Source organism: Ochotona princeps, chromosome 1 (assembly GCF_030435755.1).
Source record: "Ochotona princeps isolate mOchPri1 chromosome 1, mOchPri1.hap1, whole genome shotgun sequence".
NCBI classification, from domain to species: domain Eukaryota; kingdom Metazoa; phylum Chordata; class Mammalia; order Lagomorpha; family Ochotonidae; genus Ochotona; species Ochotona princeps.
The window spans coordinates 71,127,884-71,199,972 of NC_080832.1; the positions used below are offsets into that span (position 1 = coordinate 71,127,884).

General features: G+C 39.8%; 1 pseudogene; it reads right to left on the reverse strand.

Annotated features, from left to right (window-relative positions):
* Positions 1-24,648: 24,648 nt before the first annotated feature.
* LOC131481268 (small ubiquitin-related modifier 3-like) lies at positions 24,649-53,768 on the reverse strand (annotated as a pseudogene).
* Positions 53,769-72,089: the final 18,321 nt, after the last annotated feature.

A 72,089-nucleotide genomic window follows, 5' to 3' on the forward strand; every position in this document is an offset into this window, starting at 1 on the left:
GCCTGATGGGGGTTATTGGGGATCACTCTGACAAGGATAAAGTAGAAGAGGACTGAGTGTGTAGTGTGCAGAATTGGGTTGGGCCATAGTACCCAATGGATTACAAGAGTGTTTGGGCAATTGCAACTACCAGTATGTGCATGGGCTGATGTGGTTGACAGACTGAGCTGGACCCCACACTGACAAGCACACACAGAGTCAGGTCTGAGATCACTTCAGGCAAAGTTTCTTTAGGATCCACCCAACTGAACCGCTCAACTCAGAACCCCAACCATGAGAAGAATCATAGTACCTGTGATCTGACTATGGAGTGCATGTGTCACAGGCTGGTCTCCTCAGTGGTCTAGACAGAGCAGTGGATGGCATATCCAGATGCACATGGAAGATATAGCAGTCCATTGGGGCCTGCACAGGATATCTGGTGCAATAGCAGAGGAAGGAAGACAGAACAAATTGGTCAACTATTCCAGTCAAGCACTGACAGCAAATATCTGGACAAATGCGGACTCTAAGTTGGACTGTGTCAATCAAAGGTCCTTGGAAGGATTTCCTCATCCTTGCATCAGTGAGATTGGCAGCGTTTTAGAATTATTGAAGCCACTTGAGTAGAACCCTTGGAGCACACTCCACACTGGGGACCCTTAGATGGCATTGGATGGTTCATTTTCATCCCCTGGTATGTAAACATTATCAAAAATAAAAAATATATATGTATATGTATTTATTTATATTTATTTATATAAATACATATACACATATAAATGTTTAATATATATGTTCACATATAAATATGTTTAATATATATGCATATATAAAATTGATTTATCTATGTCTATATCTATGTCTATGTCGCTCTCTCTCTATATAAAGTCAGTATGTGATCATTTTAGTTACCGTTTGGCATTTCACTCCTGTTACTCTGGATTCATAGAGCTATAGATATAAGGCACAAGTTTCCATACTTAACTTTTAAAATTAGCTATCCTTTTCCATTTTTATTAAGTAGTTATACAGTAAAATATCATATGCATATTTGTATATATGCATATAGCATTGCTTAATATTCAGTAAACAAAAATAACAAGAAATGACTAAGATACAACATATTGGAAGCATGTGTCACATAGTTCGCATTATTATTTTGTATCTTATTTTTAATGACAACAAATTTTGTTGGCTTTGTGGCATAATGAGTAAAGCTGCTGCCTGGGATGCCAACATCCTATAAGGTTGCCAGTTTGTATCCTGGCTGCTCCACTTTCAACCCGCAATGGCTTGGGAAAATCAGTCAAAGAAGGCCTAAATGCTTGGTCACTTCCAAACATGTGGATGGAGCTCCTGGCTCCTGGCTTTGACCTGGGCCTCTCCTGGTCATTACAGGCATCTGGGGAGTGAAGCAGTGGATGGGGGACTTTCTCTCTCCCTGTCTCTCACCCTCTTTTTTTTTCTATTTCTGTCTCTTCCTGTATCTCTGAGCTCCAGATAAATAAATGAATACATCTTTAAGACAACAAATCATAATAAGTGTTGGTCAACTGTTAGTTTTATTTTTGTTCCTTGACAAAGCCCATATTTTATACCTGGTATTTATTTATCTCAGTATTTTTCCTGGAATGCTTATTGTATTCTTGCAGAAAGTCTATGCATTGACTTCCATTTTTCCACACTGTGAGTTGTAATTTTATGCCATAAATGACAGGCCACTTACTTGTAAGTTTAATGAGTGTTATTTCTATGACATAGAAGCCACTTAAGAAGCTACTATCTCATGGGCATAGGCACAAGTTCTGCACAATTTTACTCATTACTAAGACACCCCACATGGAGATTTCTCACTAGCTTGTCAAATTAACATATGACTTTATGTTTGTATTATCCAAAGTCCAGGAATCAAAAGCAAGTGGTTTACTTCTTTTTTTTAAAATTTATTTATTATTTTTAATTCATTAATTACATTATATTATGTGACACAGTTTCATAGGTACTTGGATTCTCCCCACCCCTCCCCAAACCCTCCCACCATGGTGGATTCCTCCACCTTGTTGCATAACCACAGTTCAAGTTCAGTTGAGATTCCCCCATTGCAAGCATATACCAAACATAGAGTCCAGCATCTTATTGTCCAGTCAAGTTCAACGGCTTCTTAGGTATACCCTCTCTGGTCTGAAGACACAGACAGCAGAGTATCATCCCGATAAATTAAAAGCTCCACCATACCATCAGCAAAAATTTACATCATTATGGAATTAATTGACATAGTAATTAGTAACCAATATGTTAAAAGTAAATGCGAGTTCTTAACCACCTTCTGTGAGCAAGTGGTTTACTTCTACAAATTACTTTGTTATAGTAACTGAGAAGATCACTTGGATTTCTCTGATACCCTCTCCTTAATGCTCCAATGTATTTCAGTTATGTTTTAGATGTGGTTTCTTAAGTCAGAGACATTAATCAAGGCTTGATTTTTGTTTCCAGTATTTTTCATTTTCATGGTTTTTCAACATCAAGAGGCTTTTGTTTGCCTTGCATTAACACAGGCTGACTTTCATGTTGCAGATAATTCCAAATTCCATTTTCCTCTCCTTAGCCTGACCTGGATGGTTGTTTGAAACACAATCTGTTTCTCCCTAGAATTTCTTTTTAAAACAACATGTATACTCTCTCTTTGGAGTACATCTAGAACACCATCACAGAATAAGGCTGTTAGCTCAGACTGGTATAAGGAAATCAAAGATTCAGAGATCTGTAGTTTTTCTTGCAAGACCCAGACTACTTCTCTGGTGGTTACTTTGAGTTGAAATCCTTGATGAATGGAAAGAATTGAAATTGAGCCCCAGAAACAATCACAGGAAGCATTGAAAGGGTTCTTGAATCAAGGCTAGGATGTGTCACAACATGATGTTTTATTCTGCTTCTGACCCAGTTTCCTGGTATTACATACCTGAGAGGAGGCAGGTGATGGCTCAAGAACTTTGGTCCCTGCCATTCATGTGTGACTCCGTTTATGTTGCTGGCTCTTACTGGGGATCTGAGGAATGGATCAGCAGATAGAGGGTGTCTCTCTGTCTCTCCATCTTCACATAAAATGAAAAAAAGAAAAAAAATCCTTAAATAAATATAAAAATAGCACTGGTACACAGATTTCAAACAGTAATACTTTTGTCTATAGCAAAGTGGGGATATAAAGACCTAAAAACATGTGGTATTCATCACATGAGAAATGGGGTTCCATATTTCTCAAGCTGAAGAATGTATTTTTTTTCTTCTTTGAAGAGACAATTGAAAACAAAATAAAAATTTGGAAACAGTGAAACATCACAGCTAAAAATTTTTCTGATCAATATTAACACTAGGGAGATTTTAAATTATTAATGTTTTAACATTTCAAAATACAAACGATTTGCATGTTAGCACAACTATTTATATCAGAGACATATTCTAGTTCACAATTTATATGTAGCGTTTTAGACAGTAATCTTTCACATTTATAGAAGTATATTTTTAAAAAATATTTTCTAGGTGACAACATTTTTCCTCTAGAAAAAGAAAAATCCCATAGAAGTCTGCTATGGGTTAGGGGAGATAAAAGAAAGACAGTAAATACATATTCTTAAATGTCGTGAAAGATGCAGTTTGGAGAAGGCTTCCTCTTCATCTCGTGATTTCTGTGGGTCATGCATTCAGCGTTAGGTTAACCGGGTGATTCCAGGTGAGGGTGTCTTGTGAGGTAGCTGTGAAGATGCCATCTGGGGCCACAGTCCTCTCAAGGTTTTGCGGAGGTTGGAGGTTTTGCTTTCAAGCTTGATCCCATGTCTGCTGACAATGATGCCTCACTCCTTCCACATGAGCAATTCCAAGGGATGCTTAAAGACCCTCATGGTACAGCACTTGTGTCCTTCAGAGCAACCCCCTAAGAGGTCATACATCTTTTTTTCCACCCCTCTCTATGCATTAGAAGCAGGTCAGTCTGATTTTTATTTGAGGGGAGAGGTTTTAGGCTTCAATTTTTGAAGCAAGGAATAAAAAGTGTATATATACATATATTACAGAAAGAGCCCTCACAACTTCTCACACAAACTTTTTTTTTTTTTTTTTTTTGGTCTTTAAGAACATGGTGCGGTCATTCCCTGATACATCACATTTATCCAGGAGTCACAGGTGGGCACTGGAATATTCTAAATCAGAGTCCTCCTTTAAGTCATTCGTCAGGCAGACTGTACAGCTGCTCTGGCTAATTTTTTTTTTAAGAATCAACCCTTAACTGGCTAAAAATGTGTTCATCTTTTGCACTTGTTTTCCCCTTTGTTTCTGTAACCTTAGTAAAAGGTTTGCAACACTGTTAGAGTGTTCACAGAGCACCAAGGTGCTTGAGAATGTATTTGAAGGCGAAGGCTGAACTGCTAGCAGTGGTGTTTATGCTGATGTGGGGGAGCCTTCTGCCTAAGTCTGCCAGTGTAGTCTGGAAGTGCAGAATGATGTTGCCATATCTTTTATCTGGGGAAACAAAAATGATAATCAAATTACTTAGGGAAGTGAACAGAAATTTTGCTGCAGAAATATAAAATCATATTATTTTACTGTCATGGCTGACAGCGTTACTGTTGAAGGATTATGCTGTGTTTTTCTGTCTAAAATTATTTTGTAAGAAACTTTTCAAGTATCTTCAGCCTCCACGTTTATCATTTTAATGGTTCCATAATGGTCTCCTGAGATGATATACCGTTGCTTATATAACCATTCCCTAATTGTTAGCTATTTGTATTGCTTCTGATTTTTCCTTCCACTCTCACAAATGATGTAGCTATAAACATCTCTATACAAATAATTTTTTCCAAAGTTTTAACTGTTTCCTTAGGGCAAAGTTTCTGAAACTGGATTATTTATTCTATGCTATTCTCTCTCTTTCTTCCTCTCTTTACAGTTTTTACTTTGGAAAATTTTAGTGCATATAAAAATGGGCAAAAATAATATGGTGAATTGGGTGTACCTGTCCTTGGGCTTCAGCAATGATCAGTTTAGGGCATTTCAGTACATTCCCTTTTTTCACTTTATTTTCCAAACTGTATTATTTTGAAGCAAATCTCAGAAATCTGTAATTTCAGTTTTGATCATTTTTTTAATCTCAGCACTGATTATCTTATTGTCCTCTGGAAATTCAAATCAGCTTTCAATCTTAAATTCAAATATAACATGATATTGAAAGAAAAAAGCATATGAATGAAAACATGAGTACATTGAACTTCATTGAAATTTAAAATTTTTATCCATGAAAGACCTTGCTAAGAAGATGAAAATAAAAAACTGTGGCACAACGCTTAGTAGCTGCCTGTGACGCTGACATCACAAATGGGAGCCATTTAATGTTCCAGCTACTCCACGTTTGATCTCTGCTAGTGGGCTGAGAAAAACAGAAGATAGCCCAAGTGTTTGAATCCCTGCCATTCACGTGGGAGACCAAGATGAATCTCCTGATTTCTGACTTTGTACTGGCCCAAACTTGATCACTGTGGCCATACAGGGAGTGATCCAGAGGATGGAAGATCTCTCCCTCTCCTCTCTATCTCTCTCTGTATTTCTCTCTCTCTTTGCCTTTCATGTTAAAAATACAAAATTACATACTGGGAAAAGATATTTGCAAATTACATGTCTGACTAAAGATGTAAGTACCTATTCCATAAAAATAGTTTATAATATATAAGGAATTCTTTAACTCAAAAGTAAAATAATCACAAGTACCACCAGAAATATCTCTAGCAATTCCATTTAAAGACGAGCGAAGATGTTGATACATTGATGACAAGGATACACAGATGGAATTAAGCATTGGTAGCCAACAGGACAATGCCAACAAAGATGTTCCATCTCTTGTCACTTTCAAGAATCACAATGAAAGAATAGTGGCAATACTAAATGCTTTTGAGGACATGGAGAAGAAGAATCTGTCACTCACTGCTTCTGCAATAGTTAAATGCAATGTGGTATATGCATACCATGGGATAGTTTTCAGCAAGGAACAAACTATTGGTACGTGCAATAACTTGGGTGAATCTCAAGCCATTCCATAGAGTGAAATTTTAAAAATTACCAAAAGGATGAGGGATTGAGAGATTCTTGGGGTAAAGGAATAGTATTACTTCTAGATGCTATGGTGATTCCAGGGCTATGATGTTTACACATATGGGAAAATAGCATAAAACTATGCACATGCACATTACCGATGCCAAATTCATGGTTTTGTGGTGGTACAATAGTTACATAAGATCTAAAGACTGGGACACTACATGGGATACAATACTCAGCCTCTTCCTGTTCTACCCTCCAAACTCCCAGGCAATCTCTATTTCACACTAAAATATTAACAATTGAAATATAAATTTTCTGTATTTATTGTTTTGACTTGTGAATTAATTTGGACCTAGAGGCCTCTAATGCTGATCTGCTCTGACCACGGGGAATCCTACCTGGCAACTGCCTCTTCATTGTTTCTTACAACCTTTTTAGAAGCAACTCTCCCTGTGATAGAAGTTGGAGGACATTGTTTCAAGTAAACTGATGTAATGAACACTCAGCAGGTCTGACAGAGCTTCCTGTTAGGGAATTTTCTGGACATTTTAGGAATAGATGCGACTGAAATAAACAGTAGCTCTTTCTTCTTGGCTAAAAGTCATTTTCCTTAGGAAGAAGGACTCAAAAAGACACTTTTACTTGTCCATACTTACTATAGCTAAGACTTTGAAGAATACAGCCAATGTAGTGTCTGAAGCTTACTTAACCTTTGAATTCTTAGTCCATTAAGTAAGGTGCAAATATGTGAGAAACCTAGAAACTCAACTGAAAAAGACATAGGTAACAAAGAACATTTAGCTACTCTTTTATCAATGTAGCAAGTCAGTATTTGTGTGTGTAGCCATGCATATACATGTATAAACACACATATACACATGTGTGACTACATATGAGGGTATTTTAAAAAGTACTTTGGGAATGTGAATTATGAATAGATTTCAGATCTTTTTTGTAATACAAGCTCTTTTTAAAAAATATTTTATTTTTATTGGAAAGGTCGATTTTGTAGAGAGAAGGAGAGACAAAGATCTTCCGGTTTCTGGTTCATATCCCAAGTGGCCACAGCAGCCAGTGCTGAGCTGATCCAAAGCCCGGAGTCAGGAGATTCTTTGGGGTCTCCCACAAAAGTGCAGGGTCCCAATGTTTTGGACTGTTCTCAGCAGCTTTCCCAGGTCACAAGCAGAGAACTGAATAGGAGGTGCAGCATTGGGGGCACAAACTGGCATCCATGTGGGGCTCTGGCATGTGCAAGGCTAGAATTTAGCCACTAGGCCATCACACTGGGCACGATCTTTGTTTTTATTCATGTTTTTCCATAGATTTTAAAAATTTGTCTGGTAGACCAGCAAATCTGGAATATTTTCCTAGGAAGCACTCAGGCTGTTATGGGGTGCAAGCGAGATCACACCAGACATGTCTAAGGTTTATTAAGGAGCCTTTATTAACCAAGCTTGGTGATAACAGAACACACTAAAAATAGCAAACCACAAGTCCATATGGCAATCCAATCAATCATAATCCAAGCAATCATAACCCCAATAACCCCAAGAGGAACAAATGGTCATTACCCTCAAGTCCATCTGTTAAGCCGAAGACCTATGTCCCCATTTCCCCAACAGCATAAGTTATCCTAAGAGACATGTAACAAATAACCTAGACACACTTACAAAGCTGCAGACAATTGCCTTTCCCTGGCTTCTCTGCCCACATTCCACTACTGCTTGGCCTCACCTCTCCTGGAACTCCCAATAGCACACAAACCAGAAATAACATTGCTTCATTGTCCTACCTAAGCAGTAGACAGAGGGTGAGGCATAGATGCACAGGGACCATGCTCAGGGTGTTATCTGTCCTGGGGCGGCCAGAACAAAGGAAGCACATGACCAGGCACTCGATCAAGAGAGTGAGCCCCTCCTCTTCATGAGCCTTTAAAGGGGCTTGTGAGGGGAGTGATTACACAACAATGCAATACAGCTCCCTCTCAGATGATAGGTGAGAGGCACAAATGGGCAGGAGCAAACACCTAGGTGGTGCTGGGAAGTGACTGAAGGCTTCCCAAAGATGGAATTAACATTCCATTGCTGTTAGACCCCACCTTCAGGACAGAGCCACATTCCATTTGCTGAGGGCTTCCTAAGGATGTGTCCAAAAGCCTATAATACATCCTTGGAATGGACTTGGAATGGACTTGGACTTCCTCAGCAAGTCCTAAGGATGAAATTAACATTCCATTGCTGTTAGGCCCCACCTTCAAGACAAAGCCACATTCTACTTGCCCACTGTCAAGGGGTGCTGGCTATCACTGGCTGCACCCGCTAACGAGGCAACCACAAGTAACCCTTACTTTCTAATGCAACAGGCTTCTTTCAGGTTTTCTGTTTTACCACTCTTGGTGCTTAATGTTGATGACCTTCTTGAGCTTCTAGACCCAGCTGGGTTTCAGTAACACTGGACTGATTTTATTTCTTAGCTAATGTGATTTGAGTTGCTATAAACATGGGTGTAGATCTATCTCTCTCATATGTTGATTTCATCTTATTTGGGTAATTTCTCAGGAGTGGGATGACTGGGTCATGTGGCAGGCCTATTTTCAGAACTCTGAGGTATCTCCATACTGTTGTCCACAATGGTTACACCCTCTCCTTACATACCCTTATGTTTGGTGTCCTGCAGCGATGGACTTGGTGCACGGGATCCAATCATCGTACATGTGGACTGCTGTCTGATAGTGAAAGTTATTAACAGCATCAGCTTTTAAAGACTGAGGTTCAGATAGGATAAAGGAGGAGGGTTTACATATAACAACAAGAGGGAGTTGACTTGAGATTGTGGGAGTTCCCTTGTGCCTGATCTACCTATAGATCCCATCAGTTGTTCCCACAGGTACTTCCCTGGAAGTACCTCTCTTTGTTTTGTAAACTAGGACTACATATCCAATCAATTGTCCTCCTACACCCCTGCTTCATCTACCCTTCTGTATTTTTCCCACTCATTTCCCAAAGCATACAGCTGTTTCTAATGCCCTCATGCTAAGAGCACATTGATGGGTTCTTACTGCTATTCTTGCTCCTGCAAGTCCCTTCGCTTACAATGCACTTATCATGTTGCTCCCTGTCTGCCTGTTGACCATCGCTCTGTCCCTCAAGACTCCTCCAGCATGGAATGTTTTTGGCTCCCAAATATATTTGGCTACTCCCTTCTTTTTATTGTGTGCTCTGTGAATCACAGAATCTTCTACTCTCATCTTTAAAAATGTTTTTCCTGCTTCTGAACTGTGATTTTTCTGCAATAAAAAAAAAAAAGAAAGAAAAGAAAAGAACTAATGCTTGGACCTGTGCTGTAGCATTGCAAGTAAAACCATCTCCCCATAGAACCAGTTTAAATCCCTGCTGCTTCATTTCTGATTCAACACCTTAATGTGCCTGGATCAGCAGTGGAGGATGGCCCAAGTCCTAGGGCCTTTGCGCCATGTAAGAGATTCAATTAAGCTCCTGATTCCTGACTCCTGGCTTCAAACTGGCCCAGCTTGATGATTCTGGTCATTTGAAGGGTGAATCAGTGAGTGGAAAAAAATCTTTCTCTCTCTCTCTGGGTTTTTTTTTTTTTTTTTTTTTTTTTTAGTAAATAAACAATAAATCTTAAGAAAAAAACCCCAAAATAAAAAAAAAAAAAAAAAAACCTAAAAAGAACTAAAGCCAAATTTCTCTTTGTAGCTCCAGCACTAGCTATGTCTGTTGTGTTCTAGGACTCTGATCATCACAGCTAACATTCATGCATCCATTGCTCCATGTTCTGTATTGCTCCAAGCATCCCTCCCTGACTTTCATTTAATTCTTATAACTATGATATGGGTTCTATTTTGCTCCCACTTTACAGATGAGGAAATGCTATTTAAATTATAATTAAATGTATTTAAAATGCACTTGACGGGTATTTACTGAATGAAAGATAAGAAATGGATGAATGCCCGACTACTCGGTCTTCTCTCTGGGAATAAGACCCTGAAATATCCCACTGAATTTAGTTCACTGCAGGAAGGCTGCCAGCCCCATATGTCATCCTGGCATAACTGTTGCATTTTATGATCTGGAGAGGGACTGCAACCATCTCCCATTATCATAGCCTGTCTCCCGATTCCAAAGCACACTCCAAGACATATGCTTGTTATGTGCCACTAAATGTTTTTCACAGCAAGGCTATTGATCTTATAGCCTGGTTAGTAAGTGTGATTCTTCCTCCACCTCCACCTTCTAAGGGTGAGGAGCTATGATCGCTAAATTCTAAAGCTAATGTCAGAGATAAATCCAAAAGTCCTTTATAAAAGCTTGTTTCCTTTCTGATATAGTATCTTTGTGAACAATCTCCCAAGCGACTTTATTATCTTTAATTATATTGGAGTACATACAATGCTCTGCATGTATTTTGACTTTGAAAAGAGCTCTGATGAGTGGAAAGACATGAGAATGGAATTGCAAACTTGAATTTTGACTTCTGCCTCTGCCACTAGCAAACAGACAACTTTTACATGAAATTTTCATTTTATATGAAATTTATAATGCTTCAAACTGTTTCTTCATCAAATATTTGTCAAGTGCCTCTAGCATGTCAGCACAGGGTGAGGCTATGTACAAATGGGAACATTCTATCAGCAGGGTTTTGGATGGACAGTGTATGCTGGAACACAGCTGGTGCTTGACATCTGAAGTTGTGGGATTTTATCTTACACTGCCAGTGCTAAAAATGAGCTTCTACTGATAGGGTATAACTCAAATTCCACCCCAAATCAAGTTTCAGCTTGCAAATTGAGAAGAAGATAATTAGAATAATGCTCAAAAACAGTAGTTTAAGCATGTATATGTAAACATACAAATATGTACCCTGGAAGCTTGAAAATTAGTTGGGTATGGCTTGAATTTTTGTGTTTTCACAAGTTTCAATTGCATTTGCTGGTAGTTGGGAAAACAGAACATTATAAATAAGCCTCAGGACAAATAAACAAAAGGTAAAACCTAATATTGCTTTATTTAATGTTTTCTAAAGGAAAAGCATGGAAAAACAACACAGTAATCTAAAGAACATAGCTGAGGATTTATTGCATATCTTAAACATTCTCAGCTTCAATGTTCCTAAAAGTTCTGCTTGGGAGGTGGTGTTGGTTGTCGCGAACTGGTTTTTTGCTAGTTGCTGTTGCTCTTCCTTCATCATTCTTGCACCTTGGTTAGGGAAAATGGTGCACCTTTCCCAGAGACACCTTGTTTCTACTACTTAAGACCTGGAGGAAGTTCCTGGCTCCTGACTTCGAACTGGTGTAGCAGCAGCCATTGCGATCACTTGGGGAGTGAATTATTAGACGGAAGATCTTCCTGTCTCTCCTCCTCTCTGTATATCTGGCCTTGTAATAAAAATAAATAAATTTTTTCTTTAAAAAAAAATATGAGCAGAGGTTTGAGGAAATCCTATCATTTTCCATTACTCACATGGAAAGGCATAATGAACATAAAAAGGTAAAGACACTTTAGAGGTTACTATGTCAAATAGAGATCATGATTCCCTTCAAAACCAAGATACTACTAGCTTCATATAAATTTTAAAAAGTAGCTAACAACAACTTGTTAACTTTCCATTTTTCCTTCCTGTTATTGATCTTGCTTTATACGTTTTCACTGAAAGGAATGTATGGTAACTGCGTAATACTGTCATATACAGATGGGAAGATACAATGCAGTATGCATCTACTACCAAATCAAAGCTGGATTCCCAATGAAATTGTTAAATGTATCTTGACACTAGGATGCTGGACTATCTGCCATTGTCTATATCTACAATGTCAGGATACACTTGAATAGCAGGATGATGGTCCTATAACTGCTCATGAAGGACTACAGAATTGTAATGATATAGGGGAAATGGGGGGGGCATCTTGGGGAAGGGGGAAGGGAAATCCCAGAGCCTACGGAATTGTATCATCAAATAATAAACTTAATTAATTAAAAAATAAATTTTAGAAAGAAAAAAAAAAAAAGAAAATAGTATTGTGAACCTTGGGAATTTTCCAACACTGGTAACTCAAAAGAGGCTGTCAAGTTTGCATCTACAAAAAGTCACAGCATAGCTTGAATCCTATTGATTTCATCCAAAGAGAAAAATGATGAGTTTATGATTTCCCTTCAACTTAACATTAAGGTTCCTTCTTTTGTTCTCAACCCACTCACAAGCATGCACACACACATGAACACACACAGATGAACCACACACACATGAACACACACAGATGAACCACACACACATGCACACACACATGCACACACACAGATGAGCCACACACACATGCACACACACATGAACACACACAGATGAACCACACACACATGCACACACACATGAACACACACAGATGAACCACACACACATGCACACACGAACACACACAGATGAACCACACACATGAACACACACAGATGAACCACACACAGATGAACCACACACACACATGCACACACACATGAACACACAGATGAACCACACACACACTTGCACATACATGAACACACACAGATGAGCCACACACACACTTGCACATACATGAACACACAGAGATGAACCACACACACTTGCACATACATGAACACACACAGATGAGCCACACACACACTTGCACATACACATATTCCAAATGCAAGAGAATAGAATTAATTTTACTCTCCTCTGGTGCTACCAAGGAAATTCATTTACCTTTATCTATTTTTAATGAATTAGGAGCTAAATGCCTTTATATTATTCATTTGCTTGTGTTTGACTTATATAATTATACTCTAGTTGCACAGTTTTAAAAATACTCTATTAATGTTATTATCTAGATTGTCTATATAGTATTGGGGAGTACAAATTTGAAACTACCACTTTGATTTTCTCAAATGGCTTGTTAAAACATTATATTAATTTTTATCACAGCAATACTTCTGTATAATATAAAAACACTTTCTAGAATGCTCTGATAATGAAGGCATGATAGCAGGAATATCAGTCTGTTAACTTGGCAATGCATCACCCAAAAACAATTTTCCCAGATGATATATTGCCAGGATTCATGCTGCTGGATGTGCATAAAGAAAAGACCACATATTGTTCTGTAACCATAATCTAGTATTACTAAACAATAAAAAGACAGATGCACAAATAGTCTTGGATGGAGCATAATTATTTAAATTATTTAAAGTACCCTGAAATAGCTTCTTCTGAAACTTATTTTCATTTAAGAATTGTTGAGACTGCAATGCTGTCTCAAACTCTTTATGTATTGCTTCTGGTCAAAGATTATTTTGAACTGATTCCAATTTTCAGCTTCACAATCTATTGCATTCCAATTCATCTATGGAATGCCTCCTCAGGACTACTGCAAATAGTAAAGCAGTGTTCTTCAAAACTTACAAAAATGAAGTTTTTGCTCTGAAGTGCTGCAGATGACAGCTTCTTAGAACCATCACAGCAGTCTGAGATGGCAGTCCTGAGCCACCACTTACAACCATGGCTGGTTGTGGAGACAGAGTGCTTGCCAGGGCTCCCTGAGGAATGGACTAAGTTTCCATACACAGAATTAGGTAGTGTTCTGCAATGAAATATGTTTATGTTTGGTATTTTTTTCTGTCCCCTCCAAACATAAAGACTGTAAACAGCCACCACCCTTTGAAAATGGACTGGCCTTTTGTGACCCTCAGGCTGAAATGCGAGGTTTTTTTTTTTTTTTTTTTTTTTTTTCCTGTGGATTCATTCCCATTCCCATGGAAACAGTCACCACGAATGATTCTGTTGTCATTATTTTCAAGCACTTACCCTGGTCCCGATGATCTGGTGCTGTGTCTGTGAACTCAGAAAGGACATGAACTCAAGTAACTGTCAGCTGATAAATGGAAAGTCAGATACTTCCTACAAAATCTTTTTAAAAATACATATGCAGTGTTTCCTACTATGATATGTATATATTATACTTAACAACATATTATGTATTTGGCATAAAAACTGTGGAAGGATGCATAAGAAACTATGCGTAGTTATTACCTAGGGAGATTTGGAAACTGCACAGATGGGAGACTACAGTAAGGATTTTGCAGTTTCTTTTTTAACTTTGTATTAAGGAAAATTTTAAACATAGGGAAAATAAAATACTGTAGTAAATTCCCACATTTCCATTATACATTTTTAACACTTGTTAACATTTGGTCAGTCTTGTTTTATCTGTGCTCCCAATTTCAACTAGGTCATTTTGAAGTCAATTCCAGACATCATATAATTTAATCCATACACATTTAATATTTATCTTCAAAAGTAAAAGTACTTCAAGGAATATAATATAAACACAAAACTGCTCTCACATCTTAATATTTTCATAATTACCTAAAATTATAACGCAGTTTCAGATGTCCTAATTTAAATATTTTAATAACAATACAATAGTGTTTATTTTGAATCTAATGTAGTAAGTGATTTTCACAGAATGCTCTTGTTGGTTTTTGCCAAACTGTTGTGCCCATAGTTAACCTTTGGTTGTAGCTCACTCCTTACTAGACAAATGGAGTTGCATCCCAATTTGGTAATTTTTCTTTTCTTTTTTTTTTTTTAAAGATTTATTTTATTTTTATTACAAAGTCAGATATACTGAGAGGAGGAGAGATAGAGAGGAAGTGGAGCTGCCGGGATTAGAACCAGCGGCCATATGGGATCAAGGCGAGGACCTTAGCCACTAGGCCACGTTGCCGAGCCCAATTTGGTAATTTTTCTCAACAGAAGTGTTGGCTTTAAGTATGATGCCATCCACCCTTAAACTAATTTTCATTCTTGCACAAATTCGACTCACTAAATTGAAGCCTTTTGTAGCCTTAGCACTGCTTATTTCAATAGTCCCAGCTATTTAAAAATTTAAAATTTAATTTAAAAGTTAAAAAAATTAACTGTTGTTGTGTTTGTGTCATGATCCATGAGAAGTTCTACAGACATTCAGCTGCTAAATCCTCCAGTGTATTAATCTGTAACTTGCTCTCTTTTACTTATTTTTCCATGAAGCTTTTTTTTTTTTTAAGAAATTAGTCTATATCCTACACTGGCATTTCTGTTGATGTGCTCCACAGTATCATTTGATGTGTTCCACTGTCCCCAGTGTATCTCTAAGCTGAAAGCTAAATCTGTAGGCTTGCAACATAGGTCTCATATTTTTCACAAGACTTCATATACAGTGTTCTGTCCTCCTGGGACATAGTAAATATATGACTGTTTTTCTTCTTGTGGTATTAGCTGAGATTGTTGGACACTACCTGAATCCATCATTTCATTGGGCATTTAATTATGCAAATGAATCATCTATGCAAAAAATTAATCAATTTTTTTTAATTGGCAAAGAAAGAATGTTGTAAAACTACCTTGTAACATGCTAAGTGAGCTCTAGAAAAATTCAGCCACACAAAATGACCACAGCAAGTCTGTGTGACTGGATCACCTGGTGTCTTCAAAGTCCAACTCCGCCATCTAAGTCCTGTTGGTCCCAGATGTGGTTTGGTGCCATCTGGTGGTACATGCCCACTTTGATGCAAATATTGATGAGGATGACTCTGGGCTCTAAGGTTATCTGGGGCATCCTAGGCATCACTAACAATTCCTGGAATCTCCTAATGGGCTGCTGCCCATGTTTTAATCCAAACTGGAGAACTGGACTGTGAAAATACTGGGCACAATAAAACACATTGTAAATATTCAAGAACAAACCATCTTTCATTTCCTTAGAAGGTTTTCTTTCCCTTGATTTTTCCTACCCAACTGCCAAAACATAAAAATTTTAGTATGCACTTATTTTAAAATGAGGAATTGCCTGAGGGGTATGACCAATTGCTAATGGCATTGTAACCAAATTAAAACATTTGTAACAATTTTACTGTACATATGAAGTGGTCTTCAAAACATTAATGGAAAAAAATGCCTGTTATAAAAACCTATGCATGGATTTCAAAAATTTCCTGCACCAAAATAAACTAGTATTGATTTGTTAAGTACTGTCTTAACACTACGAAAGATCAGGCATCAGATTGAAGACCGCCCCTAGAGGAGCTACACAGATTTGGGTAAAATAGAAGCAAGAAGAATATGCAGTAAATGGTGACAAAATACAAAATTACCCATGTCTTACAGAAAGTTTGAGAAAATGCTCCCAAGGAAATCTGGAATTTACAAATGGATAACACACTTTAGAAAGGGAAAAGATGTTGAAAATGGAACCTGCAATGATAGAACATCTACATTAATTTGTAAGGCAAAAAAATTGATTTTATTGATGTCATAATTGAAGAGAAACATTTATTTATAGCAAAAACAGTAGCCAACATAGTAGCCTTCTCCATGGCTTCCTATTATAGAACCCTGACTGAAAATTAAGAGGGCAGACTTTCTGTTTTTTAGGTGCGAAACTGTTGTATCAGCTCAGATGCAACTAAGAGCAGAGCTTCCAGTGTAAATGTTAAATAAGAAGGATAAGATCCTGGAGATTTTTTTGAAGAACTGGCCTTTAGTAGTCTGTTGCTGTGGACCAAGCACAGTAAAAGCTATTGTTGCTGAGAGGTGAAAATAGTTCACTCCATGCAAAAGTGGGCTGGGCAAGAGTAGAGGTCACTCCAACAGTTTTTTTAAATAATGTGTTTAAGATGTTTTTCTGGTTGAATCATTAGAAGGCCAACAAATGACAACATTCATGTGTTATGCAAGTGTTTTCCAAAGGTTAGTCAAAGCTTTAACATGAGAGAAACTCAAGAATGCTATACCAGGGTTTTCTCCACCATGACAATTCTCCTGCTTACTCATTTCATCCAAGGGCAGCTATGTAAGAGCTTTGATGGAAAATCAGTAGACATTACCCCTTCAGTTGTGATTTTGTTCCTTCTGACCTTCTTTTGTTTATTAATCTCAAAAAAATCTTTAAACTGGAACCATTTCTTTCCATTTAAGAGAGAAAATGGATTGCATTGGCATGGATAAATTGTCAGGCTTCTCAGCTCTTTAGGAATAGACTAAATGGCTGGCATAACTGCTTACAAAGATGTCTTGAACTTGATCAAATCATATTGAGAAATTAAGTTTATACTTTTGAAATTTATTTTTAAATACATTTCCATGAATGTTTCAAAGTCACCTCATATGCAAAATTTGAAGAAATTAACTGACTCATAAACTTGCTGCTGGTAATTAATAATCATGCCACCTTTTAGAATATTTTCTTCCAAGTACTCCTCCATTATTTTAATGTATACACTCACCTATTTGGAATGGATCTTTTTATTTTCAGACCCAGAAATGAAGAATAAGCGAATAACACAGGTTGTAGTAGACACACGCATGAGCATCTCTGTCTTACGAGGCAATACGATTGTCACCTGCCTTATATCCTTGGTGACCAAAGCAGATTTGATGAGATCTCTCCTGGCAACTACAAGGATACTTTCAAATATGTGGTGGATGAAATGGAATCCCCTGCGGGTTATGCTCTCTCCGGAAGATGGAGTCTCCCGGTGCTGAGAATCTCAGATCAAAGCACACTTGGGTGAAGGGGAGGATCTTTCCTAAGAGTTCCTTGTTTAGCTTTTATTTTGGTTCTGTGAATTGGTTCAGTTTCCTTTCAACATGTTGGTTGTTAATAGAAAATGCATTTAATCATTTCAATATACATAATTCTTAGTAATTTTCATAATAAAATAATGGTTTAGGGTACAATATTATAGCATAACTAGTTAAGTCGCTGCTTGCATTACTGGCATCCTGTGTTGGAATGCCAGTTTGAGTCTCAAGTACCATGTTGTTCTCTGAAAATCCACCTGGGAAATCAGTGGGAGATCCTTGAAGTACTTGGTTTTCTGCCACCCATGTGTGAGAACCGGATGGAGAACCTGGCTCCTGGCTTATTCTTGGCCATGGCCTGATTCTTTTGGCCATTTGGGGGAATGAACCAGTGAAGGAAAGATCCCTCTCTGCTTTTCCTTCTCCCTCTGTCATTCTGTCTTTCAAATAAATAAATTAAATAAATATTTAAAAATAAGACTTTAGTAATTTATCTAGACAATATATGATCATGTTCATCTTAGTTTATTTCCTAACAATTGCTAAAAATTGTGCTGCATGTTATAAAAATTTTGCAACATCATTGCATCTGCATCAATATCAATTACCATAATTTGTGAAAATCTTCACCAGGACAATATGAGGGGAGGAAATTATGCCAATGGTATTTCAGTTACAGCCATTGTTGGTGATATTGAATACATTGGATATTTGTGTATTCTATTTATATTATTCATTTTTCATAGAATTGTGAGTCTTTTCCCTGGTTTGTAAGCTATCTTTCTTTTGCTGGGCTATTCTTTGCCATAATAAATGCTATAAATATTTTTTTCATTTGTGATTGTGTTTTTCAAATGTACGTATAGCTTTAATTTTTAGGTAGACAAATTTGCAATGTTTTTTATCTAAACCTCTGAGATTTACATATTTATGCTATAGAAAATCTTCTGAAATGAGTAGGTTTCAATGCATTTTAAAAAGTTTTTACTTGTTTATTTATTTGAAAGAGCTAGAAAAAGAGAGTGAGAAAGAGAGAGGGAGGTCTTCTCTCCATTGGCTTACCTCTCAGATGGCCTCAGTGACTAGGCCTGGAGCCAGGGACTTCATCTGCGTCTCCCATGCGGGTGCAGGGCCCAAACGTTTGGCTACCTTCTGCTGCTTTCTCCCAAGAAGCTGGTTCAGAAGCAGAGCAGCCAGAAAAGGCGCTGGTGCCTGTATGGGATGCCAGCATTGCAGGTGGCAGCTTATCTGCCATATACCACAATGACAGCCTTTACTGCTTATTAAAGAGTATATGAATTTCCAGTAGAACATTTATCATGTAATGAAAGCATTTAATCTATCCCAGGTCTGCAATTTGTTTTTCCACTTTAATGTCAGTTCTATTATAATTAGCCTGTTTTTAATCAATAATATGTTTTAAATTCTGATAGGGCATGAGCCATTTCTTCTACCTATTTTGCCAACATTTTTATTATTCTTGGTAGCTAATTTTTTCTTCAGATAATTCTTATGCATGCCTTTTTTGTCAAAATTCTTTTGTGTAAAAAATAAAAGTTCCTTTCATGTGAGGTTTTGTTTGGAAAGGAAAGAAATCAGTATTTTAATATTATAAAAGATATTTGTCATCTCTGTAGCAATCTTTTATGTACTATAACAAAATTGTCTATAATTAAACATGCATGTATGCATCTAGCACATTACTTGCTAAGTTTATTCTTAGATGCTCAACATATTTAATTCTATTTGCAATGAATTTTTTCATTGTTTTAACTAAAGTTAATAACATTACCATAAAGCTATTCATTTCAGGAGCTGAGGTTGCTATTCCTAATGGAGATACAGAGAAACAATCCTTACAAAGAAACAATCCTATCTTTTATATATGGAGAAATTTTTAGCTACTCTTCCCCAGTATTTCTGTCCTCAATTTCTTTTGATCTTGTTGCATGAGTCTTTGATGATAGATCAGGGGCCATTTCTGCCTTGGTTTTCATGTTTTGCTATTGTACATGATATTATCTTGAAGTTAAGATTTCACTATGGGTAGATCATATATTTTACCAAATGCCTCTTCAACAGTGATTGACACATACGTATTTCTTCTAAGTTTTATTATTTTAGTTCACAATGTTGAGATTTTCTTTTCCTAAGTCCTACTAGGTTATAGTGTACTATTTTCATTAAAGTACAGGATCTTATTTTTTGTTGTTATTCTAAAGTTTTTGCTTACATATTAATAAGTGAGATCAGTTTATCGTTTAGTACTACCATTAAATTTTAGTGATAGTCATTCAGTGTCAGCCTTCATTGAGCATTTTTTATTTTTTTATATTCGAGGATGACAAGTGGTCCTTTGGTGCAGTGCTGAAGTAGCCACGTTGGACACCTGAAGTCCCTATTTGATGCCTTGTTTCAGTTCTGGCTCTTCTACCTCTGATTCAGCTTCCTGCTAATGCACATTGTGGAGTGGCAGCAGATGGTAGCTCAGGATATGGGCCCCAACACCCACATGGGAGACTAGGATGGAGTTCCTGGCTTCAGCTTTGACCCACCTGTGACTGTTGTAAGAATGTAGGGAGTGAACTAACAGATGGAAGATCTTTCTCTGTGTTGCAGATATCTGTAACTCGAGTGTTAAATGGTAGGTCCAATGCTTATCCTTTGGACTTGCGTTCTACTGAAAATTATCTTGGAAATTCACCAGCTGTAACATACTCAGTACTCTTAACATTGGAATATGCTATCTGTCCATGTATTCAAGTCTTGATATCTCTCCATGAGGAAGTGCTCTTTGAGCTGCAAAAACCAGATATTGTGTAGGACAATGGAGAGAATTTCAGGAAGTGTTTAGGTTTCATGATTAAATTTGTCTTTTAAACAGATGATATAAGTTTCTGAGTGGATAGAGAATTATAAGGTGGTAAGAGCATATATGGAGGACAGAGAGGTTGACAAGTAGCAAGAAGAAAAGTGAGTTGATGCAAAAGATATTTAGGAGCAAAATTGGCCATGATAATGGAATGCATAAGGATGACACTCAGAACATTTTCAAGGTGTAAGCAACTATCAGGTGCTTTATGCCATTTACCTGAATTGTAAGCACCGAAAAAAAAAAGGATTAATTTTGGGGGTATGCAGGAACACTTTAATTTACAGTGTGTTTTGTTTACAGTTTGTATATATCACTCAAGTTTTAATCAGGACAACAGGAAGCATAGAGGTTCTGTTAGAATTTAATTTAAGGAGCTGACATTAAATAAGTATTGCGCTGGAAAATTTGAGAAGCAAAGGGAAACACTGAAGCCATGCAGAGTTAGTAGCTGGGGAAAGAAGCTACCAAATGTAAGTGATAAAAACAGGGAAGAGGTTGGGGTGTTTAGAATGCAGAATTTAATTTAAACAGCAACCCTACAGGGCTAGAACCCAGATCTGCAGAACTCTGAGTGGGAAGCACTAGCTGGTACTGGTGTTTCAGCGAGAATGATGGCAGGAGACTACTCTTGCACATCTGAAAAAAGTCTGGAAACTGGATCCAACTGTTGTGGTCAGGGTGAATATTAACCATTGCAGGTGATGTTGATGTTTGGGGCCTATCCTGATACAACCTAAAGGCAGCCAGTTGGAACCATACAAACAGCAGAGCCCCAGTATTAGCATTACAGGGCAAGAGTATGGAAAACTGGATTTGAAGCTGAAAAAATGTATTAATAATCAGCTTAATGGATAATGCAAACTTGTAAGCAATTGGATATTGGAATCTGGAACTCAAAGCAAAAATCTTGCTTAGAGACATAAATTTTAAGATGGCTAATATCTAGCTGGATCAGCACTATGTGACATAAATTTAATACAAGCTACAAATATAGCTACAAGTTTTCATTAGTCATAGAAATTATTTTACGAAATAAACATATATAAAATCTTACTATTTTAAAATGTAATCATAGGAATATTGCAATTTTATATGATTTTTATACCAAAGTTGGAATCTGCTGTGTACTTTACACTTGACAGCATGCAAGTTCAAACTAGTTACATTTTAAATTCTTAGTAGGTACATGTGGCTCAGTGGCTAGGTTAAAGAACAGTCAAGATCTGTTTTATACGTTGGAGATGTGAAGGATAAATCACAAGAGGAGTGGTTTCTGTTCCTTTATGAAGTGGGTCCTGCTCCCTTGCCAGACTTCATAACCCAAACATTTGGAAGCCAGAGAAGGTTGGTTGGAAGTCTACCAAGGAAACTAAATGCAGGAATGTTAGTAGTATGCATTGCCCTGTAAAAGAAGGACTCAACAAGAATGATCAACACACAGAAAAGAAATGGAAAAACGTCATTACCTCCAGTGATATGGTGAATATTGGCAATCTCTAAAATGATTTTTACTGAGCGATAATATGGATGGAACCTGATCAGAATGGTTTCAACAACCAGGAATGAGGTCAGGCAACCGGGCATTAATATAAACAAAATTTCCCAATTTATTTAAAAGGTGAAAAAGAGATAGAACTTGAAGGATCGGGGAGTGTGCAAAGATGGGGCAGATTTTTTCTTATCATATTTACTAGGTGACAGAATAGAACCAGAAGATAGAAGAGGTTTGTGGTACAAGTGAAAGAAGGGATAATTCATAATGTAAGGTTTTTGAGAAGGTGGAAAGAAATAGAGAATTGGCAGGATTTCCTGAAAAAAGAGTGGATGAGGAGGAGGCAGATTGTAGGCTGCCTGACAGATGTGGAGGACACAGCATGAACTGGAGGTTGTGCTTTCAGTATTCTGGAGAATGGATATTGTTCCAACACATTTTTTGACTGGACATATGGGAAAGTTGTTGACTTAAAGTATGCTTTTCTATATTCTGATCAACTTTATGTGCTCCCATTCATTTCAATAGGATTTAATTTTCAAAAACATTTTTAAGTTTAATTTAAAGGCAAAGTGAAAGAGACAGAGAAAAGGAGAACAGAAATCTCATATCCATTGGTTGACTCTCCAAATGGTCACATGACCAAGGCTGGGCTAGGCCAAAGCCAGGAGCCTGGAACACCATCTTGGTTTCCAGTGTGTGTGCTTTCTCATGTACATAAACAGGGAGCTGGATCAGCAGTAGAACACCAAGACTCCACATGGCACTCCAATACAGGATGCCAGCACCACAAGTGACATAACCCCTCTTAAGAAGTTTTATTTTTCACATACTGAGACACAGCATGCAAAGCCCCAGCTGCGGCTCTGGCTGCGACCCTCAAGACAGCAGCATCCTCCATGCACTCCAATCCTTCCCTTTGTTAGCCCAGATCCCAACGTGGTCCCACCAAGAACCCTTTCAGGAGGGCAAGAGAGTGATCAGCTTCTAGGATTTCCAGGCTGACTTTCAAGAGCTAACGGGTTCCTTAGGCTAGCAGTGTCTTCTAATTGCTTGTGGGCTTTATTTTCATTCTGCTTGGTCCTCCCTGCTCAGCCCTGGACTGGGCTACTTCTGAGCTCTTGTGAACTATTCCCCATATCTGTTCATGTTAAAACCAAAAAATGCTGGTACTATTAAAAAAAGTTTTATTTTTAAATATGATTAAAAACATTTTTGACTTACAATCATGTCATTAATTTTGTTTGTTTCAGATTTTATTTTATTGTAATGAAGTCAATGTGCAATTTTGTGCAGTAACAATGAAGGTAGATGTTTTCACTTGTTCTTGATTTTAACCTATGCCTCTAGTACTTTATCCTGAAGTGTGATGCTCTTTGATGATTTAATAATGCCCTGAAAGTCTCCAACTTCTAGTTTTATAATCTTAAAAAAACCAGAATGGTCTATATGAAAATCTCTTTCAGTATGTGTCTAATATTTATCCCATTTTTTTCCTTTACTGAATCTGCTTAATAGATCTGTGGATTCTGAGGATAAATCTTGCTTCATTGGTTTTAACACGTCCTTGAGTTTAGCTTCCTCAAAGTTTATTACAGGCTTTTGGATATATCAAAAAGGGATTGGCTTTTCTTTTATTTGAGTACCAGAGCCAGGTTAGCTTTATAAAATGAATTATGTAGCTATTCATTTCTTTCTGTTCTTTGGAGAAATTTATGTGGCATTAGCTATTCCTTGAACATGCAAAAAAAAAAAAAAGTCATCTGGTTTCAGAGCCAGTATTTCTTTTGTGCGTTTTTCATGTTGTATGTGATTGTCTATTTGATTTTCACTCTCATGAGTTGATTTTTAACTTATTTTAATTTAAAAGGCAAACATATATTTTATTGGAATTTTCTATTAACATTGAATAACACAATACATTGTCTTACAGTTTTTTTTACATTTAGTTTTTTTTTATTAATTACATTGCATTATGTGACACAGAAAGTTTTAAAATATGTGTCTATTTTTACCTCCCTGGTATGACTAATTTCTTCCTCTCCATTCCCCACTCAGGTTAAGTTAGGGTCCAAATTCAGCAATACTTAATTGTACTTTTTAATATGCCATAATTGCTCATCAGAAGCAAATATTAGAAGAAATCTGAGGCCACAATAGTATTATCAAAGGAGACAGGTGATGTCTTCCTTCCATGTTCATAAAAGGAAAAGAGCAGATTTTTGGAATACTGGGCTTTACCCATGTACACATCACTGGTACTGACTGGGATGCGGGTGCTGGGGCTTGGACCAGGGGTGGTGCTCCAGGGGAGGAGAACAAAAGGCTATTTTGTTGAAGGACTTGGCTATTCCTTTCTTACCTTTGAAGAAGCATTCCACGTTTTCCCTTCCACTTTGCCACACTTGACAAAGTTCAATTTTCCAATATTTAGTCCTTCAACACTTCGGACTACAAGTGGTAAGGGAGATCCACATTCCATCCCAACTGAAAGTTCTGTACAGAAGCAAAGGGAGCCCAGCACTGGGAGCCAATACCCGTTACTTTGAGCTTCTGCAGACTTTTTTATGACTGGTATGGTCCCACAGCAAATGCCAGGGTGACGAACAGGGCTTCTCTTCCCAGGTCACGCCCCAGCTGTGCTAGTCCCAGCCCCCGTCTGCTGCTAGAACACGTTGATGGTGTCCTCCAGCTTTGGAGGTGTGTCTGCTTCTTTAATCCGTTGCCCTTTGAACCTGGATCTAATCTGCCTCATTGCCAAATCCTGCCTTTCCCAGTATGCCCTCATAAGCTTGCTCAGCGGGGTGTGCCTCCTGATCTTGAACTGGACCACAGAGCCATCCTGGCAGGCCACTTTCAGGTTGATGCAGTCATTCTCGGTCTTCACCCCTTTCTTGGGCTTCTCGGATATGACTTCACGCAGTCTCAGCAGCGACAGGAGCAATGCAGAACGGGCAGAAGTTCTCTGGGCTCACTGCTGTTCCCCCAGTTTATTATTATTATTATTACTATTATTAGAAGAAAAGCAGATGGGCCCGCACAATGGTTCAGAGGCAAAATCCTGGCCTTGCCTGTGCCGCGATCTCATATGGACATCGGTTCGTGTCTCGGCTGCTCCACTCCCCATCCATCTCCCTGCTTGTGGCTTGGGAAAGCAGTCGAGGTGGGCCCAAGGCTTTGGGACCCTGCATCTGCTTGGGAGACTCTGAGGAAGCTCCTGGTTCCTGGCTTCAGATCGGCTCAGCTTTGGCCGTTGAAGCCACTGAGACAGTGAACCAGCGGATTGGAAGATCTTTCTCTCTGCACCTCCTTCTTTGTAAATCTGCTTTTCCAATAAAATTAAATGAATCCTTAAAAAATTAGGTGAAATTAATATAATCTGTGCTGATGAGAAGATACAAGCTTCTACCATTCTGCTAACTCTCCTCTTGAGAAAGAAAGAAAAAAAGAAACAAAGAAAGAGGGAGAAAGAGAGTGTGGAGAAAAGAAATAAAGAAAGAAAAAAAAAGAGAAAGAAAGAGAGTGAGGGAGGAAGAAGGGTGGACGAAAGGAAAAGAAAAGAAAGAAAAAAAGAAAGAAAAAAGAAAAACAGAGTCACACAGAGAAATGGACAGAAATCTTCCATTCACAAGTTTGTTTTCCAAATGCTAAGAGACAGGGAACCAGGAACTCATCGGGTTTCTCTCACATAGATGGCAGAGAAACATGTGCTTGATCCTGCCTCTGCCTGCTGGCTCACATTGCCATGGCTTCAATCTGCAGTGGGGCTGGGACTTGAACCCAGGCACTCTGACATGAGACGCAGGTGTCCTAGGTTGTGTCTTAACTGCCATACCAAACGTCCACTTTTATGAACTTTTTCTGGTTGTGTGTTTGTTTCAGAAGCACACCCTTCCTTTTGGAAAAAAATCTTTCATTTCTTTAGTGTTTTTTACTCTCATGACTTCCATCCAGACCTGGACTTGCACAGTTGGCGTCATTTCCTAGCCCCAGCTCTGCTCACCCCTCCCGTGGGTGGTTTTGAATTTATAGCTTGCGGTTATAGTGGCGCATCCAGTTTTATTTTTCTCTCTAGACAAGGTGCCACACACAGAGATGAGTTTATCTCCTGCACCTGACTGTCTTTCTGACATGTGAGAATAGGCAGTCCTTCACATGCAGTCCCCTCACTGTTCTCTGCTCATGTACTGTTTGATTCAGAATTCAGTTGTCTGATCCACACATAGTTGGGGAGCATGTTTCACACCATAACGACTCCTACTTGCTCATCTGTTAGTTGTCCAGGGTGGTAGGTAATGCTTCTTGATTTGGCTAGTGCTATTTTGATTTCCTCAAAAAGAGAGAACTGTTCAATGAATTGGCATGTTGACATAGACTAAATCTGAGAATGGACATCTATCTTCCTTCGTTTCTTTCTTGCTTGCTTGCTTGCATCAGATTTGTTCTTTTTTTGGTAACATGACTTACCTTAAACATTAAGGTCTTGCTCAATTTAGATTTATAGGACTTATATTTAGTTGGTTTACTGTTCTATTTTTAAGAGATTACATGTCAATTTTATTTACTATCAATATATATTTGTTTATTTTGGCTTCCTAAATAATTTTGTCATGGGTGAAGACATTCCAGAAGCCACAGCAACATTTAAAAGAAACACAATAAAAGCCATACCAATAATGACCATTTATTTAGAATGTGTTATATTCTTGGTATAAAAACTTACTAGTAAACATCAGTATTATCTGATGTGTTATTTTGTGTTACTACAAATGTGTTATTAGCGTTATTATGAAGGTCTTTTCCTTCATTTAAGAAACCACCAGACATATTTTTGCCAATTCCCATCAAACTAATTGAGTTGACTTATTTTATGTACATTGACTTTACATGCTACCAAGATGTTGCTGCTGCTGCTGCTGTTGTGTGTGTGTGTGTGTGTGCTCGCGCACGTGTGTGTCTGTGCATTTCTTATGCTTGAAAACCAAGGGCTTACCCATAGCAAGTGGACTAGAGTGATTATGTGCCATTTTAGATTAATCTCAATGATAATTTCATTTTTTATGCCACTGTTTTTGTATTGTATTTCAGATACATTTCTAGTTTACTAAATCTGCCTCAAGTTATTCCTATGACAAGGCAGTGTAATAGTAAAGGAGTTCATGTTCTTACGCCAGCATTCAATATAACACTGGATCTGAAAGTTACAAAATTGTACTTTATAATAGGTTACCTGCAATTTTGTGATTTTGTGATATATAAAATTCATGATATAAAAGTTTCATGATATATAAAGCATGGCTTAACCCCTTTTGTTTGGCTTATTTTTTTTTTACCTATTTACTTATGTGTTAATTGTCCCTGGGGAACCTCAACTCTTTTCTGTCCTACCTCATAAGACAAATCAGAAGCGAAATAAGAAGAGCATGGGATGGGGACAGGTTAGCTATACTTGATTCCAGCTCCAATACCTACTAGTCGTGCAAGGTTGTGTCAGTGGGTCAGTTCATGAACCTTAAGATGTACCTCTCTTTAACTTTATGAGACATAGATTAAGGCTGTTTGTCATGTTTTCTGAACTCACATACATGAAACAATTATCTAACATTCCTGGTGCATACTAGATTCTAATAAAAGGTGGGCTTTGTTATTATTGTGTGTACGATGTCTCCTTTGACTCTTGCCTTTAGGGGAGTGGGTTACCCCTTAAAGTGCTCATTGAAATTTTCATTGGAATCTGTTTTTTAAATTCTGGATTCTACACTTAGACCTTCCTCATCCCTATTCAAAATTGCCATGTTTCCTTACTTTCCCTTAGAACCAATTCTTGTTAAGCTAATATGAAAATCTTTCAAACACTAATGTATTACTAAGTGACACTTCTGTTCAGCATAAATTTCTGATGAACATATATTAGACAAAGAAAAATATGCACCTATTAGCCGCTAGTATGTTACCATCTCAGAAAATGTTCTTACTTAGCAAAAGTCTCTAATAAGTACATTTTAGACAAAGAAATACATACTTTTTTTGGAACTACAGGCAATAGGAGCAATATTTGTGGTTGGTAAATAGGAGCACCTGTTACATCTCAAGGTTGTTGGGCACTTAATACAGGACTGTGAACCAGGGGATAGACATTTTAATCTCTGTAATGTTCATATGCTAACTTGGAAGATCAGAAAATCTTAGTCCTGAAAAGAATAGATTTCCAGGTCTGCAATTAGCAGTTGAGAGCAACGGTTAACACAAAACATCTATATAGTTCTCTCAAAGGTTTCCACTTGGTCATTCTGCAAATGTCCACAATGGTCAGAACTGGGCCAGGCTAAAGCTGGGAGTCAGAAAAGCAATTCAAATCTCCCTTACAGGTAGCAGAGACTCAACTACTTGAGCAATCACCTGTCTCCTCTCAGGGTCTGGATTGACAGGAAGCTGGTATTTGGAGCCACAGCCAGAAAATGACCTCTAATATGTGATGTGGGCATCTTAACCACTAGATTAAATATTTTTAATATAAATTTTCTGTGAACTTTTTGAAATCCCCTCATAGCACAGTCACTTTTGGATTCTATAGAAAAAGTATCTATTACTTTTTCACTTTGAATTTTGTATATCTTGGTGGTATGCAAATAGATACATAACTTTTAGGGTGGCAATTTTGTTTGAAATTTTTGGTTTTTTACTTTGAAAGGCAGAGTGAGAGTGAGAGAGACATCTACTTGTTCACTCTGCAAATTGACACAATGGCTAGAAATGGGCTAGCCTGAATCCAGGAGCTTGGAACCATATCTGGATCTTGCATATGGGTGGCAGTGACCGAAAATACTTGAGAGGCCATTATCTACTTTTTTCCCAAGTACATTAGCAGAGAGTTGAATTAGAAATGGAATAGGTGGGACTCAAATTTGTGTCCATGTGGGATGCTGGCATTGTAGATGGAAGTTTAAGGAGTGGAAGATTTTAAAGGTATGTCAAGAGGCTGGAGGAAAAGTCCTCTAAGCGATTCTTCTGGGAATGCTTTTTGTAGCAGGTACTGAGATCTAGTCATAACAATCTGAGGTTCGTGAAATCCACACTTGGAAATCATGATGGAAAATGTGTTTAAACCTGTGTACAAACCTTTTAAACATGTACCAAATTATGCTAAATTTTGTTTTGAAAATTAGTGCTGATAGTACTGATGCTGGTATAGGAGTAGAGTTGTTTTTAAACCATTGGTGATAGATCTATGGATACAGTCTTTCTCTGGTTTCATCAACATCAGCATATGGTTCAAAGCCTGAAAAATCTCCATATCCTTTCATCTGTTATATACTTTCAGAAAATCTACCCTGAGAAAATAATCACAGGCATGTACAAAAAATGTATTATAAAGATAATCAATCAGCAGTATTTATAAGCACAATTAGATACAACTGTGAGAGGGCTGTTAAAATTCAATAATATTTCTTCTTTGGGTAAGATCATTTTTTTTTATATAGAAACAAGATGGAATTTGGAGTGTACCGAAAGACATATATCTCTTTAAAAGCTTTTACTCCCTGTCAAGCTGATGCCTGTCAGAACTGAGTTATATGTATTTATCTCTGTTACACCTGCCTTTTGCTGAAGTTGAGGTTCCATACTTAACTAGGTGGTCATGAGCATTGGAGAGCTTCAGCTAGTGGAAGAGGTGACCTTGACAAGGTTACCTGAGACATGGCTGTTCTCTCTGGAGGACTGGAGCAGCCTCTGCCAGGGAAAAAGAAAGAATGATGTTTATTGAGCACATTGTTTTCTCTTGGGCAGAAGTGGGAAAGTCTCAGCTCATTAAGGGCTAAAATTTGGAGATGTGAAACCAAGAAAACAAGCAATATTTTTTTCAGCAAGAATAATTTTTAAGCTTCAGATTTGCAGATGTTCTTTACTTTGCTACATTGCTTCAAAAACTCTATTGAGAAATTGAATTAAAAGATAAGTTTATTTTGCTGCAAAAAATATTGAAATACATATGTGAGGGGTCACCACAAGATAAACATCTACTCTCAAAGCTATTTCTATGGGAATGGAACATAGAAAACAAACCAATAAGTAAGTTTGATATATAGCATTTCAGATAGTGATATATGTTCTGGGGAAACAAAGGAAAAAGAGAAATGAGGAAATGGAGATAGGATTTCTGGGGACTGAGAGGGAAGTAAAATTTTAGTTGAGGGTGGGCTCTAGCATAGAAAAGTGTGAACATTTAACCGAGTGTATTTGAAATTCAGAACTTTGCTGGTGACTGCAGGTGACTGGAGTAGATATTTTAAGGCATGGAGTTACCCAGGTGTCACCATGTAACCACAGAGCCAGCAGCCCCTCTGGTGTAAGTCAGAAGCAGCTTAGATGAGACTGTAAGTGCTAAGATAGCTGGCAGCACTAGCAGAGGCTCTGCAGAGCTTGCACGATCCAGCTGTGCTTGTACAGAGAGGCATTCATTTAAAAAGTTATGTAAAGATGTATTTATTTATATGAATGGTAGCTACAGATGGTAGGAGAGAGACAGTGGGAGAGAGAGAAATCTTATGCCTTGTTGTTTCACTCCCTAAATGGCCGCAATGGCCAGGGTGGACCAAGCAGAAAGCAGGAGCCAGCAATTCTATCTGGGTTTCTCCACAGTGGTGCAGGATCCCAAGTAATTGGGTCATCTCTCCTACTTTCCCAGGCACAGTTGCCAGGGATCTTGATTGGGAATGGAGCAGCCAAGATGCAAGAGCTGGCATCTAAATGGGATGCCAGTAGTGCAGGCAGCAACTTAATCTATGGCATCATTTTGAGGACTCCTATCAATTATCATTGTAAATAATACCTTTGCATGATAAAAGTAGGAATGCGCCTTAGTGTAAATGTTTGATACACACACACACACACACACACACCCCACACATGCACACAGATGGGTGAGTGGCCTTAAACACTGTGGAAAATTTGTATTTTGAAAAAGTCTGTGCATGGATTTCAATATCACTCAATATCACATTACACCAGTTACATTAATCTTTTATTTTTAATTCAGCTTTCCTATGAAATATGTATATATGTGTATGTATGTGAAATTATTTATATTTATGCAGTGTGTGTATGTGTGTGTGAGAGAGAGATATAAAAGAGAGATAGAATCAAAGAGCCATTCATGTGGTGGCATTTGGTATAATGGTTAAACCATTTAGAATGTTCATGCCCCACATCAGAGTGCCTGGGTTTGAGTCCCATTTCTACTCCAGAGTCCAACTTCTTGCCTATGTGTAACCTGGCAGGAAACATGTGGTAGATCAAGGGTCTTTGCCTTTTCTGTGGAAGAACTGGAATAAGTTTCAGGTTCCTGGCTTTGACCTAGCCCCAGCCCTAGCTATTGTGGGCATTTGAGGAGTAAACCAATAGATGGGAGATCTGTGTCTCTCTGCCTTTCAAATACAATGAGTCAATCAATAAAATTTAAAAATATATTGGAATATATTATTCCTAACCAGATTTTATCCAGACAAGTGTCTAGACAAGAGAGTTAGGTAGGCAAGTCTGAGGGGATGTGTGTCCTCCTAAAACTGGCATCTTCTTCCCTGCCAAGGTGCAGTGGTGAGTAAGCAGGCATCAAAAACGTAGCCCAGAATCTGCACAGTTGACTGGATATTCTGGACTAGATATTCCAGTGCCTTTAGCCACCTATCAAAGTTGAAAGAAATTTGGATTCATGCTAGCTATCAGTTACCCTCTGGTTCCCTAGACAGTGTCAGGAGTTTTGAGATTCTCCAAGTTGATTCTGCTAAATATAAAAAGAAAAATATAGCAAGTGGGATAATAGCATTTGTCAGTTTCATTTACAGCTCATTTAGCTTGGCTGAATTAATGAATACCTATTAGGCAGACTTGCAAGGATTCCCTTCCACATTCTTAAAGAGTATCACAGAATTGAATATCACTGTGGTAGAATAAGAAATATAAATATAAGGAAGCTAATCTTGAAATTACAATTTTTTCTAGAGCCATTTCTTTTTATTGATTGAGAACTAGTGATATGAGGAATGTTATGCTTTGAATACAATATGGTTCCTGAAGTTGTGAGATCTTGTTTAAATAATAATAATTATTATTATTAAAGGAAGAGAGAAGCTTGGTGGCTTACATTACATGCTGCGTTCCAGAGATGTATAATGGCTATGATTGGGGTGGAGCTGGAACCAGGTCCTAGAGACTCAGTTAAGGCTTCCCAGGTATACGTGACAAGAACCCAATTACTTTAGTCATTATCACAGCTGCCTCCCAGAGTCTGCATTAGCAGAACCTGGAATCAGATGCCTCAGCTGTGATTTGAACCCAGGCACTGTGATGTGGACACTGTTGTCTTAATTGATAGGCTAAATGTTGGCTCTTCATGTAGGGACTTAAGTACCAAAATCTTAACTAATGGTGCCAGGCACCTGGAGGTTGAGTCCCATTTTGGTATTCAGAAGGGATGCCTTCAGAACATAGTTCTCATAAGAGGGTTCTTGTAACAGCTTGAGTTTGGGCTCAATTACCATTTCTGCTTCCTAACTGCCCTTGTGACCTTCCCTTTGTAGGGATTCTGCCACTGTCATTTACTGTTCCCTGGAGAGGCCAAACTCACAGGCTTGCTTTTGAACCTGCAGAACTCTGAGGTAAACCTACCTTTCCTTTCTGTAAGTTAGTTGTTCCTTATGACTTAGTGTAGTAGCAAAATGAATATACAATACCACCCAAGATTTATGGAACACCCTTTCTGGCAACATCATGGCACTGAGCACATGAGGCTCCTGTCTAAGACATGTGTGTGCTCTCCCTCCATCTACTGAACTCTTGCAGCATTTTATTTGCAGCTCCCCGGAACACTTCCTGTTTGCTTGTGTGTAACTTTTGGCCCGCATCTTACTTCTCTTTCAGATTAAAAGCTACACAACGCTGTCCATTTTACAGCTTTATATTTTCCCCTAATACTTAGCTCAGTATTTCACATGCAATAAGGCATTGACAATTACAAGTTAATAAAGAGCAAGAAGAAGAAAAAGAACAATTCTTGAAAGCTAATAAAAGCTAATACAAGTAAGTGAATAGTTTTACCTATAGCACTTTTGTGTAACTCACAATATATTTGGCACTTAAATAATTTACTCATTTCCTTATATTGAGAGGACAAAATGGAACTTCATAGAAGTGAAGTATATATTAGCCTAATATTATACATTCAAACCCAGAATTTAACCACAATTCTGAATTTAGAGTCTATGAACTTGTCTTTCTTTGTGTTGCTTTCTTGCTCTATTTAATGGTTGATAGCATTTTAGCATGAATACATTGTAATTATCACTCAGATAATTTGTTAGAATTGCGAAAGGTTCTAGAGGCAAAGACAAAGACATGAGATGAAGCTGGCTTGAAGAACACTGTCCTGGTCTTGCGGTCCATGCTGTCGTGATTTGATGAATGTTGTTTTCCCTTTGTACATTTAAGACAGACTTAGGGGTCTGGACCTAGGGGTTGTGTGGTGGCTGTGGGGGGTGCCCCTGCCTGGCTGGATCCAAGGCTGGGGACTGAGACTAAAGCCACTGCCAAAAGGCAGTGACTGATTCCTTGGGTTTGGGTGGCCAGCGCACCTATTGGGTGCCTGGCTCTGCCTGCTGGCCACCCAGCGGCAAGCTCTGGGGTTTTTAGGATATGAAATTGCTGCTTAGGGTCACCCATGAATAAGGCCAGCTTTAGTGTAGGTGAGAGATGAATTCTGGGTGATTCCCAGTAACAGGGTCATGAAACTTTCGGGCATGAGTGGGACTGAGACTTGACGGTTTGGAGGGGAGTGTCCATAAGATCTATTTGGGTCAAACTGATTCACCAGCTAAATTAGGAATCCTGAGATGGGCTGATAGCATATAGCATCACTTACTGCCACACACCAGTCCACGCCAAAGCTATGGATGGGTCCTGTCTGGCAGGGCTAGGTACCATTACTTGACTGGGTGGTGGAATAGTGGACTGGTCATATTTGGCAGGGTCAAGACACTAACCAGCATGCGGGAGAACTTGGTCTGGGAGTAAACTCTGTGAGGGAAGTGTGGGCTCAACCCTGTGGAAATACAAGTCCCGCAAGTTAGCTCGTGAGCTGGGGTGGTGATGGGCTAAGCTAGGAATGACCATGTTACCTGCCATCACTTATGGGTAAAGGAACTGATGGCAAACTGGGCAGGTCAAGGCAGCACCACCTGAAGGTGCAGCCTAAAATAGGAAGTGGGGTGGGCTGAGCTGCAACTAGAAAGGGGCATACTGGGCAGGGCCAAGCAAACTTCAACTCACAAAAAAGGAAAGAAATCAGGATGGAGTACATGTCATTCTGACCTAGGCTCTTACCCCAACTGGTCTTCATGAGGCAGGGATACTATTGCCCAGCACCGAAGGCGAAGGCTGAAACAGGTGAGGGGCTAAGCCAACTGGGTCAGAGCAACCACTGGCACGCATGCAATCTAGGGTTGGGAATAGACTTGGTTGGAGAGCTGTGAGAGCACACCCTTGCTGGGTTGGGATTCCCATGGCAGGCTGTGGGGGCTGGAGTGGGGGCTGCATTCTGGTCTGGATATGGCTGCAATCTCCCTAGGAACAATTGTGGACTGGGGCTGGGTGCGCAAAACTGGGCTAGACTCCTTAACCACCTGGCACTCCGGAGAACCTGGGTGGATGTAGGATGGACTAGGCTGGGTCTCTGCCCCTACTGAGCCATGTGTGAGCAGTGCCTGGGTATGGACAAGCCTTGGCTGGGGTGAAAAGGCCAACAGCAAGAACTGGAATGTATTGAAGACCAGCAATGAGGGCTGGCCCATGGAACCACCAGTACACGCAAGATCTGGCATAGGGAGAGGTTTTGAAAGAGGAGCTTGGGAAACTCCTCTGTCGAGACACAACCCCTACAGGTGAACACAAGAACCAAGATATGGAGCAACCCAGACCAGGTCAGAGGAAGATACCCACCATCACACATATGGCATAGGCGGGGGGCAGACTAGGCTGAACTCGTTCACATCAACCGCTAATGAATCTGAGTGCCAGCATAGAGTGTGGGTCAGGCCAGTTTCAGTCACAACACATACCAGTACACATTAAGGAATGCCAAACTGAGGTGAGCCGTACCAGATGTGGCTGCAGCACCCAAACAGCACATGTGAGAACCAAGGGAGAAGAGGCAAAAAAGGCAGGGGAATATGGGCTCCCCTTCTGGACAACCACTCCCACTGGAAAGCATGAATTGAAATGGGGACAGACCAGACCATACAGGGCTACAACACCTGTGGGCCTCATGTGAGCTAGATTGGGGAAGGACCAGATTGGACTGACTATTCCTACTGGTGCAAGCAAAAATTAGCGTGGGTGAGGATTGGTTGGGTTTTGCCACAGCATCAGATGGCAGAGGCTGGCACTGCGTGCTAAATCTGTTAAGTTAAATGCCAGAACCATTTGGAGAGTGCATAATCCAGAAGTTGGAGTGGCCTAGTAGGGAAATAGTGGGCATCTCCCTCGTGGGTAACCACTTCCACTGGAGAGCATGAAAACCAGGGCGGGGGCAAAGGTGGCTAGACAGAAAGGCACCTGCCAGTATGTGTGTGAACTGGGTAGTAAGGTTGGTTGGGTTGAACTAGGCTTCAATGCCCATTGACAAGTATGAGAGCTAAATGGGATGTGGGACAGACTGAACAAGCCTGTGGTACATACTGGCATGCATGGAACCAGGGTAGGGAGCAGGCCTGGTGGGGGTTATGGGGAGTCGCCCCGGCTAAGCTGCAGCTTCCACTGGTTTGCATAAGGACTGAGTATGAAGTGGAAAGGATCAAGTTGGACTACAACACCCATCAGTTCAAGTGGAAGATAGGGCTGGAAACAGAACTGACCCAGCAATTGCAATGACCAGCATGTGCATAAGCTGATTGGGGTGACAGACTGTGCCAGACCCTGTACTGGCAAACTCACACAAGAATCAGGTTTGGGATCATCTCAGATGAAGCTTCTTTGGAATTCCCTCCAACTGAACTGCTGATCTTAGAACCCCAACCATGAAGAGACTATGTCAGCCAGTGGATTCTGAATAGGTTTCATTGCAATTGGAAAGGCGAGATTGGCAACAATTTAGACCTGTTGAATTATCAAAACTGCTTGAGCAGGACCCTCGGAGTGCGCCTCCCATTGGTGATCTGGGATGGGTGGGAGGTTGGGTGGTGTTTTTCCCTTTAATTTCTCCCCTGACCCCAGATACAGGGGAAAAAATGATATTAGTGTGAAAACAATGGTTTTACTCCCCCCCCCAAAAGACAGACTTAGATATAGTGAAATAGTAACCTATTTTCCTTTTCTAGATATCATGGTATGTAGTAGAGGAAGAGAAATTTGTGGTGCAAGGTTTCAAACTATTGTAGTATCCCATGGTTTTGAGTAACTAGAGATGAAGTTGGCTGCCCATCCTTGAGGCCCTTGTTTGGTGGGGCTAGGCCTTTAGTTTGACATTATGAAATAAGATCAGAACAAAAAAGTACTAATGAGAATTAACCTTGAACCATGATACTCTTGGTTAGCCACTTCTTAGATTTCCCTTAAGTGAATCAAGGCTAGGATTGATTTCAAAGTCTGAGTGCATAGAGGTTGAGGATGAGATAGATATTATGAGATGTAGTAATAGATCCAGATATTGGAGACTGAAGTGAAAGTGCTTATGAGCCTCCACATATCATTTATAAATAATTCACTAGGTGATTCCTTGTCAGAATATTCACAGCTAAGTGTTTATCTATCATTTTATCTTGAGTAATGTCATTGATTGACTAATGATATCACCAAGTCATTTGGCAGTCTCATCTGTTACCATTGAAATGTTGTTAAGGCTTTCATATTTTTAGAAAATTTCTGATTTATAATTATGAAAGCTTATTCTAGCACCTGAAAAGTTAACATCCTCCTATTTAATTAATGTGTAATTTTAGATAATTTGACAGGGGCTAGCTTGAAATTAATCTCTGATAGATTTTTATTAACTATAATTTACTAGGCTAATTAAGTTTGGTACAGTTGAAAGCAAAATGCTTAAATAACTTTTGAAACTATTTTTCACATATGCTTAACTACTTTAAAAGCTATTATTATTTGCAAATACTTTGTTGTGATAGGCATTACCCATTCCTGAAAGTATTTCTCTAGTGATCTTAGACATAATCTTCTTTGCATATTTCTTGATATTTATGATTGTTGGAAAACTTGATTTTAAGTTACGGAAGATCCACTTGTATATTCCAGGCAAAAACTGATGATTTTGCCATAATTTATTTAAGAATTATTTTTATTATTTTCAATAAGTTTGTGTATGTATGGGGATCCCCCTTCATCTCCCCTTTCTCTCTCCACATTTTTCCCTCCCATAACTTTCCCCCATATTATTATATTGTATAGTCCTTTAGCAACAGTTACAAGTTTAGCCTTCTGCTATTTACGTATATCATGGAATTGTAGGTATAGGCAAAGGTAGAAAATCTAGTATCATATTGTCTTGGTATATTTAATTGTTTCACCGCATTTCCTACTTTCATTCAGGGATAGAGATGCATGCTAGGGCTTATTTTCACTTCTCTATGCTAGTCTTCATTAAACAGCTCATTTATGAGAATATACAGACATATACACACTTGTTGGCCTATATATCTGCTTTGCATCTTTCCTGGATGGTGCCTTATATCAGAGAGAACATATGTTTGTCCTTTTGGGATTGACTTATTTCATTGAGCATAATCATATCAATTGGGACCGTTTTGTTGCAAATGATAGGATTTCATTCTTTTTAATGACTGCATAGTATTCCCTGAAATTGATGTACCACAGGTTCCTTATCTTATCTATTCCAGTTTTGATTGTTCCAATGTCATTGATACTTTATATTGTGCTGCTTTACATATAAGGGTTTACGTTGCTTTGTTATAGGAGTGTGATAGCTTGGTCAGATGGCAGGTCAATTTTCAGCTCCCTGAGCATTTCTGTACTGAATTCCATACTGACTGCATTAGCTTACACTCCCTCCAGCTGTGTAATATGGTACGTTTTTACCTACATCCATGCCATAGATATTGTTAGTAGATTTGCAAATGTAGGCAAACCTCACTGGAGTGCAACCTCAGTGTAGCTTTTCTTTGCATTTTCCTGATAGGAAGCCTGAGCATCTTTTCACATGTCTAGTATCAATTTGAGTTTTTACTTTATTTGTTCTTTTGAAAAGTGCCTGTTCATTTCCTTTACCCATTTCTTAACAGGATTGTTTGTTTTACTGTTGTTGAGTTTCAGAAGCTCTGTAAATCTTGAGTATTAGTCCCCTATCAGTTGTGTAGTGTGCAAAGATTTTCTTCCATTCTGTTAGTTGCTTCTTTGTTTTGTTGATCCTTTCCTGTCCTGTACAAAGTTTCTTAGTTTGATATAGTCTCATTTGTTTATTTTGGCTTTGACTGCCTGTGCTTTTGGTGACTTTTCTAAGAAGTCTTTACCAATGGCTGTATCTTATAGAGTACTTCCTATAGTTTCCTCTAAAATTTTGATGGTTTCTGGGTGCAGATTTAAGTTCATTACCCACTTAGATTTGATTTTTGTATAAGGTAACAGGTGGGTCTTGTTTCTTACTTTTGCAGGCTACTATCCAATTGTTCCAACAACATTTGTTGAAGAGACCTTTTTTTTTTTTTTTTTTTTTTTGAAAACTAGTTGGCCATGCATGTGTGGGCTCATTTGTGGGGTTTCTAGTCTGCTGATCTTCTTTTCTTTTTGTGTACCAGTAATAGTCTGATGATCATTACCCTGTACCATGTCTTGAGATACAGAATTGGATGCCTCCAGCTTGATTTTTATCCTTCAGGATAGCTTTGGGTGGTCATGGCTTCTTGTATTTGTAAATACATTTTTATATCATCTTTTCCAGCTCTGAGAAGAAAGTTGCTGGAATCTTGATTGGGATCACATTGAATCTGTAGATTATTTTTGATAAAGTGAATATTCAACATTCTTTATTTTCTTTTCTTCTTCCTTTTTTTTTTTTTTTTTTAGTAAACTGAGGCTTGTTTTGTGGCCTATAATGTGATCAGTCCTGGAAAGGTTCAGTATATTGATGAAAGAAACAAAATGTATTCTGCATATGTAGGATGAAAGGTCATGTAGGTATCAATTAAGTCCATTTATTCTCTTTTCTTGGTGAGTTAGGTTGTTTCCTTGCTGAGTTTCTGTCTTGTCTGTCAATTGAAGTCAGTGGGGGACATGCTAAGATCCCTCACTATTATTGTATTGGAGTCTTTGGCTCCCTTTCAATACATCAATGCTTTTTTAAAAACATTTTATTATTATTATTACTATTATTATTATTATTTTATGATACAATTCCATAGGTTCCTGTCATTTCTTTATCCCCTCCTCAATTCCCTCCCCTTCATCTAGTACCTCTATATCATTACTAAAATATAGTTCTTCATACACAGTCATATATCCATCATTGCAGGCATGGACAATGGCAGAGAGTCCAGCATCCTATTGTCACGATACAGTGAGCAGTTTCATTGTAAGTCCATCTTTGTCTGGAAGTAGAAATGCATACTACATTGTCTCCTCACATCTGGATGTTAGTCTCCATTTCACAGCTCCTGTAAATCTCCTCAAATGAAAAGTCATAATACAACATCAAAAAGAGAAAAAAAAATAGAAATTTACAGTGCCATAAAGTTAAATAACATGTTACTAAATATGACAGTCTCCATTACACAGCTACTATGCATCCCCTTAAATGGAAAGCCACAAAAAAAAATCAACATCAGGGAGAAAAAAGAAATTAACAACATCATGAAGTTCAATAACATGCTACTACATGACTAACGTGTAGCTGAAGAAATGAAAATGAAGAACCTTCTTGAAGAAAATGATGCTACTGCATGATCTATGAGTCATTGAATGATTTAATCAAAAGAAAGTGTTTTGAAGAGATGAAACTAACAGAAAACAAGAAAACCCATGCTGATTTTTGTTGGTGAAATGTGTCTCTTCTAGACAATAAATAGATGTTGTTTTGTTTTTTAATTCAGTCTACTAATCTATGATGTTTGGTTGAACTTAAGCCATTTACATTCAAAGTTTAATATGTATGGGTGTTACTTTGGTCCTGTCGTTTTAGGAATGGGTTGTTCTGGTCTGATGGCCTCCTTCTGGGCGGGAAGGTTGTCCCAGGACCCTGAGAAACGGGTTGGGAACGCCTCTGAGCCGCCATGCCAGGGGCTGGAGTGGGGGAGGAGCTAGCTAGCACGATCCAGGCGGGGGCCCAAGCAGCTTGGCCCCGGGCCGCCATGCGGCCCGGGTGCGAGGGTCCCTGCCACGATTCCAGCCTAACACAGCCAAGCTTTCCACCACCTGCGCAGGTACATGGGGTGCGAGGCTCTCGGGCGGCCAGTGCGCCATTTGGCGCCATGCTTCGCCTGCTGGCCGCCCAGCCAGGAAGTTCTGGAATTTGGTTTCTCTGATATGCTGCATGAGACGCTCCGTGCTGAACCCACAGTACTCTGAGAATATGTATTAGTCCTTAAGCTTTTCAAAGGCATTTAATCTTCCTCTGAAGAACCTGTAGTCACTTTATAGTGCCGATCGCCAACATCAGCTCACTTAAAAGGCAAAATTCCGGGCTTTTCCAGCAGGATGCCCCATTACCTGATAGGATGAGGGATCAGCAGAGGGGTCACAGAAGGCATTACTGTGACACTGACTGGCATTCAAGAACCATACTCGGGGCTAGAATGTGTAAGGCATACGTGGACCAATGCCCTGACACTCTGACCCCATTGGACGGTTTAGAAGGGCCGGTGGAGTCTATGCAGGAGGCATGACAGTCTATAGGACGCTCTGGGCTGACCAGAGCAACCTCTGGCATAGTTAACACTGGCTGGCAACAGGCCTGGTTGGAGAGCGTGGTGGAGGTCTTGGCTGCGTGGAGCCTACCACTAAGGGGCACAGGAACTGGAGGGAGGCTGAGTTCTGGTCGGGTCACAGTTGTAATCCCTTGGCACAAATATCAATTCGGCTTTGACACACCATGCCGGATTAGACCACAGCACAGTTTGGTGCTCTGGAGGACCAGGATAGACGTTGGACGGGCTCGGCTAGGCCTCAACCCCATCTGAGCCATATATGAGATATGCGTGGGTATGGACGAGCCGTGGCTGGGCTGAAACTCTCAACAGCAGGAACCAGAATGGATTGAAGAGCGGAGCTGGCCAAAGGACCTGCTGGAATGCGTGAAGCCCGACACCATGAAGGAGTCGGAGGGAGGAACCTGAACAGATCCTCTGACAGGACACTGACTCTACAAATAAACGCAAGAAGCATGGAGGTAAATAACCCAGAAGAGGCTTTGGAATGTGACCCACTGGAATACACTTGGCTCGGGTTGGGGCAGACCAGGCTGAGTCAGTTCACGTCATCCACTGGCAAGCCCAAGTGCTGAAACTGTGTGGGGGCCTGGCCGTGTTTGGTTGCGAAAAAAAAAAAAAAAAAAAAAAAAAACAGTACAAAACACAAAATGCCAAGGTGAAATGGCCTGTGCTAGCAGGGAATGCAACACCCGACCAGCACTCCTCCCACTGGTTTAGGTGAGGGACAAGAGTGTGATGGGCAGAGCCGGGGAGAGATGCGATACTCATTGGTTCCAATAGAGGTCGGGGCTCAGAAGAGAACCAACCCAGGGGTTAAAACCATCAGCTGATCGGAGTGATGGATGGTGGCGGGCACTGTGCTTACTAGTAGTACATGTAGGAGCCTGGACTGGGAATGCCTCAAAGTTTTTTTTAGGGGGATTCCCCTGAACAAAATGGAGGAATCAAAGCATTAATCAAAAAAAGATGGAAAATGGAGTAGATGAATCAACCACCTCAGCTTTATGCTTGCAGCGGAAAACTGGACAAGGGGAAACCCTAAGACGGACTATGTCAATCAGTGGACTCTGCCCCAGCCTCATCATACCTGGACTGTTGCTGATGATATGTTGGTGCTTCTAATTGATCGAGGTGACGCTCTGCTGGCTCTGCCTACAAACCTGAGAGGGCCTCCCTAAGAGGCGGTTGAACTTGAACTGGACAAGTGGGATGCTGGACTCTGTATAGTGTAAACTTTTAATTAGGGAATCTCAACGGAACTTGAGCTGTGGTTATGCATCAAGGTGAAGGAATTCATGATGGGGGAAGGGTTTGGGGTGAAGTGGGGGGAATCCCAGTACCTATGAAATTGTGTCATGTAATGCAATGTAATTAATGAATAAATGAATATTTAAAAAAAAAAAAAAAGGAATGGGTTGTTCATTGGTTTAGTCTTCTGTTGTCATTTTACTGGGATGTTCTTCCCATTTGCCTTTGGTTTTGTTGGCTGCTATTCCTTTTCTCTGTCAAGAGAACATCTTGAAGTATCATTTGTAGGGCAGGTTTGGAAGCGGCAAATTCTTGTAACTTTTCTTTACTGTGGAAGAATTTTATTTCATTTTCAAAGACAAAAGAAAGCTTTGCTGGATATGTTATTCTGGGCTGACAATTTTTTTTTCTTTTAGAATCTGGAATATGTCATTCCATTCTCTTCTGGCTTGTAGAGTTTCCTGTGAGAGATCTCCTATGAGTTTAATTGGCATTCCTTTATATGTCAATTGATTTTTTTCACGTGCACATTTCAGGATCTTTTCCTTATGTTCAATTGAGGAGAGCTTGATGATCATGTGTTTTAGTGAATATCACTTTTGATCAAGCCTATTGGGAGTCCTGTGCCCCTCCTGGATCTTGTTCCCCAATTCTTTCTCCAGACTAGGGAAATTTTCCTTTATTATCTCATTAAATACATTTGCAAACCCAGCTTCTTTTTCTGCACCTTCTGGGACTCCCATAACTCTTATATTTGGCCTCTTAATAGTGTCTTTCAATTCTTGAATACTTTTTTCTGGCCTGACCCAGCTCTGCTTCCAGCTTTTCGTTTGTTTCCTCTTCATGACAGGAAATATCTTCCAATTCTGAGATTCTTTCTTCTGTTTGCTTCATTCTATTTTGGAGACATTGTACTTTTAATTTGCTCTACTTTCTTAATTTCTGATATATCAACCATTATTTGCTATGTTGCTTCCTTAAATTCTTTGAACTCTTGTATGTGCTTCTCATTTTCTATCAGAAGCTTTAAAATGAGTTTTATGAATTCTGTGTGCCCTATTTCTCAATGTCTTCCTCAGTTAACTCTGAGATTGGCATAGGGTTTTGCTCCTTTGCAGGGGAGTTTTCGATGATTTTCATTGTGCCTTTGTCTCTTCTTTTGCTCTTGGTCATTGCACTTCTGGTTAGCAGAGTCTTCTCCTTGGCGCAGGTTTCTAAGCTGTGTCACCCACAGGTCTACAATGCGATTTTAATTATTGCAGTTGGTACACAACTCTTTGCTTGCAGCTACTTGTGCCACAACCTCCAGTGAGTTCCAGGTCTGGGTTCTTATGTCAGATTTCCACCGTGGTCTCCACAGTCTCAGCTCCTGGCTCACCACTCTCCACTTCCTGTGATACCGTGCTGAGGCTGCACATTGTCTCTGCAACCTTTCTCCCACTTCCAGTTGAAGCAGATCCCAGGATTAGATAGACACCAGGTGTCCTATATAGTTAGGTTTTTGGTGGCACTGATCTTGTTGGAACCTGTTGGACATTAGGTCTGGGTGCCAAAAGGACCTATTTTGACCTGTATGATGCCACAGTCACTATTATTTTCCTGTGGGACCACTGCAATTCGCTGAATCAATTCGCTGAGCTCTCATGAGCTCAGCACATGCGCAGTTCACTGTTGTCCCCTGCAGTCCTAAAGCTATTGCCACAGTGTCCAAAATGTTGCCTGGCGTACCACTACTAGAAATCTTGATCTGCTGGCCATCAGGTCTGAGGGCTACCCAGACCTGTCTTGGGTGGAGCCTGTAGAATGCCACGTGGCTGCAGTTCACTGAGTCAGAAATGAATTCACTGCCAGCTCAGCGTATGCTCAGTCCTTTCCTTTGCCTTTGCCTTCTTACACAAAATGGCACCCAATTCGGCTCTAGGAGGCTGACTGGGCTGTGAAATCCACCCTGTTCTCGCACTTTCCATCTGGGATCTGTTGCTCTGTCTCTGCTCCTGGTCAAATCAAATGGACCAGCTGGATGGAGAGTTCTTTGTGTTCACATCCCAAGCTCCCAGTGAAAGTCCCTTCCCACCTGGTTGCTGGTAGAGTTTCGGCAGCTGGTGGAGTTCAGATCTCTGTTAGCTGAATGCCGCTGGAGTATCAGTCACTGCAACACCACACTGTTGTGTCTACTGCTTTCCTGTGTCTGTCAGTCTCCAGGTACCCCTCTGCTGTTGTTCTGTCCTTTCCTATTTCCTGAAATATGTCCTCCTTGCTTCATCCTGATTAAATGTTTCTCCGTCCATGTAAACGTGTCCTTACCCTATTCTGCCATCTTGATTCGCCATCAATGCCTTTTTAAAAATACCATATCTAAGTGTGTTGGCCTTCTATGCATATACACTTATTGTCATTATTTATTTTAGCTTAATGGATTCCTTGATCATTTTGTGGTATTGTTTTGATCCCTTTTCGTGCTTTTCATGTTGAAATATATAATTTCTGTTATTAGAATGGCTATGCAAGCTTGTTTTCCTTTCCATTAGCCTGTAATTTCCTTTTCTTCCTTTTCAGTTTCTGTGTATCTTTGTTGGTGAGATGTGTCTCCAAGCCCCAACATGTAATGGGCCTTGTTTTTCAATCTAGTCTACTAATCAATATCTTTTGATTAATGAGTTTAAGCCGTTTGCATTCAAAGTTATTATGGACATTCAGTGATTTGGTTCTGTCATTTTAGCATTGATTTCTCAATACTCAATTTAGGTCCTTTTGTGATTTTATTGAAATAATCTCCATGTTTGCCTTGGATTTGGTAGGTGCTCTTTTGTTCTGCTTGCAGCACATCTTTAAGCAACATTATAGTCCAGGCCTAGTACAGATAAAGTTTTTCATTATTTTGCTTTGGAATTATTTCATTTCCTTTTTAAAGAGAAAGGAAAGTTTTGCTAGGTATGTTGTTCTGGGCTGACAATTTTTTTCTTTTAGAATCTGGAATATATAACTCCATTCTCTTCTACTGACCTGTAAGCTTTCCTCTAATAGGCCAGCTGTGAGTCTGATTACAGTTCCTCTATAAGTTAATTAACATTTGTCATGTGCATATTTAAATATCTTTTCTTTGTATTCAACTGAAGAGAATTTGATTATGCTGTGCCATGGATCACTTTAGGTATATTCCCTATGGGGTTTCCTGTCCTGCAGTATTTGGGATGGTGTTAGGCTGAAGCCAGATCAAGGAACTCAATCCCAGCTTCCCATGTGGGTTGCAAGAAGCAAATGACTTGAACTGTCGTTACAGGATCTTCATCAACAGAAAGCTGAAGTCAAAATCTAGAGCTAAGGATGGAACCTAGATATACTAATATTGGATACAAATACCTTAATGGCATTTTAATGTTAGATAGAAAGCCTGTGCTAACTAAACATTTTTTAAAAGAAAGCATAGAAGAGATAGCTGTTTGAAAATGTATACTATGTTTCTCTATGGAAATCCTCAGTAATATAAACTCTCCATTCACTCAGGAAATATTTGCTAAGGATCTCCTGTGTTTCAGGAATTTTATTCAATGAAGCCAGTTATCTCCAAAATTTCTACAACTTCATTGCAATGCCAATAAAATTATAGATGAATGCTTTAGGACATTGACATACTATAAAGAAAGACAATGTGCCTAAAATTATTTAAATATTTGGGGATTATATTTTCAATATATGTAGAAAAAAATCTAGGCTACAACTTAGCATAAAGTGGGGTGGGACCTTTCTTGTGGTAGGATTTCTATATTCTGTTAGTGAAATGTTAATTCTCAGTTGATCATGAAGTAGAAGCTACTTTAGAGAAGTCTTGTAGAGAAGCAGTATTGTCTTAGTCCAGGCAGCTGCAATAACATGCCAAAAATGAAGTTGCTTATAAATAACATAAATTTGTTTCTGAGAGGTCTGGCAACCTGCAGCCAGAAATCAGTGTACCTGTGTTGTTGAGTCTTGGTGAGGGCCCTCTGCTAGCTGGCAGACTGTCACTTTCTCATGAGATCCTCACGTGTAGAGAGTGGAAAGAAGAAGCACACTCTCCTATGACTCTTTTTTTATTATTACAAAGTCAGATATACAGAGAGGAGGAGAGACAGAGAGGAAGATCTTCAGTCCGATGATTCACTCCCCAAGTGACCACATTGGCCACTGCTGTGCTGATCCGAAGCCAGGAACCAGGAACCTCTTCCAGGTCTCCCACGCGGGTGCAGGGTCCCAAGGCATTGGGTCATCCTCGACTGCTTTCCCAGGCCACAAGCAGGGAGCTGGACGGGAAGTGGAGTTGCCAGGATTAGAACTGGCGTCCACATGGGATCCCGGGACGTTCAAGGCGAGGACTCTAGCCGCTAGACCACGCCGCCGGGCCCTCTCCTATGACTCTTTTAAGGAGCTTAATTCAAGCTAAAGGGTTCCATCTTTATGACCATATCTCATCCTAATTTTTACTCATACATCCTACAACCTAATACTGTCAGATTTGGAAGGGTAGGTTTTCAAAGTGTGAAATCTATGAAAAGGGCAAGGAGAGGGGACACAAATATTTATTCTCCCACAGCTCTTTAAGGAAATATAAAACACAATAGTAAAACAAATAAGGAAATTATTTAATCATCCCAAAATAAGGTAGGAAAGGAGAATCAGAAGTATACGAAATTGTTACGAAAAATATGAAATCATAAAATGACCAATGGGAGAAGAGAGAAAAAATCTATAAACTCATAAAATGATTAACCTATGTATGAAGACAACATTAATTGTATTAGATATAAATGATTCAAAAGTAGAAGTTAAAAGACAGAGTTTGGAGCCCAGTGTGGTAGCATAGTGCCTAAAGTCCTTTCCTTGAACATGCTAGATCCCATGTGGGTACTGGTTCTAATGTTGGAAGCCTTGCTTCCCACCTAGCTCCCTGCCTGTGTGCTGCGAAAGCACTGTAAGATGGCCCAAAACCTTAAGACCCTGCACCCTTGTGGGAGACCCAGAAGCAGCTCCGGGATCCTGGCTGCAGATTGGCTCAAATCCAGATGTTGCGGTCATTTGGGGAGTGAATCAACGGATGGAAGATCTTCTTTGTCTCTCCTCCTTTTGTATATCCGACTTCCAAATAAAAATAAAATAAATCTTTTTTTTTTAAAAGATTTGTTTATTTTATTACAAAGTCAGATATACAGAGAGGAGGAGAGACAGAGAGGAAGATCTTCCGTGCGATGTTTCACTCCCCAAGTGAGCCGCAACGGGCCGGTGCTGCGCCAATCTGAAGCCAGGAACCAGGAACCTCTTCCAGGTCTCCCACGTGGGTGCAGGGTCCCAATGCTTTGGGTCATCCTCGACTGCTTTCCCAGGCCACAAGCAGGGAGCTGGATGGGAAGTGGAGCTGCCGGGATTAGAACCGGCACCCACATGGGATCCCGGGGCGTTCAAGGCGAGGACTCTAGCCGCTAGACCACGCCGCCGGGCCCTAAAATAAATCTTAAAAAAAAAAAACACAGAGGTTGACATACTTCTGAAGTGCTGACTCAATTGTCTCTTGGAAACAAGAATACAGTTTGAACACAATATTGTATATAAAATAAATTACTCATAAAATGATGCAAATGAACATAATTTGTAGTAAGTGGATTGGAGATACATATCAAGCAAACACCAATGAGAAAAAATGTTTGGAGTGGATATGTTAATATCAGACAAAAGTAGAGATGTAACATAATGGAAGAATGGCCAATACACTGAGAGGGTATGAGATTGCAAAGAAATATCTGCATGTGTGCATGAAAAGTGTGTAAGTGTGTAGTCATACTTCTGTACATACTTTTCAGAAAATATTTGAATAGTCTGTACTTAATATGTTGACTTTTGACTTTTCATTATTCCCTAAACTATACAATGTAGCAACAATTTTCATGGCATTGATACTGCACTATATAATAAAATAATCTCAAAATGATTGAAAGTTTATAAGAGGTCGTACATTGATCACATGCAAATATTACATATTTTATATAAGTGGTTATTTACAGATTGTGTGTTCTTGGAGGGTCCTGCAGCCAATCCAGCATGGATACCATGAAAAATCATACATTGTGACATAGTTCACATTAATGAGAAAATTATAAGCAAGTTAAATATTTATCAACAAAAGTTTTAGTGGATCGTAGTCATCCCTATTAAGGAATGCTATTTAGCCACTCAAAAGAGATGCCAAACTTAACAAGATTCATTAAGAATTGAAATTAAGCTTTAAGGAGGAAACAAGATGAATTAAGTGATTTTAAAATGATTTATTTAAGGGCTGTTGTGATAGCATGGAAGATAAAGCCGCTGCACGCAATGCTGGCCCCCATATGGTCACTACTCTACTTCCAGTCTAGCTCCCTACAAGTGGCCTGAAAATAGCAGAGGAAGATGGCCCAAAAGCTTGGTCCCACATGAATCCCTTATGTACTAGCTTTAACTTGGCCCAACTCTAGGTATTTTTGCTGTCTAGAGAGTGAATCAGCAGATGGAGCATCCTGTTTGTTCCTTCCTTTGTCTCTTTAACTGTAACCTACTTTAAAAAAGTGAATTTTAAAAATAATTTATCTGTAACACATTTCTTTTAGATAATAAAGTGGTTACCGAACATGTCGTGTTTATATATTTTAAGCTGTTCAAATACAGTTAGCTATGAATTTTGTGTGCTTTACAAATTGAAGTCAAGCAAGGGGTTGGAGCCGTGGCATAGTAGATTCAGCCTACTCTTGGGCACAAGTTCATGTCCTAGCTAGTTTACTTCTGATCCAGCTCCTTGCTGATGGCCTGGGGAAACAGTAGAAGATGACCCAAGGCCTTGGGACCCTGCATTCACTTGGGTAACTGGAATGACCACCCATCTCCCAGTTTCAGGCCAGCTCAGCTCTGACCACGATTGACCACAATGGTCATTTGAGGAGTGATTCAGAATATGGATGAGCCCTCTCTCTGTATCTAATCTCTCTGTCATTTTTTTTCCAAATAAAAACAAAATAAATGTTTAAAAATATGAAATCAAACCCTACTTTGCTTTATAAGATACTTTATTCCATAGTCTGTTAGTCACATTGTATGTACATAAAGTAGTACATTTACATTTCTGTATTGTTCAATCAGTAGAATGGGTCTAATTTCATCAGTAAATTTGGTCTAGCAGAGAGTCAGAAGAACGGCAGAAACCAGTGATGTAGTATACCATATGTGACTGCCCATAAATTTGAATAGGACATTGCAACTGTCCCTCTAAGTAAAATATACTGTGAACTAATAGCTTACTGTGTTCTATGGATGGTGTTTCTCCATACAGCACAATAGCCTCTCTTCTGGTTCACATTGGCAAGACCCATACACAGCTCCTCAAACGCTAGCATTCTAATCCTACATGTCAGTGTTAGCACCAGTGTCAGTAGGGCACTGGCCTTTAAACAACCAGCCATTCTGGTTTGTTCAACAGTATTAGTAATCCAGCACTTTTAGAGACTCACCACCATGACTGAGTTGATATTCTTAATGTAGGAGACTCAAGGATATTTTGAGGTATGTTTCTAGTGTGGAGGTTTGTTGCAGTGATTTATTATCAGAAACTCTCTCCACTGCCTTCAAACAACAGCAAAAAACAGCCCCAAAATGCCCCTGCTGTATGCTATTTTCCTGTCTCCACATTTCTTCCTACATGCATCACAGGCACTGACAATCTGTGCAACCATAATGGAAAACTATGTGTGTGAGAGGAATCTTGCCTCTCTGAGCTTTTGTACCCGGCCTCAGAAGGCAGGCTTGTCTTTTGCCTAGATTTGGGAAGTTGGAAGGCCATTTCTCCAGTTTTTTTCCCTTCTTATTTTATTTGGAAACCATAAATGTGCTGGTCCCCAGGGATTGGCTGAAAGAACAGTGTACTTCTAGCAAATGAAGAAAACATACTGAGCTTAACCAACATCATGTGGTCCAGATTACTACAAAGAGAAGGCAGCAGTCCAGCTAACAGTGAAATGGTCTCAATTCTTCCTTTTGCCTCTGTTATTTGTATGTGTGTATGTCCCTGAAAGTATTCATCACTCCAATGTTATCAATACTTCTTAGAATACTGCATTATATTCATAGACAGGAGAGGGAAACCAAGGCTCCAAGTGAGGTTCCCATGGCTCAAATTCCCAAGGCTGATAAAAGAAGAGCTTGTCCTTGCTGTGAAACTTAAAATGCTTTGTCCTTCCTGGATCATTATCCACCTCTTGGTTACTTTTTCTTTTGTCAGCAATAAGCAATAGGCAAGCTCTTCCTGTGGTGGGTGTGTAGCTTTTTGTGTCATCTCCCAGTCCCATGCAGATGACCTATTATCTTTCCTCTCTCTGTGGAAGCACAAGGAGTGATGCTGCTACATTTCCATCTTTTCCAGAAGCAGGGTATTTCAGGACCTGTTGTTGACTCCTGTGTTAAGGAGTGACACAGACAGCAAGTAGTTTTCTGCAGAGTTTGGGCAGTGTGAGAATAAACATGTTGAAAACCCCAGTTCTAAAGCCTCTCTTCAGAAGTCACTCTGGCAGAGTCCATCTTTTATTTCCGTGCATGACTTACTCTGTTTCACTTGTCACTGAGACAAAGGTATTTTTTCTACTTACTGAATGTATTCCAGGTGCTGTGAAAATAGATGGCATACAAGCAGTGTGCAAACTCAACTTTCAACCTCTGCTATTCAACTTGAGAATAGCTTGTGTATTTTGCGGTCTCAGGTTACTTTCTAACTGACTGAAGGAAAAGTTCTTTATGTCAGTCTGGAGAAGCAACCAATTTTCACTGAATGCTAACAATTCAGTCCTTCATGTTTGCTTTCAGCTTCATCACAAATAACAAGCATTCTTTTCACTATGGAGGGAATAATGGCCTTGTGTTTATCGTAAAAACAAAATGTGTGATGTGTGTTTTTGCAATCCAGGTTTAAAAAATCAATGTGTGTATGTGATATACATCATCTACATTATACATCCATATGACTCATCAAAAGAATAGAAGTGGAAAATTGCCATTTTTTTTTTCAAGAGATATCCCCTACTACCCACAGTCATAAAGAAGACATTTTGATGTGTATTACCAAGGTTTTTCATCTATATACAGAGAACCTTCTTTGCCATTGGGTTGGGTGAATTCTTATTACACACTATTATGAAACAAAAATAGTTTTGCTCAATTAAATTGTTATTTGTGAGCTCAAAAATAAAACCATTAGTAGTAGTTTCCATTGAGATTCTCATTTTTTGAAATTCTTGAATTATTTGACAAAATTCTCCTTAGGCTTTTTATTGGGATTGAGCCTTGACCAGTAAAAACATTAAAGGAAGCCTTCAATCATAGACCTTGGGATTTGTATGAGAAATATGCTATCCAGGTCAAGGGCATGTATTGGAATAAAAAGATCTTTACCCTAAGTTTAAAGGCCTAGTCTTATGGTTTTTGAACTAGATCTATGTTCAGGAGGACTATATACTAGAACAAAGAGACAGCCGTTTGGGACCTAAATTGTTACTTTGTGACGGACATACATACCACTTTTTAATCTTGCTATTAAGCATTAATCTTCCCCACACTGTCATCTTCTTACCTTGTAATTTCAAGTTCCAGCTATGGCCAATGCTAGATCACTACATAGTGTTGTGTTTGGTATGGGAGCCTACTGTCAGTTGGCATCAACCTGAGCTCTCAGAGTGCCACTGAATTTGAGTACATATAGTCTCTACTTAAATACAATCCATAAATACTGTTGCCCTAGAGATTGTGATCCAGGTTTCATGCTCCTCACAGCCACAGCCAGCCTGGGAGAATCCGGAATTGCTGCTCAGCATAAGACCATGTGTTCTGTGCTGCAACCATAGCTGTGGCCAGCCCAGACTTAGCCCTGACTACAATAGGACCTCCTTTACTGAGGAGCTCCTTCCTCAGGGTGACTCCCAGAGTCTGAAAGGCTCCTTGACCCTACCACTCCAAAGAATGCAACCCAAACTCTCAACGCATTGAGCAGCATAAATGGAGACTATACAGAAGAACCAAATCAGAACTGAAATCCACACAGCTTACAAAACCAAAGCACTAAGACATCTTTATGAGAAAGCTATTTACTACAAAGGCCACATTATAAGTGGTTGAGACAATTGATTCATCTCAATGCAGGGAACACAAAACATAAAGAAGCAAGGTAACACAAAGCTTCTGAAGGAACTCAGTAACTCTCTGGCAACAGATTTTGAGAAAAAGGAGACTGATGAAATTCCTGACCAAGAATTCAAATGAATAACTTAAAGGAAACTGTGAAATTCAAAAGAATATCAGACTGATAATTTTAAAAAGCTAGGAAAAGAATGTATGATATGAACAAGAACATTAACAGAGACTGAGGTCTTGTGGAACTCTTGGAAGTGAAGGACTCAGTAAGTTAAAGAAAAAATAGCAATTGAAAGTCTCAAATATGGACTACATCACGCAGAAGAAATAATATAAGGATTTGAAAATAGGGTGAATGAAATATCCCAATTAGTGAAAAAATAGAAATTTTAAAGTTTTCCCTTTTATAAAAAATTTTTAAAATAGACAAAGAAGGTCACCATATAAAGACCAAGGGGTCAATTCATTAAGAAGGTATCATGATCCTTGAGTTTATATATACCTAATACCAGAGCACTCAATTTCATAAAGCAATCATTACTTTATTTAAAAGGAGAGATGGACTGTGATTCAATAACAGGATTTCAAAACTCAATATTCACCCATGGAAAGATCAACAAAAAAGCTCTAGTTAAACTATGCTTCATATCAAATGAACTTAGACCTGTAGAAAATTTCATCTAACAGCTAAGAAACGCACATTCTTTTAGCTACCACACAGAATGCTGCCCAGAGCAGAACACATGTTAGGCCACAAATCTCAGCAAATTAAAAGAAAAATCCAAATCACATTATGCATCTTTTCTGACTACACTGGTCTGGCGTGTGCAAGGCTAGGACTTTAACCACTAGGCTAACACACCAAGTCCAAGGATCTTTTCCTTATGCTTGATTGAAGAGAGGATGATTTTGATGTGTCATGGTGATGATCATTTTTGATCAACCCTGTTGGAGTTCTGTGCCCTTCCTGCCTGTTGTTTCCCAATTCTTTCTCCAGATTAGGGAAATTTTCCTTTTTTATTTCATTAAATACATTTTTAAACCCAGCTTCTCTTTCTGCACCTTTTGGGTTTTAGTAGTGTCCTTCTATTCTTGAATACTTTTTTAGCTTGACCTAGCTCTATTTCCAGCTTTTTGCTTGTTTCCCCCTGGTTACAGGAAATATCTTCCAATTCTGAAATTCTTTCTCGTGCTTCATTCATTCTGTTTTGGAGACTCTCCACTATACTTTTAATGTGCTCCACTATATTCTTACTATCTGATACATCAATTTCATTTGTTTCATTTCCTGTGTGACATACTCCTTAAATTCCTCGAGCTCCTTCATTACATGCTTCTCGTTGATACGAAGCTTTACAACAAATGTTTTGAATTCTGTATCCCCCATCTTCTCGATGTCTTGCTCAGTGAACTCTGAGGTTGGCAAACGGTTTTTGCTCCTTTGCAAGGAAGTCTTCAGTAATATTCATTGTACTTCTGTCTCCTCTTTTGCTCTTGATCATTGTACTTCTGGTTAGCAGATTGTTTTCCTTGGGGCAGATTTCTAAGCTCTGTCAGCCACAGGTCTAGAATTTTATTTTAGTTATTGTGGTTGGTACATGGCTCTTTGTTTGCAGGCACTTGCGCTTGTGCCAATCCCTACAGCAGTTTCAAGTCTGGGTTCTTATGTTAGACATCCACCATGGTCTGCATAGCCCCAGCTCCTGGCTCACCACTCTCCACCTCCTGTGATACCATGCTGAGGCTGCAGCGTCATCTGTACAACCTCTCTTTTACTTACACTGAGAGCAGTTCCCAGGATTATGGAGACACCAGGTGTCCTATATAGCTAGGTTGTTGGTGCTACTGATCATTGTGGAACCTGTTGGTCAATAAGTATGTGGGCCAAATGGACCAATTTTGACCCTTATGTTGCCAAAGTTGTTATTATTTTTGATGTGGAACCAATGCAATGCACTGATCTTTGTGTGTTCACTTCCAGCTCAGCACATGGGCAGTTCACTATTGTCCCTTCAGTCTTAAAGCCTTTGTCACAGTGTACAAAATGGTGCCTGATGTGCCACTACTAGAGTTCTTGATCTGCTGGCTGTCAGGTCGGAGAGCTACCTGGACATATCTTGGGTGGAACCTGTCGGATGCTATGTTGTGCAGTCCACTGAGTCAGAAGTGAGTTCACTCCCAGCTCAGTGCATGCTCAGTCCTGTTCCATGGTCATTGTCTCCCTACAAAATATGGTGGCCAATAAGTGGTGGACTGGCCTGCGAAATGCCCTCTGTTCCTTCACCACTCGTCTGACACCTGCTGTTCTGTCTCTGCTCCTGGTCAAATCAAACAGATCAGCAGGATGAGCAGTTTTTTGTCTGGGTCCACCTCCTGAGGTCCCAGTAAACGGCCCTCCTGACTTGTTTGCTGCTGGAGTCCCAACTGCTACTAAAGTTCAGGTTGCTGTTCACTGAATGTTGCTGGGGTGTTGGTCATTGCAACACCATACTATTGTTTCTGCTGCTTTCCTGTGTCTGTCAGTCTCCAGGTGCCACTCTGCTGTTGTTCTGTCCTGTCCTATTTCCTGGAATGTGACCTTCCTGCTTCACCCTGGCTAAATCTGTTTAAATGCATCCTTACCCTATTCTACCATCTTGATTCTCCCAAGAGCTAGCCCAATACATTCTTTTTTTTTTAAATTATTTATTATTTAACTTCAGTAATTACATTGTATTATGTGACACAGTTACATAGATACTTGGGTTCTCCCCACCCCTCCCCAAACCCTCCCACCATGGTGGATTCCTCCACCTTGTTGCATAACCACAGCTCAAGTTCAGTTGAGATTTCCCCATTGCAAGCGTATACCAAACATAGAGTCCAGTATCTTATTGTCCCGTCAAGTTCAACGGCTTCTTAGGTATACCCTCTCCGGTCTGAAGACAGAGCCAGCAGAGTATCATCCCAGTCAATTGAAAGCTCCAACATACCATCAGCAAAAATTTACATCATTATGGAATTAATTGACATAGTAATGAGTAACCAATATGTTAAAAGTAAATGCGAGTTCCCAGCCACCTTCTGTGACCACCTCACCTATACTTCAATTTTAGTTTATACACAACATATTACATTCAAAACATAACATGTTATACATAACATCATATCATCTTAAATCAAGGCAAACATGTGGTATTTAACCTTTTGGGATTGGCTCATTTCCCTTAGCATGATGGTTTCCAGTTTGGCCCATTTGGCCACAAAGAACTGCATTTTGTTTTTTTTAATAGCTGAGTAGTATTCCATGGAGTAGATGAACCATAGCTTTCTTATCCAATCCTCTGTTGATGGGCATTTTGGTTGTTTCCATGTTTTTGCAATTACTGATTGTGCTGCTATGAGCATAGGAGTGCATGTTGGTTTCTCATAGAACAATTGTTCTGGATATATTCCTAGGAGTGCTATTGCTGGATCATACGGTATGTTGAATTTGAGTTGTTTGAATATTCTCCATACTGATTTCCATAGAGGCTGTACCAGCCTGCAGCCCCACCAGCAGTGGAGTAGGGATCCCTTTTCCCCGCAACCTCGCCAACAAGTGTTGTTGGTGCTTTTATTCATGTGGGCCAGTCTTACTGGCGTTAGGTGGTACCTCATTGATGTTTTAATTTGGATTTCCCTTATTGCCAGGGAACTTGAGCATTTTTTCATATGCTTATTTGCCATTTGGGTTTGTTCCTTTGTGAAGTGTTTGCCCATTTCCAGTGCCCATTTCTTGAGTGGCTTGTTTGTTTTGACATTTTGGTTGTTTTGTAGCTCTTTGTATATTCTGGAGATCAGCCCTCTATCACCTATGTCGTGTGCGAAGATCTTCTCCCATTCTGTGGGTTGCCTTTTTACTTTGTTGATTGTTTCTCTAGCTGTACAGAAGCTTCTTAGTTTGATGAGGTCCCAATTGTTTATTTTGGTCTTAATTTCTACTGCATCTGGAGTCTTTTTTAGGAAGTGAGGGCCTACCCCTAAGTGTTCCAGTGTGTTTCCAACATTTTCTTCCAAAAGTTTGAAGGTTTCTGGATGTAGGTTTAGATCTGTTACCCATTTAGATCTGATCTTAGTGTATGGTGAGAGATGTGGATCTATCTTTTTGTTTCTGCAGGCTATCAACCAGTTGTCCCAACAGCATTTATTGAACAGACCTTCCCATTTGCCTGGATTGTCGTTTGTCTTTTTGTCAAAGATTATTTGGCTGTATCTGTGTGGGTTTCCTTCTGGCGTTTCTATTCTGCTCCATTGATCTTCCTCTCTATCTTTGTGCCAGTACCACGCTGTTTTGATAACCACTGCCCTATAGTATGTCCAGAGGTCCGGAACTGTGATTCCCCCTGCTAACTTCCTGTTCTTCAGGATAGTTCTAGCTATCCGTGGTTTTTTGTGCTTCCAGATGAACCTTTGGATCATTGTTTCCAGTTCCATGAAGAATGTTTTGGGCAATTTGATTGGGATTGCGTTGAATGTATATATTGCTTTTGGCAGTATAGACATTTTAATGATATTGATTTTACCTATCCAGGAGCATGGGATGTTACTCCATCTTTTGAGGTCTTGTTCAATTTCTTTTTTAAGTGGTTTGTAGTTTTCTTCAAATAAGTCTTCTACATTTTTGGTTAGATTTATTCCCAGATATTTCATACTTTTCTCTGTTATTTTGAATGGTATCTTGCTGGTTAAGTCTTTTTCCATCTTGGGGCTGTTCACATACACTATGGCTGTTGATTTTTGTTCATTAATTTTGTACCCTGCCACTCTACCAAACTCTCGTACAAGTTCTAACAGTCTCTGTATTGAGTCTCTTGGCTCTTCTACATAAAGAATCATATCATCTACGTATAGTGAGAGTTTAACTTCTTCGTTTCCCATTTGGATTCCTCTGATTTCTTTTTCTTGTCTTATGGCCTCAGCGAGTACCTCTAGGACTATGTTGAATAGTAGTGGAGAAAGTGGACATCCCTGTTTTGTTCCAGATCTCAGTGGGAAGGGTTCCAGCTTTTCTCCATTCAGTATGATGCTGGCGTTGGGTTTTTCATATATGGCTTTAATTATGTTGTGGATTTTTCCATCTATGCCTACCTTGATTAGGGTTTTTAGTAGGAAGTGATGTTGGATTTTGTCGAAAGCTTTTTCTGCATCTATTGATACTATCATGTGATTCTTGTTTTTCAGTTTTTGGATGTGGTGTATCACATTTATAGATTTGCGAATGTTGAACCATCCCTGCATTCCAGGGATGAATCCTACTTGATCTGGATGAATGATCTGTCTGATGTGTTTTTGAATTCTGTTGGCTAGGATTTTGTTGAGAATCTTAGCATCAATGTTCATCAAAGAGATAGGTCTGTAGTTTTCCTTCTCTGTTAGTTCTCTGTCTGGTTTTGGGATTAAGGTAATGTTGGCTTCATAGAATGAGTTTGGAAGGGTTGCCTCTTTTTCTATTGTTTTGAAGAGTTTGTAGAGGATTGGGGTCAGCTCTGTTCGGAATGTTTTGTAGAATTCTGGAGTGAAGCCGTCTGGGCCTGGGCTTTTCTTTGTTGGGAGGTCTTTAATCACTGATTCAATCTCTACTTCAGTTATGGGTTTGTCAGGTCGTTTGTTGCCTCTGGGCTAAGTTTTGGCAGGTGGTAGAAGTCTAAGAACTTTTCCATTTCTTGGTGATCTTCTGATTTGTTGGAGTACAGTGCTTTGTAGTAATTTCTAATTATGGCCTTAATGGATGTGGTGTCTGTTGTTATGTTGCCTTTTTCATCTTTGATGATGTTAATTCTTGCCTTCTCTTGTTTTTTCTTTGTCAGTCGGGCCAGTGGGGTGTCTATCTTGTTTATCTTCTCAAAAAACCAGCTTTTTGATTCATTGATTTTGTGTATGGTTTTTTTTTATTTCTATCTGGTTGATTTCCTCCCTTGTTTTGATGATTTCTTGTTTCCTATTGTGTGTGGGGCTCTTCTGCTGTTGTTTTTCCAATTCCTGGAGGTGTGTGTTTAGTTCCTGTATTTGGCGTCTCTCTTGGGCCTTGACATGAGCTCCAATTGCGATGAGTTTACCCCGTAGCACTGCTTTGGCAGTGTCCCACAAATTTTGGAATGTTGTGTCAGAGTTTTCATTGGTTTCCATAAATTTTTTGATCTCATCTTTAATTTCTTCTCTGATCCATTGTTCGTTTAGTAGCATATTATTCAGCCTCCAAGAGTTTCTGTATTTCCTGGGGCATTTTGAATTGCTTATTTCCAGCTTCATTCTGTGGTGGTCTGAGAGGGTACATGGTATGATTCCTATCTTTTTGAAGTTGTTTAGGTTTGCTTTGTGTCCTATCATGTGGTCGATCCTGGAGAAGGTGCCATGCACTGCTGAAAAAAATGTATAATCTGTGGCCTTAGGGTAAAAAATTCTATAAATGTCAACCAAGTCCAGTTGTTCTATTGTTTGTATGAGTTCTGTTGTTTCTTTGTTGAGTTTTTGTTTTGTTGATCTGTCTATAGTTGTTAGTGGGGTGTTAAGATCACCCACTATTATTGTGTGCACATCTATGTCTCCCCTTAAGTCCGTGAGTAATTGCTTCACGTAGCTAGGTGCGTTTGAATTTGGTGCATACATGTTCACAATGGTAATTACTTCCTGATGGATCAGTCCCTTCACCAATATATAATGTCCTTCCCTGTCCTTTTTGATGTGTGTCAGATTGAAGACCACATCATCTGAAATTAAGACAGCTACCACAGCCTTTTTTTCTCGTCCATTGGCATGAAATATCTGTTTCCAACCTTTCACTTTCAGCTTCTTCGAATCTCTTCTGGTTAGATGTGTCTCTTGTAGGCAACAGATAGTTGGGTGCTGTTTGATAATCCATTCTGTTAATCTATGCCTTTTGATTGGTGAGTTCAGGCCATTTGTGTTAAGAGTTAAAATTGAGAGGTTGTGATTATGCCCTGCCATACTTGTTTTTGTGGGTGTTGATATCTGTGTTATTGCCCTTCCTTGTGTGGACTTTAGTGGGGAGATCTTCCTGTTTGCCCTCTTTGCTTATGATTCACCTCCTTTTTTTCTGGATTTAGTGCATTTCTAAGGAGATTTTGTAGAGCTGGTTTTGTGCTGGCATATTCTTCTAATTTCTCTTTGCTGTGGAAGTATTTGATTTCGTTCTCAAATACGAATGAGATCTTTGCTGGGTACAATAGTCTTGGTTGACAGTTGTTCTGATTCAGGATTTGGAAGATCTTTGTCCATTCTCTTCTTGCTTGTAAGGTCTCTTCAGAAAAGTCAGCAGTGATCCTGATTGGTTTTCCCCGGTATGTGATCTTTTCTCTGCTCCGTACTTGTCTCAGGATTCTTTCTTTGTCTTCGTTGGAGTGGAACTTGAGCACCATATGTCTGGGTGAAGATCGCTTTGGGTCATATCTGCTGGGAGTCCTCTGACCGTCCTGGATTTGAGCTGGATTCATGTTCCCAGTGTTTTGAAAGTTTTCCTGTATAATTTCGTCGAGCACCATTTGCATTCCTGATTCTTTTTCTGCTCCTTCAGGAAGGCCAATAATCCTAATATTTGATTTTCTGAGGTTGTCTTTCATTTCTTGTATGGTCTTACTGGCTTTGTTCAGACTTGTCTCCAGCTGTTTCATGAACTGGGTGTGTTCGTTTTGTGTGTCTTCCGTTTCAGAGATCCTCTCTTCTGCTGTATTTGTTCTGTTGGTTATGCTCTCAATTTTGTGTTCTAAGTCAAGGATTTTACTTTTCATTTGTTGTATTTCTGAGGCTATGTGGTTCTTGAATTCCTTGAAGTCCTCCCAATTCTTCTCATTGTCTCTGACATATTTTAACATTATTTTTTTGAATTCCGTGTCTGGTAGATCTTCTATGTCTTCATCTCGCATCTCCGAAATAGACATTGGCTTTCGATCCTTTATTGGTAGGGTGTTGGCACTCTCATCTGGATCATTACCTTTTCTGGTATTTCTTCCCATTGTGTTAGTGTTTCTTTTTTGAGAGACCTAGGCACCAGTGTGCTGAGGGGTCTCCAAGCACTATCCTGTAGAGATCGGAGTCTGCAGGCGTGGAGTAGCAGGGTGTGGGAATTTTCAAGGCACCTTTGGTGCGTCTCCAGAACACTGGACCTCAGGGCGCCACTTCCAGGGCCCAGAGGATTCAAAGCGCACTCTCAGCTCGTCCCCTACAGGTATGCTACCACAGGGAGTGGGGGAGTGAAGGCACTCTCTGTGCGCGCCCCCTGTGCGCTGGATCACAGGGCTTGGAGCAAGGGACTATAGGGCGTGGGGTGTTCCAGGTGCTCTCTGGAAGCGCCTCCTGTGCAGACCCGCCCACCCCAGCACTTGCAGGGGACCGACCGCCCCGGCGCTAGCAGGGAACTGCCCAGCCCAGAGGCGTGCTTGGGTTCCTGTGGGATAGCACCGCCCAGCTGAGTGCCAGATCGCAAAGGCACGGGGGAGTATCCAGTGTGCCTTTTGCCTTTCTCCCAGACACAGTTTTGGCAGTTTCAAGGCACTCGCCCTGTGTCTCTAGACGCTGGAGTCTGGGGGGGGGGGAGGGGCGGGGAGACGAGCACCAATTGTGTTCAGGCTCTGTGCGTGCCCCTGGGGGGCCAACTCCCGAAGCCTCCAACCCACCACTGTCCCCACCCAACTCACTCAAACCTCAGGATCTTGCAGTCTGCCTCTTCCTCTGGTGGGAATCCTGGCCGTCGGTGCGTCTCCCGACTGCTGCGTCCGTGCTGGTCGCGGCGGGTCGCGTTGGAGCCTGGAGGCTCCGGCTGGTGCAGGTCCTGGGGCTTGGCGACCAGGGTGGGCAGATGCCGGCAGGTCCCGGTGATTCAGGGTCCTGGTGTCCGCAGCGGGGCAGGTCCTGGCGAGTCCTGGTGACCAGGGTGAGCAGATGCCAGCGGGTCCCAATCACCGCCAGTCCTCACGATCACTGCGTCTGCGGGTCGGTCTGCTGGTCGGTTTGCGGATCGGTTTGCGGCTTTCAGTGTCTGCACTCAGAGGTGACTCAGCAGGTCAGGAGCGGAAAGTCGTCTCCCCTGTCCTTTGCTTTGTTTTTCCCTGGTTGCTCTTCCGAGTTGTGTGGATTTTTTTGGCTCCACACTGTCCAGGGAACTTCACGTTCTTCTCCCTGTAGTTCTATGCTGCTCCACTTACGCTTTTGTCGCGTTCTAGCCCTCTCTGTATGTGAGCTCTCTCACAGTCTTCCTCCTATGTCGGCCATCTTGCGAGTCTCCTCTAGCCCAATACATTCTTATGGACTGCGTGAATAACTATTTGGCAGCAAACTAGAAAACCTAGGAACAATGTATTATAAATTTCTATAGATAAATAATCTATCAAAAATGAAACCGTGAAGATGTGGATAACCTGAACAAGCCGACAATAGTTAATACTAATAAATCAAGAAGAAAAAGGAATACAGCAAAGAAATGCCCAGGATCAGAAGGCTTCCTTGCTGAATTCTACCAAATTTTCAGGGAAGAATTAATAATTTACTATCTTGAAATTATTCTAAAATCTGTGAGAAAGGGAATGCTCGAAAAACTATTTTATAAAGCTAGCATTATCCACATATCAAAATCATACAAGGGCATAACAATAAAAGCCAATATCCTTAATGAACATAGATACAAAAAAAAGAATCCCAGCAAGAGGCTAGCAAACTGAATCCCACTGCATATCAAAAAGAACATTCACCACTATAAAGTGAAACTTATCTCAGGGATTTAAGAATGTTTCAACATCTACAAATAAAAACTGTGATGCATTACATGAACAGCATGAAAGGCTATATCAGAATCATTTGACTATATCACATGATTAAACAGACTGGCATGATTATATCAATAGATGCAGAGTAAATGTTTCATGAAATTAAATACATTTCGACAATAACGCACTGAAATTTCTACCATTGTCTATACATGCAATGTCAGGATAAACTTAAATAACAGAATGATGGGAACTTGTGACTGCTTTTCACGGTCTATACTACAGTAATAATATCAGAGAAATCAGTGGAGAAAGGGGAGTGAAAGAGGGGTGGGCATCCCTAAGCCTATGGAAATGTATCATGAAGATTTTTTTTAAAAAGGATGTTGCAAAACAAAAAACACACTAAAATGAGCACGCATGTTATTTTTTTTAAAAAATCATGAATAAACATAGGTATAAAGGATATCTCAGCATAGTAAAAGTTATGTGTGAAAAATTCACAGGAAACATACTGAGTGTGAAAGAACTGAAAGTGTTTTCTTTAAGATATAAAACAAGATGAAGTTATCTGTTCCCACCACTTTAATTCAATATTGGACTAGAATATTTAATCCTCAAAAAATTATGCAAGAGAAAGAAACAAAAAATATACCAATAAGAAGGAAGAAAGTAAAATCTTTTCTGTTTTCCCAAGACAGGATTCTATATTTAGAAAAACCTCAAGACACCACCAAAAGACTATTAGAACTGATAAACAAAGTCTGCAAAGTTGTGAAACACAAAATCAACTTACAAAAGTGAGTAGAAAAACAGACTTGCTGAGAAAGAGCTGATGAAAGCAGCCCCCTTCATGGTAGCTACAAAGAGAATAAAGTGTTTAATAATAAATTTAACCAAGGATGTAAAGGATCTCTATAGAGAGAATTACAAATCAGTGGTAAAGGAAATTGGGGAAGATACAAGAACTTGGATATATCTCTGATGTTCATAGATTGGAAGTATTATAACAGTTAAAATGTTCATCCTACCCAAACTAGAAAGGCAATCTAAAATTTTGTCTATAAACAGAAAAGACTCTGATAAGACAAAGTAATTTTAATCAAAAAGAACAAGGTTTGATTTCAAAACATGCTACAGAGCTATAGTAGAGATCTCAAAAGTAAAGCCATGCCTTCACAGCTGATTTTTTATAATAAATGACACTGAGAAACAATAATCTTCAATAAATGGCACTGAGAAAGCAAGAAACCTACATGCAGATGATCAAAAGTAGCCTTACCTTATATAAAAATCAACTCAAAAGGAGGGCTTGGTGGCAGTGCAGAGCCCTTGCTTAGTATGCTCACATCTCTTATCAAAGTGCTTGGTTTGAATCTGTTGATCTAGCTCTTTGGTTATGCACCTTGCAGTAGCAAATGATGGCCCAGAAACTTGGATTTCTCTTAACACCGCTATAAATCCAGATCTGTTTCTTGAATTTGGCTTGTCCTAATCCTAGCTATCTTGAGAAATTTGGCGTGACCTAGCCGATACAAGATTCTCTCTCGCTCTCACTTTGCTTTTCAAATAAATACATAAATAAATACATAGACAACTAAAATCAGATAAAAACAGCAACATAATTTTCTTTTTTTTATTTTTTATTGTATTCTTGTTGACAATCTTTACATAGTTAATTATGGTAAAAAAAGGTTCAAGGGGTATAGGGAAGTGAGTAATAGTATTATGTCCATATTGTTTCCATCATGTATCTGAGGTAAAGGGGGATATTGAGGGAGAAGCCCCACCCAGTTTCCCACCCACCCCAAGTCCCGGATGTGGGGCATGCTCTGAGATCCTTGCTCAAGTGGTTTTAATAGTTCTCCAGTTATGAATGGCCGCCAGTTTCGCTTGATGAGGTTGTCCACTGATTGACACAGTCCATCATAGGGTCTTAATTTGCCCAGTATTTCGCTGCCAACATATAGCTGAGGTGGTTGATTGACTTGTTCTGTGCTCTGTCTTTTCTTGGCTAGGGTTCTGAGTCCCGCAGTTTGATTGGGGAGATCTCCAAAGAAATTTTGAGGTATTCCCAGACCAGATTCTTGTATGTTCAAGCAAGCACAGGGCCCGGCACAGTCCACCACGATCAGCTGGTGGTTTCAGTAAAAACAGCAACATAATTTTCAAGCTATGAAACTACTAGGAAAAGAAAAACAGGGAAACACTTTAAGACAGCCATATATGTCATGATTTAATGGACAAGATCCCCCAAACACAGGCAACAAGAGTGAAAAGTGGGCAAATGTGATTGTATCAAACAAGAAATTTGTGTGTACTTAAGGAAAGCAGCAGAGTGAGAAGGAGGAGGGACATCTGTTGGAAAAGATACGGCAAAGAATCGATATCTTGAAATTTTAAAGGGAAAACAAACCCAAAAACAAATAATCCAGTAAAAAAATGGGAAACTTATTTGAAGAAATGTATCTCAAATAAGAAATACAAATGGCTAATAAATGCATCTTAACAGGCCCAGTTTCACTAGCCATTAAGGAAATGCAAATCAAAAGCACAGCGAGATATCATGTCACCCCAGTTAGAATGCCAACTACTGAAGAGAACAAACTCAACAAATACGGTAGGAATGTGAAGAAAAGGGAATTCATATGCTGTTGTGGGAATGTAAATTAGAGCAATCATTAGAAGAACAGTATTGGAGACACCTCTTCCACCCCCCGAATAAAATAAATCTACCCTCTGGTTCAGCAATCCCACTTTTGAGTAAATAGGAAAGGAATTACTCAAAGGAAATGAAGCCAACCTATAAAAGCAGTACTTACATTCCCATGTTTATTGCCATACTACTCATACTACCCAAGGTTTAGAACCAACCTATGTGCTCACTAATCAATGCATATATGAATAAAATGGTATATATATTTATATATATATGCGTGTGTGTAGATATAGATATATATGTAGATACATAGAGATAGATATATTCACAGTGGAATATTAATCACACATGAAAAGAATAAATTTCTATTATTTGGACCAAAATAAACAGAACGTAAGTCATTGAGTTAAATAAGCCATACAGGAAAATGAATCCTGAATATTTTGTCTCATATATGGAGTATTTTAAAATCTCATCTGAACTTAGAATAGTATTTTCCAGACATTAGGAAGTTTGGAAGGGAGAAGATCAGAGGAAAGTTCTAGAGAAAAAATAAGTTCTGGTGTTCCACAACACAATCAAATGATTATATTTTACAATATTTTGTGCTTTAAGAGGAACTGGTTGGGGGATTCCCAGAGCCTATGAAACTGTGTCACATAATGCAATGTAATTAATAAAAAAATATATATATTAAAAAAGGAAAAACAAAAACAAAAGCCAAAAAAGAGGAACTGGAAAAGAAAAGCCTCCAAAAATAGAGCAATATAAAGGAGATGGAAAGATTTTCATGAACTTCATCAGTATATGTTGTACAAAAGTCTTGAAATGCCATACTATGCCAAACAAATATGTATAATTACTCTATGATAATAAAAATGGCAAATACCTTTGTGGAATACAAACTGTCAAAATTAGTTAAATGAAATAAAGCTGTTTAATTGCCCTTTCTGCTCCTTACTTCCAGGAGAGGCACAGTTCCATGCTGGAAGGTTAGAATCAGTAATTTGGGAGCTAAGCTATCCATTAAGACAGTAGTTAACACCCGTCCTCAGGAGCAGATGGTTATACTCGATTAAGAGCAGCAGCAAAACCAACCGTGTTATTGTGAACTAACTTAGGTGATTCTGAATTGAATCATGTCCTGAAAGAAAGATACACTGAGGTCCCAACTCTTACTACTGCAGAATAGGAACTTAGGAATGAAGGGTTTTACAGCATTAAGCAAATTAACATGAGGATGGGCCCTATGCAAATATGATTGGTATGTTCATAAATAGGAGAAATTTGAACACAGAGACAAGTGTGAGGAAGGACTATGTGAGGAGATTTATGGAGACCACCGGCTGAATACAAAAGCAGAAATTGGAGAAACATAGCTAACCAATAGGAAGTATGAGATACAATATAGCTTCTCCCTCACAGCCCTGGAAACACCGCAATCTTGCCAATACTGTAATCTTTAGCACTAAAGAACTCTGTGACAGTCCATCTCATTGTTCAAGCTGTTCCGTGTGGCATTTTGTCATGGCACCCCTAGAATCCTATGCAGGGGGATAACTAATCATAGTAAAAGAAGGAATTCAATGCTGGGCAAGACCAGTTACTGCAGACATTTCTATCCTCTGAAATTTTACAATTGATGGCTGCCATTAGGAAGGCGACACTTGCAGCCATTTTCAGTGTCATAATCACAGTATTTGTACCAGATTCAAGTAGAACAGCAAAAGCTAACTTGTGAACACAGGTATCTTTAACTCTGTGAGTGTAGTAAGAATGGTGCACATCTCTGCCTTTGCAAGGTCCCTTAACCTTTGTCTCTTTATTAATCTCTTACAGTTTTTCTCTTTTCAAGTGTTATATGGGTTTTACGGTTTTAGTACTTATTTAGCTACCTTCCTAGATTGGAGTGAAAGTAGGGAAGAAGAGAGTTGTTTAGTTGTAAGCTAAATTTTCATATTGCTTTCATAACCATAGCAAACAGTGTCTTGTGATAGTGTTACGAAATTTCAACCATCGGGTAGCAGCTACAATTATCTCCCCATACACACACTACCATTTTTTCTCATTCTGAGGGGTCCAACCTCTGCTGGAGGCAAAGCAAGCTCCTGAATTATTAGGACAGACTAGATATAGTCAACTAAGTCTTCTTGAGGAGGAAATAAGAAGGAAATTGAGCCAAAAAGAAACAGATGTTGCCTATATAATGATCATTGGGAGGTTGGAGAACTGGCTCACTTTAGTCTCATCTTATTCATCTCCTAGTGAGCTATCACTCACTTTGCCCCCATTCATTTCAGTCTGTCTCCCAATATACCATTTCTATGCCTCATCTTAGGAAGGTTACAGACAAAAACAAAAATAACCCAGAACTATAATCTCTACAGATGTTAGAGTTTAGCTTCATGTGATTGGGGTTTTTCACTGTCATGCAGAGAAAAAACAGCGATTCTTGCACACTAAGGCCACAACATTGTCACATATTGTAAACATTCCTTGGATGTTTCTCTTGGGGAGGAGGTGAGGGTGCAGTGCTCATCACAATAGTGTGAGACCCTTGACATATGCATTTGCCAGGCGTGATAGGAACCGCAGTGCCCTTAAACCCTGCCTTTAGTGAGCTCAGTGCCTGTGTCATTCAGCTTAGTTTTGTTTCCCATCTTCAGTGGTACTCACCTCACCCTTCTCTTAACAGAATTTGAGTGATTTAATTCCACTAATTGTGGAAAAATTAATCCATTCTGACTTGCAAACCCATTATGTATTTCCTCAAGAGAACAATTTGCTCTCCGATGCTAGCCAAGACGATTCTGATAACTTCATCATTCACAACCCCTCCCCTCCAAGTCTTTTGGCAAAGTGCTTGACGTGTCTCTTTCCTCCTACAAAGCTCATCATCTGTCTGTGGATCTAGCCATAAATAAGTAAAGGAAAGAATCTTTTCTTAAATGTCTAACGTCTTGAATTATGGCTCTTAGAGCCACATTTACAATTCCAATCATCACATTGCTCTGAATATTCATCTTTGGGTTTTCATCAGCTATCAATACAGTCTTTTTTTGATGCAAGGCTGGGGTCCAGCCCCTGTTTTTTATATCCAGCAGCAATTGGAACTTATCAAGTTCTCCTTGTATTAGTCTGTACCTACTTCTATAAATTTCATTCTCTGCTTGTACATTTAATCTGTGTATTTATGCTGATCAAATGATTTGTCACAACATATTTTTAAATGCCACCTATCTGCTTAGTTTGTATAATAGTTGGCACATCTGATCAATGCTTTCTTAAAATCTTTGTTAAGAGTGTTCTATAAATGCATCAAATAACATCAAGCTTGGGAGACAGAACTTCTCAATCGCCATGATTTATATGTGAAATGTCCCAGAGTGGAGTAATCCAAAATGACCTCAAAACAGTCTATTGAATGAGGTGAAGAGTGAAGAGGGAGACATTTAGCAAACAACAATGACAATTATAGAAGCCAAGAGAGGAGCAGGGAAAGGCATCCCCCAGGCTGGGAATTAATTGAATGTGGGAAGTCACCAGAACGGACAGGTTAGCCCTTCCCAGCCCCCAACTTTCATTACAACCAGATCTCTTCTTTCTGTTAGTAGTCAGTGCAGAGAGAGACAAGAATAGGATTCTTTTTCTCAGCATGCCTTGTTTGAGGATCACACAAACACAAAAGGAAAGAAATCTGTTCACATGTCTGATGCTGCTCATTCTTAAGAAAAGTGTCTGTGCAACATTTAGATATCATTTAAGATCTATACACGCTCTTCTTACCTGCTGGGCTCAATTTCAGAATCCAGAGCTGTCATTAAGAAAAAATAGCAACCTTTGTTCTCTGCTCCAGGCACAACACGTTGCACCAGATTTTTGTGTCCTGAAAAAAAATTTGTGTTATTTTCTTAGACTCAGAAACCAGATCCAAGTTCTTTCTGTGCTTGGTATTGGACACCCCTTCACTAGGTTTCACTGGGCAAGATTCTCTTTCACGTATTTTACAAGTCCCTTGTGAAGACATCAGGCCACTTACTGTAATGGATGATTTTCATTCTCAGCATAATAAAGGCACATTCCTGACACAGACATTTCCTTTAGAGATGGCAAACATCAGAAATTTCAGAGATGTAGTTCAGCTCTCTCCCAGGCTTTTACAGCTCATTCACATCTCTGAAATTTGAAAACTGGATTGGGAAAGTAAACTGCTTATTGCATACTTCTTGACTTAGCCTGCCTTTTATATGCTCCGCATTTCTATCTTTGAATATTTCTGAGAAACCAGAGTTGGGAAAAAATATGTGTATATAGATATGACATACAAGGCAAGCTTTGCGGGTTTATTTTGATGTGATGAGAATTTTGGTAGTAGAATGTAAAACTTCTTTATTTCTTTGGGTTACTGTTCAGTGAAGGAATAATTTAGACTCCTAATGCTCATCTTTGAACCTCTGAGAGGTATAGAAGATGACACATGGGTTGGTTTCATGTGTCTAAAAAAGTGGGGATGGGATTGAAGGACATGTGAAGACCATCCTAGGTACAAGAAAACTAGAAATCTTGTTCTACCTCTCCAATCTGTAGATTCACATTCAGGTAACCTGTCAACTCCTCTCTCTCTCTCTCTCTCTCTGATACTTCTCTACGGGAATGTTGCATCTTTTTTTGTCCTACATCTCAGGTCCTATGAGCTTCTCAAGGACTTTGTACTAGCATCAAGTACCAGCGACATGTTCACAACCCATTTCTCCCCCAACTCCTGCTAAATCTTTTCGTTACTGCTGTCATCAAACTTCTTGAGCTGCCTGTACTTCCTTTCTTGGTTTTGTTATTCACACACATGGCTGATGTGATATGCATGTTCCTTATGATTTACATTTATCTTGAATTCTGTTTTGTTACAGGCTGAAGTTGTTGCCTTTCATTATTGCTAGATGTAACGTTTCACATCCATTTTTGTTTAAAAAAATATTTATTGATTTTATTGGAAAGGCAGATTTACAGAGGGAAGGAGATACAGAGAGAAAGATCCTGTGACCACTGGTTCACTCCCCAAGTGGCTGTAATGGTGGGAACTGAGTCCATCTGAAGTCAGGAGCAAAGAGCTTCTTCCAGATGTCGCACATGAGTCCAGAGTCCCAAGATTTTGGGTCATCTTCCACTGCTTTTCCAGGCTACAAGCAGGAAACTGGATGGGAAGTGGAGCAGCCACAGGGCTAAAACTGGTTCCTATATGGGATCCAGGCAGTTGCAAGATGAGGATTTAGCCACTGAGCCATCACACTGGGGCCCACATCCTTTTATTTTCAACTCTTCCATGTTCTCTTTACAAACGTATATCTCTGGTTTGGGCCTTGGGGTTGGGGGCAGCTACAGCTCCCTGCAGTGTGGCGGCTGTGGGGGGTGCCCCTGCTGGGTCGGACCCAATGCTGGGGACTCAGGCCAAAGACACTGCCGGAAGGCAGTGAACGAGTCCTCGGCCTCCCCCAGGGTGGCCAGCGCACCAAGTGGTGCCAGGCGTTGCCTGCTGGTTGCCCAGTGGCAAACTCTGGGGTTTTTAAGATATCTAGTTGCTGCCTGGGGTCACCCATGACTAAGGCCAGTTTTAGTGTAGGTGAGTAATGAATTTTGGGTGATTCCCAGTGACAGGGTCATGAAAGTTTCAGGCATGCGTGGGGACTGAGACCCGGTGGTTTGGAGGGAAGTATCCAGAAGATAATTTGGGTCAGACAGATTCACCAGCCCAGTTAGGAATCCAGAGATGGGCTGGTAGCATAGAACATCCCTGATCACTACACACCAGCCCACACCAAAGCTATCAATGGGGACCTCTTTGGCAGTAATGGGTACCATTACCTGACTGTGTGGTGGAGTGGTGGAGTGGTCACATTTGGCAGGGTCAAGACACTATCCAGCACGCGAGAGAACTTGGTCTGGGGGTAGACTCTGTGGGGTTGTATGGGCCCAACCCTGTGGAAATACAAGTCCTGCTGGTTAGCTCGCAAGCTGGGGTTGGGATGGACTAAGCTAGGTGTGACCATGCCACCTGCCATCACTCACAGGTAAAGGAACCCACAAGAGTCAGGGCAGGTCAAGGTAGCAGCACCTGAATGTGCATCCTAAAACAGGATGTGGACTGGGCCGGGCTGCCACTGGAAGGGGGCAGAATGGGCAGGGCTGAACAAACCTTAACTCACAAGAAACAACAGAAATTAGGTTGGAGCACAGGTCATGCCAAGTAGGTCCTTGCACCTACTGATCTGTGTGAGAGAGGGATGCTAAGCCACAGCATCTAAGGGGCCAGGACAAGTGAGGGGCTCTGCCAAGCTGAGTCAGAGCAACCACTGGCCTTCACGTGATATAAGACTGGGAATAAGCCCGGTTGGGGAGCTAAGGGTACACCCTAGCTGGGTTGAGTTTCCCACCAAGGAGCACATGGGCTGGAATTGGGGCTGTGTTCTGATCAGGATACGATTGTAATCTCACTTGGCAAAAGTATGGACTGGGACTGGAAGCACCAAGCCAGGTCATATTCCAACACCATCTGGTACTCTAGAAGACCAGGGGAGATATGTGACAGACTAGGCTAAGTCTCAGCCCTTACTGAACCATATGTGAGTTGTATGGGGGTATGGAAGAGCTGAGGCTGGGTTGAAACATCCAACAAATAGAACCAGATTTGGTTGAAGGTCAGTCAGGAAAAGCCACTGTTCCTGCTAGGAGAGGAGGTGAACTGAGTAGGGCTGGCTCATGGACCCACTGGTATGTCTGAAATCTGGCACTGGGAGAATTTCTGATGGAGGAGCTTGGACAACTTCTCTGGCAGGACATAGTCCCTGCAGGTAAGCGTAAGAAGCACAATAGGAAACAGCCCAGAACAGGCAATGGAAATTATCCCACTGGCATACACATGGCATGGGTTGGGGGCAGACCAGGCTGAACCTGTTCACATCATTTGCACCAGAACAGAGTGTGGGTCGAGCCAGGTTTGGTTGCAACACATACCAGTACACATTAAGGAATGCCAAGGTGAGATGAGCCGTACCAGATGCGGTTGCAGCACCCAAACAGCACATGTGAGAACCAGAGGGAAGAGGCAAAGCCAACAGGGGAATGTGGGCTCCTCTGCTGGACAACTACTTCCATTGGAAAGCATGAGTCGGGATGGGGGCAGATCAGACTAGGCAGGGCTATAACACCTGTGGGCCTCATGTGAAGTAGATAAGGGAAGGGCCATGGTGGGCTGACTGTTCCGACTGGTGCAAGCAAAAATCAGAGTGGGTGAGGGTTAGTTGGGCTTAGCCACAGT